Below are 71,180 nucleotides of genomic sequence, written 5' to 3'. Positions count from 1 at the left end.
TTATTTCCATAGACACCTTGACCTTGAAGATGGTGAGTAGCCAGCCAAAATACGATCTAATAAGAGAGGTTGGTCGTGGCAGCTATGGTGTGGTATATGAAGCAGTAGTAAGGAAAACTTCTGCACGTGTTGCGGTGAAGAAAATTCGGTGTCATGCTCCAGAGAATGTAGAACTAGCCTTGCGTGAGTTCTGGGCACTTAGTAGTATTAAAAGCCAACACCCAAATGTAATCCACTTGGAAGAATGCATATTGCAAAAAGACGGCATGGTTCAGAAGATGTCCCATGGTTCCAGCTCTTCGCTTTATTTACAGGTAAATGAAGTTGCAGATAATGAAAGAGACATGACATTAAAAGTAAAAAAAAGAAAAAAGGATCAGCTATTTGGTTATCGAACAGTGAAATAGAGATTGCCATTCTGTATAAATACAGAAAAGCAAATACATTTGCTTTTCTGTATTTGATACAGATCTAGATATTTCAAAAATCTTGTCACTAAGCAACATTAAGCTTCAGAGAAACAATAGAGTACACCTCCACTGAAGAACATTGGGTCTTCCCAGGACAATCAATTAATTGTCTCTGAGTGCTTGTTTAAGCAGAAATGTGGGTTATACATTGGGTAAATAATTTTTGTAACATTGTAAGGAAAAATTGCTCCCTCTTGTAAAAGATGCATTAATAATCTTTTTAATAGTTTTATGTGAGACCGCTTCAAAAAAAAAATCAACATTGAGGTAAGAAATAGCTTGATCAACTCTAATGAAATTTGTTTTGTTCTTTGAACTCAATTATATATTGATATTAATAAGATCAAGAATAAAATGCCATTAAAATAATATATTAGAAGTACTCTTCTTAAAATGCCATTAAAAAAACTATAGGTCAAGTTCTTCTCAGATTAATTGTCCTCCCTATCCAGTATGCTACAGAATTATGACAGTCTATGAAAACAGATTAGTTTTATATTTATGCCAAGCAGATTGCCAAAAGAGCTGCTCAGCAATATATATTTCATTAATAGAAATAGAAACACACTTGGGACATTTAAAATTAACTTTTAAAATTAAAAGCTAAAGCCTCTTGTTTCGTAGCTGTGCTATTTTATTGTTTTTTCAGGTTACTCTGGTCACAATTATACAAATAAAAAAGAGTTGTGCTCAGTGGTCCATTAAATAAGTTTTATTACCAAGAGTTAAATTAACATTTGGCGTTTATGCTCATAATGGTAATCTGTGATTTCTACCTCAAATCTATAGTTTGTAGTGTTTGTCATTTAACATATTATGCTAATTCATGGTTTCTTGAACAAGCTACCAGCCCATTATGTGATGTGTCAAATGCAAAAGACCAGGTCCACACATGATGGTCCAATTAAATTGATTTATTGATAAACAGCCTATGCATAGGAATCTTCTCAACTAAATCATTGGTACCTTCTTCAAATTAGATAAGTGTCCACAAATTAAATAAGTGCCCACAGACCTGGGTTTGGACTTGGTTCACTTGTGGCTTTGTAGAGATTCTAGGGCTGATCCTTCTTTTAACTCTGCCCCCAGATTCTGCCACTCCTTCTCCTACATCTTGTTTGTTTTAGCTTAGCATAAATTGAACATGGACAATTATGGTTTATTAAGTTATAAAGGTTTGGCTTACACAACAGCCATAAACCATCAATCATAGTAAGCCAAACCAAACTAACAATATTTTGGATTAGCATAATATGTAAACACAGACTCATTTTCTGTTTTAGCTGGCAAATCAGAAATGAAAACGTAGCTTGGATTAGCTTTATAAACCACATAAGGGCATTTGCAGGAGAGAATGAAATGATGAAATTCATTTAATTTTTGTAGTGCATCATGACATAAGTGATGTAAGAGAATCCCTTATACTAAAGAACAGAAAATGTTGAGCAAATGGAAAATGATATTAAACAAACACAGTTCCAAACTAAGTTTTACTTTTTTGTTTAGAAGCCAGTATTTTCCTAGATTTAGGGGGCCCTTGGACAGTCACTCATGGTTTGACTAATGTGCTGTACATTGGGATTTCAATCATGTTTGTTCAATATATGCATGAAATATCTTTGTATTTTAGCTTGTAGAGACCTCCTTGAAAGGTGAAATTGCCTTTGATCCCAGAAGTGCCTACTATCTTTGGTTTGTGATGGATTTTTGTGATGGAGGTGATATGAATGAATACCTCCTATCCCGAAAGCCCAGCCGTAAGACCAACACTAGTTTTATGCTTCAGCTCAGCAGCGCCCTGGCTTTTCTGCACAAGAATCAGATCATTCACCGTGACCTCAAGCCTGACAACATCTTGATCTCTCAAAGCAGGATGGATGCTAGTGACTTGGAACCTACTTTGAAAGTAGCTGACTTCGGCCTAAGCAAGGTTTGTTCAGCATCAGGACAAAATCCCGAAGAGCCTGTGAATGTAAATAAATGTTTTCTGTCTACAGCTTGTGGCACAGACTTCTACATGGCTCCTGAAGTTTGGGAAGGTCACTACACTGCCAAAGCAGACATTTTTGCATTGGGGATTATAATTTGGGCAATGTTAGAAAGAATCACTTTCGTAGACACAGAGACAAAAAAAGAACTCTTGGGCAGTTACGTGAAACAAGGGACCGAGATTGTACCTGTTGGAGAGGCATTGCTGGAAAATCCAAAAATGGAACTACTCATACCTGTTAAGAAAAAGAAAATGAATGCTCGCATGAAACAGCTGATTAAGGAAATGCTTGCTGCTAACCCACAAGACCGGCCAGATGCTTTTGAACTAGAACTCCGGTTAGTCAAAATTGCTTTTAAAGACAGCAGTTGGGACACGTGACTTGTGAAGTACTTTGCCTTTTTGGCAGAAATGTGTGTAACAATGGTGCAGCATTTTAAAGAAGCAAAAACCAGACTAACCCACATTTTAAGCGTCAGGGTTCCATATGTTTTCCCCATTGCATTTCTCTCTTATTTTTGTACGCTAAGCAAAAGTTGCTCTTCTTGTTTCAATATCCAAATATGTATATTTCCAAATTACATCTGTAAAAATCTTTCCAGCTTGTCAGGAAAATTAACAAGTTAGGCAATGGTTTTCTAGGAATACTTTATGGAATATTTCAAACATTCCAATTTCTTACTGTAGAACAGAGGTCTTCAAACTTGGCAGCTTTAAGACTTGTGGACTTCAACTCCCAGAATTTTCCAGCCAGCATAGCTGGGAATTGAAGTCCACAAGTCTCAAAGCTGCCGAGTTTGAAGACCTCTGCTGTAGAATCTTGAATACCCTTGAAGGAGAAGACTTGCATGCTGGTAATGCAAATCATCAGTCAACTTTGTAGAGTAAATGTGTATATATTTATGTCACAATGAGTGATGTAACCCCTTCCAATATGGAAAAGATATGTCCCAAATTTATAGAATTCATAGAATTGAATGATTGTGACACATTCTTTGATGCCCCAGCTTCTGTGTCCGTTTCCTTTTCTTCCCCGTAAAACAATGTGATGACACAAAATGAGGTCTACCGAATGATGCACAAGGAACCTCTGATTCAAGCACTGTAGGAAAAATCTTAGTTTGGAAGGTTGTATTAAATAAACGGATGGCTCATTCCAGTTGAGGTGCCAACACTTCGTTGTGATACCGTACATTGAGCTACTTTTTTCAAGGATAACCAAATGATTATTTGGTAGACCCAGAGTTACTGGTCACAGCTATATTTTGTATTTGACATTATGGTAAATCTTTTTTGAATTCGGTATTTTTAAAAAAATCTTTAAATCTTCAACTATGGTTCCCTCATGTTTTAGTTTGTCGTTTGGCAGAGATTCATTACCTTTGTTCCCCATACAGTTTGGGTGAAAATTAGAGAAAATTGGGCACTGTTTTCTTAACACATGTACAGAGAGTGGCGTGTATAATTAGTTCAACCAGAAGCCTAAATGTTCATTCCACTACCATTGTGCCACACTGATGTGACATTACTACTATTGCCCACTGTACTGGATCATAACTCGAGTCTGTACTGCTAAAGTGAATCTCTCCCTCTTTCTGTTTTCATCTGAAGCACTCGGCAACCTGCTTCTCTCCCAGGCTACTGGTTTGCAGGTTGCAGCATCTTGTTCATACATACAGTTAAAAAGAATTGCAAGCCTGGTACAATAAGCAAATGAAAACTCAATTTATGAATAAATACCGGAAGATAAATTTCATGAGAGGAAATAGTGTAGTATATGCCTTCATGTCAAAAAAATGTCAAAAACATTTTATTGTACAGGTTGAAACTGTCCTGATGCCATCAGTTACAGCACAGAAACCAGAAAGTGAACTGCCCTATGTTTCCTTAAAAGAAGCACTGTAGAAATTATGTATTAAAATCCTTGTTCGTTATACCTAGAACCTGAAAAGTAGATAAGAAAAGGTATTTGTTTACTCCTTAGCTGCTATGTCCACATTAAACAAAGGGACATTCAAGGGGATATATTTCTAAAACTTGAAAAATATATGGTGTTCTTTTTTTGTTCAGTATAGTTATCAGTCATGTAATATAATCCTTTGGTTGCTAATAGTAAGCAAGTCTCACAGAGTTCAGTGAGGTAAGTATGCAGAGGATTGTTACTTTAATAGTTGATACAATTTTGGAAAAAATCAAATTAAAAATTTTCATTAAAATAACAAACAAATGTCGTATTAACAGAGAGAGATATTTTAAGAGAATTTCAACTAGGGTAGCATATGTCTGGCTTGCAGTGCTAAATTGTTTTAGCTGAGGATCCAGGTAATGTTTGTTCTTTAACTGAGAGGATAAACAAGGGCTTGACTTATATACATTTAGAATATCAAATTTTCAAAGTAATCAAACGTCTTCATTCTTTAAAGCACCATTTGTGCCTTTAGAGACAAGATTGCATTGCATACAGGATGACCGTTCTATGGTTATCCTGTGCTTAATGACATTGTATCTCCTGTCAGCTGAACAGTTACATAATATTTGTGTCAAACAAAAGAATATGAGTGCAGGATCTTGATAGTCCTTATGTATTAGAAAAACCAGCAACTCTCAACCACATATGTCCTAACTAGTCTGATTACTACATACAGTTTCTTGGCAAACAAGTCTTTCAGATTTTTGGATATATTATTTGGTGTACTTTTTAGTGCAGTGCAGAAGCTACAAATAGAGCAAATTATATATTGCCCAGTAACACAGTTAATGTTAAAAGTGCACTTGTTTCTTATTTTAAAAATTGGGGAAACTTCCCTGGTCACTTCTCTTCATGGTGCTTAGTATGTTGGCATTGAATGCCAACTTGATTGTTCCATTTATTACCTACTGAATAATTGTCCCTTAAAATCTGTGTGTGTGATTTTTGTTGTTGCTTGTGTTTGGTTTGATTTCCTGTAAAATCTTTGAAACCAATTGTAGCAGTCACAGAACAATCCACCAGCGTAACATAAAACAAAAAATAACTCATCAGCACTTCAAAAGAGAAAGGAGTTTCAAAGCTTTCTCTTATAAATTGTAAATTTTATTTTGTGAAAATTTTATTAAGGGGGGAAATTATTGTGTAATTTATTGAGTTCATGACTTTTTTTAAAAAAAATAAAAGTCTGAATTGACCCATGAGTTGTAATATTATTTTTTTATTCTTATTAGCTAAATGAATTATATTTTGTTGATTTTTTGAGGACAGAATTTTACTGTGTAGATAGACAGACAGACAGACAGATGTTTTTTGAGCAAGGAGTTGAGTTTGAGCAAATCTTGACATCTCATTACTTTGTCAAGCAGTTACGAAAAATAGCAACTGGTTTACATGGCCTATTTTAGGTGTCAATAAAAACAGCATAATAGATGGACAGTTTTGTCAATTGATCTACAAGCTTGGCTTCACTCTTAATTCTCAAACATTATGTCATTGTTAGGATTACTGTTCTGCTTCTTAAATACCTGTTCTTCAAGTAATGTCCTTATTCAAGCATCAACAGGCACAAAGCTTAATCTGATTGCCTGTTCAGGTTCCGCTAGAGCTACATAGACTCTCTATTGGACATGCTTGGCTATAAAACATTGATGAGTAATTTTGTTCACTGTTCATTTCTGTGAAAGACGTACAGAGTCTAATGTACAGATCCTGATTTGCAACACAGTTCCCAAAAATCAAGTTATATCTATGGTTTAAGAATATATTTTGACTGATAAAATTAGCACTCCCTACTTCTGAGATCTGAATGGAGTTGGTACATCCCACTTTAGAAATTTGGGAATATTTATAAATAAGTAAATTTCGTCTGTGGAACTGAAAACTAGCTTCTTGCAGATCAGGCTTCAAAAACTCTTGCATATACCGCCTCAATATACTTGCCCCTGCACTAAGTTTTGTGAGCTTATCTATACCTGTGGGAGATGCAGCTTTGTGTAGCAGCCTACAGAATTTCAGTGTCATGTTTCTTACTTTCGATTTGTTTGTTTTCTGAGAACATTTCAAACAGTGCTCTTCCCCATTCATCAGCCAATGAGGGCTTCTGGTTGAAACTGCAGCATAATGATAGACAGTTGCCTGGTGCGGTTAGCTAGATAAACTTTTCATAGAGGAAGCTAAACAACATCTGAAGTTTCTGTCCTTTGAACACTTTCCATATGAAAAGTCACGCTGTTCGGTTGACTGCAAAAAACCAAGCAAGATCAGACTTGGTTAGTATTGGGGATAAACCAGAACATTTCTGTTTAGTATTTAAGTCTACCAAAAGATACTAGGGTTAAAGGCTAGACTAGATAGTACTGTAAGAAAAATATTCTGGAAGAAGACAAAGACCAAACATTTCCATATTGCTACTACGAAAACTACAAGGAGTTTTCTGAATGAGTTTAATCTATTTTAAACAGTTTCTCCAACCTGGATGGTTCATTTTAATCATAGTTTGTTAATTCACAAAGACCTAAGCCATAAACCATGTTTATAATCGCAGTGACTGAGTTCACTTCAAATCCAAACAAATAATGTTATAGTTTAAGATGATATGTAGACAGCTTTGTGCAGCCTTATGTTGAAATCTATTTCATCTATAATGAAATCTATGCTCTATTTCCTGGAAATCTTTATACATAGTTTGCTTTCCCACGCCTACTTTATTATGCTACTTTGAGTATTTTGACAGGTCATCTTGTCATTCCTTTAAAAAAAAAAAAACAACCATTTTCTCCACCAAGATAAACTGCAACATCACAAAGCATTGATGTTCCTCTGAATCCTTCAGGCTGGACAACCTATAAAATAAATAGACCAGTAACAAGACCAAATCAAATATTTTCTAGGCATGATAAAAAGAAATGTGAGATCTTTGTTTTTCAAGGTGGCATGTTAAGCAGGCTGGATTCATGCAAAAACTGGAGGAGGAGGAGGAGGAGGAGGAGGAGGAGGAGGAGGAGGAGGAGGAGGAGGAGGAGGAGGAGGAGGAGGAGGAGGAGGAGTCAATAGTGATGTTTTCTTAATTTATGGGTTGAGCAATTCTGGCCAGAAATGCATAAGACACAGGATAATACTGTAGCAACTGGGAATTGTTGCAGTACCTTTCATACCCTCCAGGTGATACATTTCTCCAGAATTTGTTTCAAATTTTATTTTTCTCTGCTTGGTGATCTCCACCGCATTCAATTCTATATTCTCATCCGAAGGACAAATGCAATAACAATAAGTGAATAATCAAAACAAGCTCCATATCCCAGAATACTCAGAGTCACCTATTCTTAAATCTGACATTCATGTCATTTCCGTACAACTCTTGTTGGGGAATCTTAACTTTCAGGGGGAAAAAAACAATGTACTAACATATTTGGCAAGCAGGATATCTATTTCCTAATCCTGCTCAGGATCACTTCCTGAGAAAGGTTGAGTAAATGACTGGAGGGAAGCTACTTCCATAGAAGTGATGAATTCCCTTTTCCAGAGTCATCCACCCCTGGTGTCAAAATAATAGTAATAATAATAATGGGGAAAGGGTTTTTTATATCGTTTCAATGGTGGCTAGCTGGATTTATGGCACCTATGTCAATATACCTATCTCCTTGACTTACAGCCACAATGAGGACCAGAATTTTCTATTGCTAAACAAGGAAGTTGTTAAGTGAGTCATGCCTGATTTTATTACTTTTTTGCCACAGTTGTTAAATGAATCATGGAATCTGGCTTCCCTCATTGACTTTTTTTGCGGGAACATGGCTGGGAAGGTCGCAAATAGCAATCATGTGACCTTGGAATGCTGCAATCTATCATAAATACATGCTGGATGCCCAATGCCTGAATTTTGACCATGTCATCATGGGCATGCTACAGTGGTTGTAAGTACAAGGACCAGTTGTAAGTCCCTTTACTATTGGAATTTTGAACAATCACTAAATGAATGGTTGTAAGTCAATGAGATTGTAAAGGATATGATGATAGCTGAATCTCTTTCCAACTTCCTTGCCTTTAACTCAAAGTTATACTCAAGACACAAACCACATAAATTGCTGCTATCAGATACAATGAGATGACCTATCAGTTTAAATGATTTTTTTAAAAAAAGTATTAAACCCACTGATAGAAGACTGTGTCATTAATGGCTATATTATTACTCCTAAATCAAAGGAAACATGCCTTAAATGACAGCTGCTCCAGATCATGGATGGAACAGGATTATTGCATTGCCCTGTTGACGTTCTCCCTCATAACTGATTAGTCATTGCATGCCAGAGAATGATTTAGAATAAGACTTAAAATAAGTTTGTCACTTTAAATGTATAATAATTGACATACATTAAAATGAATGTTTGTTACATACTGCTCTCAAAGGATTACACCTCCAATATACACTACATCAACATGATAAATAAATAAACAAATAAATATGCATATATCCACATACCCACATATATTATATGACACAGAGAAACAACACAGTCTAGTTCGGATGTATACGTGTACATGGCGAGAAAAACAAATCTTGCAAGTTTACCAGACGGATGACATAGGGAACAAAGCTGTTACAGAACCTGGTAGTCCTGCTAGAAATACTTCAAATGTTGGGATAGGTCAATTGTGTTTTTATTTTATTCAAAGTTTGTTCTTTATAAGTAGCATCTCTGACTAGACTTTATTTCTGAAAATTTTCCTACCTTCATACTGGAGATATGCGGATTTCTCTCTGGGTCATTATATAATAATACATGAGGGGCATAGACAGAGGTGGGTTTCAACAGGTTCTGACCAGTTCTGGAGAACCGATAGCAGAAATTTTGAGTAGTTCGAAGAACCAGTAGTAAAAATTCTGACTGGCCATGCCCCCATCTATTCTCTGCCTCCCAAGTCCCAGTTGATCTGGAGGAAATGGGGATTTTGCAGTAACCTTCCCCTGCCACGCCCACCAAGCCACACCCACAGAACCGGTAGTAAAAAAATTTGAAACCCACCACTGGGCATAGATCATACCCTGGCTTAGCTTTACTATCCAAATTGGAAAGCAGATCAAATGGAAAAAAACAACAATAAATTCAACAGTGTTAGTTCACAACATCACTTGCTATGGGTCTGGTGCTTGGCAAGAATTCTAAAAGAAATACTACTTATCTTAGATACGACTTATCTCCCAAACTGCTTTGAAACATTGGCTGGGGTAAATTTTCCTTTGTTGTTATCATAAAATAAATTTGGCACCCATTCCACATTGGATTTTCCAGACTGAGGTTGTCTCTGTGCTATGACCCCTTGAATGAACCATACCATTGGGGGGCCGGGGGGGGAGTAGTATGATGACTAAACACACTGTCCCAAATTACTAAACCTCTTTTTAAAAAAAGGAAACACAAGTTTCCAGCATTAAAAATTCCAGAGGTCATCATGCAAGTTATTCTTTGATTTCAGGAATTGACAACTCAGAACCATCACAAAAGAAGAATATTTAAAATAAATAATAATATGTGGCAGATATACAAGCACGTAACACAGTTAGTCTTTGACTTACGACCGCAACTGAGTCTAAAATTTCCATTTCTAAGGAAGACAGTTGTTAAGTGAATTGCATGCCATTTTACACCTTTTTTTGCCATAGTTATTAAGTGAATCATGGCATCGTTAAGCAAGCCTGGCTTCCCTCATTGACTTTGCTTGATAGACGCCAGCTGGGAAGTTTACAAAGGGTGATCACATGACCCCAGGACAGTGCAACTGTCATAAATACATGCCAGTTGCCCAGCTTTCAAATTTTAATCATGTGACCATGGGGATGCTGTAACAGTCGCGGGTGGAATGTTAAAGCTGATAGGCTAGTAAAACAATTCCATGATAAGTTTTCCGATAAGTCAAAGAGTCCCCCTGAGGGAGGGAGAGGTGGTTAGTATGCTGACTTAACCACTATGCTACTCTCATTTCAGGACACACTTTTCTGATGGGGGGGGCAGCCTGTCAGGCCTGGAAGCCATCTTTTGCATTGGGCCTTCAGGCCTGCCACATTTACTACTGTGGGAAATTGGGAGGGGGGATTGTATGGAGCCAGGGTGATATATAGTCAAAATAACATTCCTTTCTCAGAGAGTCAAGGACAGCTTGCCCTGCACCTGGACAGATGAAAGTGGGAGGCATCTCCAGTTGGGACGCTGCTTTGATTGGACCGTGTGATGGACATGTGGGTGTTGGGCAGGGACTTGAACTTTCTTTTGGGTGGGGAAAACCTGGAAGCTTTCAGATTTGGGTTTTCCCAGATATGCCAATAGGACATCTCTAATAAAATGGAACTTTGAGGAAACTCAAGCCTCGGAGTTCTCTTTCGTTGGGGGTGTTCCTTGGGACCCTGACATTGGGTATGAAAATCAGTCATAAGACACTTTTTTCAGTGCCATTATAACTTCGAACTAAACGAATGATTGTAAGTCAAGGACTGCTTGCAGATACCTAAGTAGGTAAGACAACTGTTTTTAATTCTAAATTCTTCATATAGGTAGAAAAGACAGGACAATATGAAGACAATTTACAGAATCCGAAGACTTGCTTAAACTGTTCTCTGAAAGGATTTAGAAGGGACCAAGTCTAAAAGTTGCCAAGTTTGGAGACCCCCTGCTCTAGAACATAGTGGCCAACCTTGGCCACTTTAAGACGTGTGAACTTCAACTCCCAGAACTCCTCACTCAGTATGACTGGCTGAGGAATTCTGGGAGTTGAAGTCCACACTAAGATGTGTGGACTTCAACTCCCAGAATTCCTCAGCCAGTCATACTGAGTGAGGTTGCCAAGGTTGAGAAACTTTGCTCTAGAGCAGGGCTGTCAAACTCCCGGCCCACGGGCCGGATGCGTCACACTCTGGCTACAGCCACGCCCAGTTTAGCAAAGGGGGGGAAAGTCCTGATATGTCATGCGCCATCGCCGTGACGACGTGAGTTTGACACCTCTATAGAGACTTGGACTTCTACTTCAACCCATTCCTTAACTCCCTTTCTATGGCATGCACAGTATTGCAAATTGTTACTCTGTTCTGCCTTGGTTAGTCTTTGCTCTTCCCAAAATAACATGAAAAGTGACTGGGAATTGAGATGATTCACATTCAAGAGTTCTCAGAAACAAGCTATTTAAAATTCTTGTTTACACTTCTCTGTCTGGCCACTTCAGCGCTGCGTCCTCACTTCCAGACTTATTTTTGTTTGCTTGCTGTGGAAAAGCTCATTTCCTTTTCCCTTTCAGTGAATTATTATTTTCATCTTGAATTATAGTTTTACAGCTTTTGCCCTGGAGAGCAGCCACCATGAAGGAAAATGGAAGTGAAGATCTCAGAGGTACCTAGATGGAGATCCATTTTTATCCCTGCAACATTAGGCACCTGGCGAGATAGGCTGAATGAAAGAGTGATGGACCCAAATGAGCTTCTGCACCCAGGTTTCTCCTGTCCTCATCTTCATTGCTGTACTATTCTCTGAGGGACGAATAGGGACGTGGTGGCTCAGTGGTTAAGACATTGAGCTTGTCAATTGAAAGGTCGGCAGTTCAGCGGTTCGAATCCCTAGTGCCGTGTAACGGGGTGAGCTCCCGTTATTTGTCCCAACTTCTGCCAACCTAGCAGTTCGAAAGCACGTAAAAAAGGCAAGTAGAAAAATAGGGACCACCTTTGGTGGGAAGGTAACAGCGTTCCGTGCGCCTTTGGCATTGAGTCATGCCAGCCACATGACCCCGGAGACGTCTTCGGACAGCGCTGGCTCTTCAGCTTTGAAACGGAGATGAGCACCGCCCCCTAGAGTCGGGAACGACTAGCACGTATGTGTGAGGGGAACCTTTACCTTTACATGTTTTATTCTCTGAGGGAGATGCAGGTCTCCAAATTTGATAAATAAATTCCATATTTATCAAGCCTGCATGACAATCCCATAAATCAAAGCAGAGGGGGAGTCTGTTTTGTGACTGTGTGTTGTTGTCTAAATATTTCTCACTGTTCTCTTCCCCCCACCCCCTGTGGGATCCATGTTGTTGCATATGGGTGGGAAAGCAAGGAAAAACGTCCTTTCCATTTCTCTAAAAAAAGAAACAACATTCTGTGCCCTAGAAGATTAGCCACAAAAATAACCCCTGGCTTTTCTCTAGGTTTCTCTTGTGGCTTCCTGCAATTTAAATCTCCTCAGGAAAGAGTGTGACCCAAACTTCCTCTTGGCTGGGTTGGCAGCAAGAATAAGGATGTTCCAGCTTTTAACTCTGTTAGTGCCAAACCAAAGATTACCACTAAATCAGAGGTGGGTTTCAGCAGGTTCTGACCAGTTCTGGAGAACCGGTAGTGGCAATTTTGAGTAGTTCGGAGAACCGGTAGTAAAAATTCTGACTGGCTCCGCCCCCATCTATTCTCTGCCTCCCAAGTCCCAGCTGATCGGGAAGAAATGGGGATTTTGCAGTAACCTTCCCCTGGAGTGGGGAGGGAATGGGGATTTTGCAATATCCTTCCCCTGGAGTGGGGTAGGAATGGAGATTTTACAGTATCCTTCTGCTGCCACACCCACCAAGCCATGCCCACCAAGCCACACCCACAGAACCGGTAGTAAAAAAAATTGAAACCCACCACTGCACTAGTGGTCTTTATGGACCATGATCAACTGGATCATGGTCCATAAAGATTTTCTCTAACATGGATAGATGTAACTACAGACTTCTCTAGAAATGGCCAGTTTGGAGAAGGTTGTGTGTTGTGCCATCCCATTATATAGGATTGCTTTTAAGATGTCACAAGAATTTATTGGTTTTTGTTGCAATCAAGGGCACTTCCTCATGAAATCTTTGTGTCAGTTCTGAATCAGCTCAAGCATGTCTAATCTTACCTAATTACTGTCTGGTAGCAAAGTCAGTTTAAGGATCTTGCTTAGCTGCAGCGTATTTAAAGTAGCAGCCAATTTGGTGTTTCAGCTTGAAGCATTGCAGTTCTGCAGAGGTTGTGAACTCTCTGTTCTCCTGCTTCTTTCATCCCCTCCCTGATAGAAATTCAGTGGTCTTTTTTGAATGCAAGGAAAGAATGGTGGCTTGGCAGCTTTGCATCATCCCCTCTTCACAGTTGCTTGTTATTTTGTAGTGGGGGGAAAAGGAGGAATCATCAGGCAGCACACACAATATGAATTAAAACTATATCGAGGGCATGATATTGTCTGGATGTTATTCACTGAGCTTTCATATTGCCCAGCTGGACAGAATTAACCAATATTATTCCACACCTTTTAAGATAAGTAGGCCTTGATATCCAAAACTGCTTTGGAAAGGTATGGAAGTGCCTTGATATGGTTGAGCTGATCTCCTTAGAAGTCGAAGACATCAAGTTAATTCATGGCTTTCGTGGACATGATAGCCTTCTGTTGATGTAACCCCAGTTTTGCATTTTCTAAACCGAGCAGAGGTCAGACTAGATAGTCTGCAGTGATCCATTCATTCCAGGACCCTGTTATTGCAGGAAAGCTTCACAAGTAGAATTTTTAAAATGTGGAGTAGTTCACTGTACTTAAATTTGGTGTAGTGGTTAAGGCATCAGGTTAGAAGCCATGAATTCTGGCTGCCTTAGGCCAGTGGTGGGTTTCAAATTTTTTTACTACCGGTTCTGTGGGTGTGGCTTGGTGGGCATGGCATGGTTTGTTGGATGTGGCAGAGGAATGATACTGTAAAATCTCCATTCCCTCCCCAATCCAGGGGAAGGATACTGCAAAATCCCCATTTCCTCCCGATCAGTTGGGACTTGGGAGGCAGAGAATAGATGGGGGCGGGGCCAGTCAGAATTTTTACTACCGGTTTTCCGAACTACTCAAAATTTCCACTACCGGTTCTCCAGAACTGGTCAAAACCTGCTGAAACCCACCTCTGCCTTAGGCACAAAGCTAGCTGGGTATCCTTGGGCCAGTCACTCTCTCAGCCCTTGGAAGAACGCAATGGCAAACCACTTCATGCAGTTATCTTGCCAAAAAAACCCACAAGGACTAGTCCATGCAGTGGTCAGGAGTCAACAATGAGTAGTGATACCCATTGTTAGCTTGTAAGCCTTTTTTTTTGGTTGTTCTTTGTATTGTTCTTTTCTTTGTGTTTTGGGTTTCCCCCCAATATGTTTGTGTTTTTTAAAACATGTTAAAATAGAACCAATGGTCTATTTTTTTTCCTTGTCCAAATTCCCAGTGGTTGGATCCCTTAGCATTAAGCCTATTTTGTTTTTGAAACTTTGCCCAAAGATTTTTTTCCCACCCAGGACCAGTTTTGAATATAAATTCTGTACCCCCATCCACATCTAAGATACATCATGCCCATGTTTAACCATATTATTTTGGCCTTTTGAGACAGAAAAGAAAAAAAAACAAACCTAAATCATAAGCCAGTGCTGGCGAACCTTTTCGGCACCAAGTGCCAAAATGGGAGCGCTTGCACGGGGGAGTGCTGGAAACCGGAAGAGCATTTCCCCAGCACACATGTGCACGCTGGGAAGATGAGCTTCCGGTTTCCGGCATCCCTGTGCCCACAAAGATCAGCTGGCCGGTGCACATGTGCATGCCAGAACCCAGAGGAGCAATGGGCAATGGCTGGTGTGCCCGGAGAGATGACTCCATGTGCCACTTCTGGCATGTGTGCCATAGATTCGCCATCACGGTCCTAGGCAGTGCATTTCTCCCTTCCTGGCAGTAAAACTAGTTAATAATTAACAAAACTGCTGCTCTCCTCCATGACTCTTAAAATCAGTTGCCTGAAATGGAGATATTGGCTTTCTTGTTAAAGACAGTGACCCGTAACGCCAAGTCCACAGTGGTCAAGATTGGACTATAACCTGATTCTAGTTCAATTCTGGACAAAGTACAAAAGGAAAACTTCCAAAAAATGCCAGTTTTCAGCATGAGAGGCTGAAACATCCTGGGGCTTGAGTTGTTTTCTCATTGATGGGAGCTTCCCCCATTCAACCTCCATAATCTCCATCAACAAATTGGACTACTTGGGGCAGTGGTGAAATCCAAATTTTTTTACTACCTGTTCTTTGGGCATAGCTTGGTGGGCGTGGCAGGGGAAGGATACTGCAAAATCTCCATTCCCTCCCCACTCCTGGGGGAAGGATATTGCAAAATCTCCATTCCCACCCCACTCTGGGGCCAGCCAGAGGTGGCATTTGCTGGTTCTCCGAACTACTCAAAATTTCCGTTACCGGTTCTCCAGATCTCCTTTCAGAACCTGCTGGATTTCACCCCTGATTTGGGGGTAGTTCTTGACTTACAACCATTTGTTTTGCAAGGCACTGAAAAAAGTGACTTACATTGTTAAGAAGTTCCTTCACTTAGAAACACAGCAGCAGCCTCATAGTATTGTGATCAAAATGTGGGCAATTGGAAACCATGTATATACCGTGTTTCCCCGAAAATAAGATCCTGTCTTATATTTTTTTTAACCCCGAAATAAGTGCTTGGCCTTATTTTCGGGGATGTCTTATTACTTTGGGGCGTGTGGAGTAAGATGGGGCTCCTCTTGCCATCTTACCTGATTTCCAGTTCTGTCTCCCTAACCCTAACCAGAAGAAATGGCGGGGACCGTTTAAATATTTTTGGGGAGGGCTTATTTTTGGAGTAGGCTTATTTTCAGGGGGGGGTGTATTTTTAGTGCATGCGCTCAAAAGCCCAATTGGGCTTATTATCAGGGGATGACTTATTTTCGGGGAAACAGGGTATGTCAACTGCAGAATCTTGGGATCATGGGATCACCGTTTGCAACTTTCCCAGCTGACTTCTGACAAGCAAAGTCAATGGAGGAAGCTGGATTTGCTTAATGACCATATGATTCACTTAATAACTGCAGCAATATCAGTTAACAGCTATGGCCAAAAAAGGTGGCAACAACAGGTGTGACTTGCTTAAAAACCACTTTGCTTAGCAATGGAAATTCTGGACCCAATTGTGGTTGTAAGCCGAGGACTGCTTGCATTGTCTTCTGAATATGGACACCTTTGTAGGGAGTGGGAGGATGGTGGTACCACGTGTTACTCTTTTGAAGAGGAGCTAGTTAGGAAACAAACTCCAGGAGAATGACTGGAAGTCTTTCTTCCTTATTGAGATGTTGAAATCCTGACTGTGTTTTTCCCCTCCCTGCTTCTTGCATCCCAGGGAATTAAGATGGAATCAGATTCATCCGGGCCTGGTGCCTTTCTATTCTTTTGTTTTTTAAGTGCTTCAGTTAATTCCATCATCATTATATTTCCTTCTAACATCATTTCAGTGTCTTTAGAAATCTGGGGTAGATTCACTTTCTGCAGGTATTGTTTAACACTTTCCTCCTCAATATCCTCTTGCTCATACAGTTTTCTATAATAATCTTGTATAATTTTTTTCTTCTCTTTATTCCCATACCTAATTTGCCCTTGATCATCTACTAGTTGTGTTATTTTCCTTGATTCTCTCTCTTTTTCCAGTTTGTATGCTAACCATCTACCTGGTTTATTTGCGTCTTCAAAATAGTTCTGTTTAGCACTTCTAATTTTTTGTGCTAAATCCTCTTTTTCTATTAATCCCATTTTATGTTTAATTGTGTCCATTTTTATTTTAGAGATATAGAAGCAGAGCCAGCCGCACAAACAGGCTGAAGAACAGTTTTTATCCGTGGGCTGTCAGACTCCTGAATGCGAAATAACATCACATCTATGTAGTACCAGAGGTGGGTTTCAGCAGGTTCTGACCAGTTCTGGAGAACCGGTAGCGGAAACTTTGAGTAGTTCGGAGAACCGGTAGTAACAATTCTGACTGGCCCCGCCCCCATCTATTCTCTGCCTCCCAAGTCCCAGCTGATTGGGAGAAAATGGGGATTTTGCAGTAACCTTCTCCTGGTTTGGGGTGGGAATGGAGATTTTACAGTATCCTTCCCCTGCCACGCCCACAAAACCATGTCCACAAAGCCGTGCCATGCCCACAAAGCCACACCCACAGAATCGGTAGTTTGAATTTGAAATCCATCACTGTGTAGTAGGATGGACTTGAAAGGCCAGCGCAATGTGTAACCTGTTCACACTGGTGCAATAGGACTGTGTGGTTGTTAATATGATTTATTGGGTTAGGGATTTTCTGTCTTCACCGTTAGTTCAGGGGTGAAATCCAGCAGGTTCTAACAGGTTCTGGAGAACTGGTAGCGGAAATTTTGAGTAGTTCGGAAAACCGGCACATACAACCTCTGGCTGGCCCCAGAGTGGGGTGGGAATGGAGATTTTGCAATAGCCTTCCCCCAGGAGTGGGGAGGGAATGGGGATTTTGCAGTATCCTTCTCTTGCCATGCCCACCAAGCCATGCCCACAGAACCGGTAGTAAAAAAAATTTAGATTTCACCACTGCGTGAGTTGTATTTTGTTGGTGGGGGGGTGCACTGTGGGAGCTCAACCAATCTCATGGTACATATGTTGTGCACTGACAATAAAGATTTGAAATTTATGCATACAGCTTTTCTTTTTTTTTTTAATTAAAGAGCCAAGGCAGGCTGCTCTTGTTATTCCCATATTGCAGATCGGAAGATTGAGACCATGAAATAAATTCTTGCCTGTCCTGAGCTGATGACCACTTCGCTCCACCAGTATTTAACCAAGTTCTCAAAACTTGCATCTACATCATAGGTGCAGGAAATACAAAATCAACAGACACACATACACAAACATGCTTTCCTTATAAAGAAACTCATTTTGAGGGTCTTTATTCCTCCGTTCCCGAGAGCACAAGGTGAATTCTTTGGCAAAAAAATCTGAAAAGCATTGGGCAAAGGGAGTGAAAAGCAGCCTGAAGGACCAACGTGGCTCAGAAGGGGTTAAGACCGAGGAGGGTGTGGATTAGCATTTTCCTGTCTTGACAGCCTGTATATACAGCAGGCAGACCAGCTGCCGGCTGGCCGCACGGCGTTCACTTCCCTTACTTGCTCCACAAATCTTCTGGTGCTCGGATGTTATTGAAGATGCTGCCATGCTTTTAAAAGGGAGCAGAAGGTGAGTCCATAAACAGACCTGGTTACCAGCATGTCGGGTGACTGCCAGATTAGAGAGCAGCTGTTCAGGAATTGGCTTTCCTTGGCTTTGCTAATGATCTTACTGCCTACGAATTCTCTTCCACTTCATTTGAATTACGGTAGACCAGCCAAGTTTGCCAGTTTTAAGATGTGTGGCTTTCAAACTCCCAGAATTCCTAGCCAGCTGTGCAGGATGGGGAATTCTGGGAATTGAGGTCCACATGTCTCAAAAGTTGCCGAAGATGAGAAACACTGGGATAAACAGTCCATTCAGGTTCAAAGAGAAAATCAAAGTACTTCTTAGGCATGTGTGCATTTTAGAGCTTCATTGTCATTTATTGGTTATGTATCCATCTAGGTTTACATGGCATGATAGGTGAAAATGTGGCTGGCAGCTTTATATCTTGGTGGGTTTTGTGAACCTAATCCGTCTGTTTCAGAATCTGGTGTAAACCCCAGGAGTTGTTTTAATTCCAGAAACGAAAAGTGGTGGGTAGAGTCGGACATGACTGGCAGGGGAAATATTTACCTTTTAAAAAAACCATTTTATGTACTATTTTCGTACAATGTTATGTATTCATTCACCCACCCAGGTAACGTTTTGGCTGACAGAAATTTAGGCAGACTGGATCCTAATCCTGTCGACTTTTTTTTTTTAATTTGATTTATATGCCGCCCTTCTCCGGAGACTCAGGGCGGCTTACAGTGCGTTAAGCAATAACCTTCATACTTTTGTATATTTATACAAAGTCAGCTTATTGCCCTCACAAACTGGGTCCTCAATTTACCTACCTTAGAAAGGATGGAAGGCTGAGTCAACCTTGAGCCTGGCGAGATTCGAACCTGCAGTAATTGCAGGCAGCTGGTCTTAATAACAGGGTGCTTTAGACCACTGTACTACCAAGGCTCTTTTAAGCTAAGACTTTTAAGCTAAGCTTTTTCAAAGTGGATTTTAGTAGACTTCTATCCTAACACATCCATCAAATCCGTAGCATAATTGTCCACAACCTTGCATTTTACAGCTGCCTTGGATTATAATATCCATCATCCTTGAACTGCCTTGGATTATAATATCCATCATCCTTAGAGAGATTGTTTGTTTGTTTTTTTAATTAAATTTATATATAGTGAAGATGTGATGGATGCTGTAGCCCACCGAAGGGGAGGCACGCCTGAGGATGATGCCAAGGGGGCAGACGCCAATCCACACATCCAAAAGGCATCGGTTTGGGGTAGATAATCCCCCAAACGGCACAAGATTCTTGTCTTGGAGCCAACTCTTGTGACTGTGCTGGTGGGTTTCCTCTAGCGAGCAAGTGGCAACTCAAAATAAACCTTTGGAGGAGTCTTCTTGCGGCTGGTGTGGTGTTTGGCTTCTGGGCATATGTATCCCATTTGGTGAGGTCTGTACTTAAACCTCCAAATTTGGAGGGTGTGGCCCAGGGTGGAAGGAGACTGCTAGCACCAGACAGGCTTATTTATAGCTGTGAATTCAAGAGGCAAAAGTTCAGTAGAAATTCGTTCTGTAACCTGTTTTTGTAAACGCTCTTCCTCAGATGCACAGGTCTTAGGGAAAGCTGGCTTCTTGGGGAGGAGAGTCATGACATGATGGGTCTCTTTTGAAGCCCTTCCATACATTATGTGATAGCAAGATGACCAGGTCTTATGAGAAATTGTGGTCACCATGGCTTTTTGATATACTACTAAAGAACATAAGAACTCAGCGATGGTTTTAATTTGGGAGGAGAGGGGTATTTTTATGGGGTTCCTCCTCTTAGCTGTCAGTGAGCCAAGCTCCAAGAAAGATTGAGCAAGTGAGCCAAGCTGCCTTTTTGATTAGGATCACCAGAGAAACTCTCTTTGGACAGGAGTACCTCACCAGGGCATAGCTAGTTCCCCAAGGAGAGTCTCTGGTTTGTCCCCACAACTGGCAGCAAACAATGTTTGATTAGGTCCATATTAACGCTAGAGATATGATGTTATTCCAGAACTTTGCAGAGTAAATGGCTTCAGATGTTTTTGGTGCACCAGAAACAAACTCCTTGATATTTGTGCAGGTCAATCATTAGTTGTGGACCAGGCCAAGTTGGGAGCTCAGCTGTGTTCCCAGAAGACCGTACAACCATGTCAGAACTCTTTTTGAGGGTGGGGGCCTTCTGAGACTCCCACGTGAGTTTATTTTCCAAGTAGAAATAGAAAATGTTGAACCTAAGACATCCTGCCTTCAGACAAGGTTGAATGCTTTGAGGACTTAAGAAAAATATTGCAAAAGTCCTTGAAGCCCAAACAGAAGTGAAACAATTGATGCAATCAATCAACAATAGATTAATGTTTTTTTTTAAAAAAAACAAATAAAAAAATACAACAAAATATAAAGTACACTGTCCTTACAGTAAACAGTTACAATTCTTTTTATAATTATCTAATGCAAACATTTTGCAATTCGATGTCTACGTATGGGTGTGTGTTTTTTTTTATATGGGTGTATACATAATAGTAAATACATGCATTATTACAGGGGCACAGATAGTCCTCGACTTACAACCTTTCGTTTAGTGGCCGTTCAAAGTTACGACGGCACTGAAAAAAAGTGACTCATGATGAAGTTTCACAGATACGACCATTGCAACATCTCCATGGTCACTTGATCAAAATTTAATTAAATAAAATTTAATTTAATAAAATTAAAACACTTGCCAACTGGTTCATATTTATGACAGGTGCAGTGTCCTGGGGTCCCTTTTTGTGACCTTCTGACAAGCAAAGGGAAGTCAGATTCACTTAACAACCGTGCTACCATCTTAAGAACTGCAGTGATTCACTTAACAACTGTTGGCTGTAAAATGAGGCAAAATTCACTTAACTGCTTAGCAACAGAAATTTTGGGTTCCATTGTGGTTGTAACTCAAGGAACACCTGTATAATACGGTAGATGTTGCTGCGTCATTGTACTGAACCTGGCTTCCCATTGGCCATGTTGTCATTCAGAAATACTCAAAGGTTTACAGGTGAGACAAAATATTACTCTCTCTGGTGAGAATAATAAATATGAGAAGACTATTATGTTTCTTATGAGAAAAGATGAAGCGATGGTTCATAGGAGTTATGTTTTTAGTCGTCCTTCATCTTTAGGGAACATGGGAAGATATTAAAAGATTTACAGCTTTGGGACTGTCAGCGTATTTCTAGCCTAGAATTTGCTCTTTGGCTGAGGGAACCATTTCCCCTAAATAAGATTGGGTCTTATATTAATTTTTGCTCCAAAAGACGCATTATGGCTTATTTTCCAGTTAGGTCTTATTTTGGGGGAAATACAGCACTAAACGCCTCTGTCTGCTGACCATCTTTTTTTAAAATATTTTTTATTGATTTTACAATAACACCACAACACAACACAACATACAAAACATCAACACACCCTATGTGCGTCTTTTTACATATCAGTTTCGTTCCTCTTACTTTCTACTTTCTAGATTCCCCATTTTTCTCATTCTTTATTGTCTTTATCTTTATCGTGCCTTTATTTCTAGTTTTATTCATTTACAATATTTTACACATTTATCACATCATTTATTCCCTTTTACCTTCCCTAGTCTTTAGCCGATCATACCCCTTATTCCATACTTGATAATATTCTGTATCTTCTTTTTCTTTTATTTCTTTCGTTAATTCATCCATCTCCGTACAGTCCAGAATTTTCCTAATTGTTTCTTCCTCTGTTGACAATCTTAACTGGGACTTATTTTTGGGGTAGGGCTTCTATTACGAGCATCCTGAAAAACCATGCTAGGGCTTATTTACCGGTTGGGTCTTATTTTCAGGGAAACTGTGTGAGTGTGTGTGTGTGTGTGTGTGTGTGTGTGTGTGTAAACATTTGGAAGATCAAAAGGGACATGGCCATCAACAACTGCCCAGGCTGAAGGGGAAGGGAGAGACAGAGCTTAAGAAAGTCGGCATAGAACAGACAACACAGGAAATGGCTCCCTTGTTTTTCAGACCAGACGGAGGGGGCAGTGGGTTCAGCACGTGGCTTCTGCTTGACTGGTTAGGAACAAGTGAAGAAACACAGTTGTGCAATGACTGAAATTTCACTTGGGCATCTCAAGCAGCTGGCTAGGTGCTCCATCCTGCTGCAGTTGCATCTGTGATCTGTATCAAGACTGAATGGAACAGTTATTAGTGCTATTATATAGGGAGGATTTTATTAGAGCTTTGTCCTGCTTTTATTACTTTGGAAGTAATTCGAGGTGGGGAACATGCATAATACTTCTTCGTCCCCCTATATTCCCCATAACAACAACAATATGAGGTGGGTTGGGTTGAGAGAGAGTGCTCAACCCAAAGTCACCCAGCCAGCTTTCATGCCTAAGGCAGGATTAGAACTCACAGTCTCCTGGTTTCTAGGCCGGCATCTTCACCACCACCATTTATCTGAATTTCTTCTGCCCCAGCTACGGACCCCAAGAACGCAGCACACACAAAGTCTGTACAAACCTTAGTTTACTAAATTAAATCAGTCTTTCTCAAACAAAGGCTGTTAATTAACTTTATTAACAGTCTACAAGAATCCAAAGAATAAATAATTGTAATCTTACTGTGGTTGGCAGAATGCCCAGAAGCAATTTGCAGAGAACTAAGATCAAGACGTGAAGGAGAGTGAACGAAGTTGTTCCCTGCAAATTGCCTCAGTCGTCGTCCTTCCTTAAATAGGCTAAGGGAATGGCCAATTAGCCCCAAGCCTTACTCTCGAGGAGACCTCCTCCTGAGGAGCCACTCCTGCCTTTTGGCAGCTCTGCGCACCCGTGCATCGAGAAGAGGCTCTTCCTCTTCGTCCTCTTCACTTAAAGGAGCTTCTGGAGGTTCTGAAGGCCCTGGCTGAATCCCCGCCTCTGGCACCACATCTTCTCCAGCCTCTTCATTGTCTGACTCGAGTGCTAGCTACACAGGCTGCTGGCACAGCACCACACCAGCCTCCTCGCTGTCGGAATCAGCTACTAGCTGCACAGGCCACTGACGGGCCACAACAGAATTGATATAGGGTTTCTTGCCTAAACAGGGGGTTGGACTAGAAGACCTCCAAGGTCCCTTCCAACTCTGTTATTCTATTCCTGTGATGGTGAACCTATGGCACGCAGAGCCCTCTCTGTGGGCACACGAGCTGTCGCCCCAGCTCATCTCCACCACGCATGTGTTTATGCCTCCCACAGGGCAGCTGATTTTCAGGTCTCTGACATGGATGCATGGGGATGAGGCGCATGCAGGAGACGCGCACGCATGTGTGGGGGTGGGGGTGTTGTGTGATCATGCGCGGGGTCCCATGCACATGTGCAGGCAGCGGGGGAGCATGGGGGGTCATGCACGCATGTGCCAGGGGAGCAGGGGGTCACATGTGCAAGCGTTGGGGGTGGGGGAGTGCAGGGGCTATGCATGCATGTGCTGGGGGGTGGGTGGAGCACAGGGGCATCACATGTGTATGCATGGGGCGTGGCGCATGGGGGGTATCGCACGCACATTGCATTATGGGTTCGGGCATGCGTGTGCGAGCTTTCGGCACGCAATGACAAAAAGGTTAGCCATCACTGTTCTATTTCCCAAAGCCAAATGGTTCTGGGTTAGTTACAAGATGCTAAATCTTGGGTGTGAATCCAGTTTAGGGATCTATTGGCTCCTGTGGAATTAGATGGACTTTTCAACATCATGTGCTTCTCCCTTAGTATATAAATAACCACCTGCAATCTCAATGAAGGGCAGAAAAGGGTATAGAATCCTTGCCTTCTTCCTATTGAGCTCAATGGCATTCTCTCTCATATCAGCCACTCTTTAGTTTACCATCTTTCCCATTTTTAATTTCGGTACGGGAGCAGGCCCGTTTAAAAGAAGTTCAGTGGCAGGTATAGGAAGAAGTTGTTGAAAATTTTTTTTTTTTTAAAAAAGGACCTATGGCCCAATCACTGTAATAAGTCTATCTACTATCTTCCTGTACCTGCAAATGATTAACTAGAGAATATCTGGAGAGGAAGGCAAAGTCTCTCAGCAATTTTTCATTGCAGCCTAATTTGTTTGGTATTCATTCACCCTTTAAAATTAGCAAGGGCGAATGGCTGGGGAGCTGGAAATAACCTGAAGAGGCAAAGGCTACAATAATTTTACTTCATTGCATCAGCATTACGCAATTATCTTCTCCAGCCTGATATCCTCCAGATCAGGGGTCTCCAACCTTGGCAACTTTAAGCCTGGAGGACTTTAACTCCCAGAATTCCCCAGCCAGCTTTGCTGGCTGGGGAATTCTGGGAGTTGAAGTCTGCCAGGCTTAAAGTTGCCAAGGTTGGAGACCCCTGCTCCAGATGAGCTAGGATTACAATTCACAGGATTCCCAAACAAGAGGGACCTGTAACTCTTGAAGCTATACTTCTGATACCTCTGCAAGGCTTCTGACTGGAGAAGGCTAGCCTAGCAGAGACATCCTCATTTGTTGAAGAAGCAAAAAAATAAATTTGGTCTATGGAATTCTCTGTTTATGTTACTGCAAGATTCCTACCGCTAGACAAGGTTGGGATAGACCCTGTTTCCCTGAAAATAACACCCAACTGGAAAATAAACCCTAGCATGATTTATCAGGATGCTCGTAATATAAACCCTACCCCCAAAATAAGCCCCAGTTAAGATCATCAGCAGACGGAGGCATTTAGTACTGTATTTCCCCCCCAAAATAAGACCTAACCGGAAAATAAGCCATAATGCGTCTTTTGGAGCAAAAATTAATATAAGACCTAGTCTTATTTTGGGGGAAAACATGGTAGGTGTAGTCAGAGGTATATCAAGAACAAAAGAGTGCATCAAATCCTACTCTTGTGGGAAAACCATGGTGTCAGGAAACCCTAAATGTGAACAGGAAGACATTTTGCTAACCCTTTCTGCCCAGCAAAACTCAGTGGGGACATCCTGAACGGATATTCCCAGGTAGATGTTTCCATCATGTCATTCTGATTGGTTAATACACAAAGGATTCCCGACTGAGATTCTAGCACACTCTGCCTATCAAATCCACTCTGAACTTTTCCAAGATCTTTCCCAGGATGGTCTCTACAGATGTTCATAAACTCGAACTCTCAACAGCCTCAGTCAAGCATTGCCAAGAATGAGAGATGTTGGCAGCTTATAATTCAGCAATATCTTGTGGGAAGCTCCCCACCCCCCCGAAGAATGAAATATTTTGAAGAATATTAAAAAGGCAGAATATTAATTTTCCTTAAATGAGAAACGGAGAAACATGTTCTTAAAGGCAGGAAGCAGCCTCCGCTTTTTCTTAATAGCCCACAGCAGATGTCAGATTAAGGAGATAAAGAGTTATTGAAAGAAGAAGCCAGCTATCTAGATGGCTCTATTCATAAGCAAAGCAAATATTGCAGGCAGAAATCCATTCGAGACAAGATATTTCGAAACTAGTTAAACTAGTTATTTTATAATAGTTATAGTATAATGTGTTTGTTTTTTTTTGTTTTGTTTTTTTTTCTCTTCTTCTTTTCTGAAATGTATGGATAAAGGGGGATTTATAATACTTTTAGTAAGTAAAGGTCAGTATTTTGAGGAGGGAGTAAGTAACCTGTTATGAATTAGGGTTTTTTTTTTGTTACGAAGAAGTCACAGGGGGGGAAGGGTGGGGAGGGGGGGTTAGGGAGGGGGGGGAGGGGGGGGAAAAAGGGGGAAAAATTTGTATTTGAAAACCTTTTCAATAAAATAAAAAAAAAAAAAAAAAAGATATTTCGAAACTGCTTGCAGCAAAGTTTGACAGCTAACAAAAGCAGAGTGATAGGATTAGAAGCAGCCCCTCACCCACGATCCAACACAGGATGAAAGTCATTAGGAATTGCCCAATGCCCTTTCAGAACACAAGGCCCTTCATTGCATGACCCCCAGAGCAGTCCAAACTGGGAGCTCAGATAAACAATAAGCGAGAGGCAAGCACCTAGGTTTTGCATGTCCTCTTTTCCCTATAAAGCCAGGTATGACCCCCACATGATCCCATGGGAATCTGACAACAGCCAATAGAATATATAAAGGACATGTTCTTGCACAGGAACAGGAAGCTCAAATACAAAAGCCCAAAGAAGGTATAAAAACCCACCCACTCTCAACTCCATTTTGTCAGCTGCCCAGAATCACATGTGGTTCTGCTTCATCAATAAAGGGAACTTCTCTTTCCAATCAGTCTCCAGCCTCCATTTTATTTCCAGTGTGTCTTCCTTCTGGATTGGAACTGAACCAGATTGTTGTGACTTAGGCCCAAGTAGTTATTACCAGACACAATCAGTCCTAAACAAACATATTTTATTAGAACAATTGAGAATTTCTTCATTCTCATCTTAGTCCAAATTAAGTCCAAAACAAATCCTTGATAAACAGTCCTTCAGCCTTATCACAAACCTTTGTCTTCTTTGGCACCCTGCCAAAGGCTTTTCTTGGCAAAACCCCACAAAGTTCAGAAGCAAGAGACACCGACAAGAAACAAATGTAGCAACGTTGCTTTCCTACAAAGACCCCAAGAGCCACTTTTAAGCCTTCTGGGAGAGGCCAATCATCTCCTGGCCTTACTCCCAAGTCGTCCCTTTTGCTTCAGCTGCTCTTGCCTTCTGGCAGCTCTGCGCATGCATGCAGTAGGAACAGGCTCCTCCTGTTCCTCTGCCTTTCTGCTATCTGCCTCTGGAGGCTCTGGAGTCCATGCATCGCTCCCAGATGGCCCTAGCCCCATCTCTGCCTCCGACGCAGAGCCCTCGTCCGGGCCTTCCCCAGATTCCAGGACTGGCCCATGTTCCTCCCCAGCCTCCTCACTGTCCGACTCCGCTGCCAGCTCCGCAGGCTGCTGGCGGACCACAACACAGATGGAGATTTCGTCTAACAATCTAAAAAGAGCCAAGTTCTCTGTGTCCATTTCCCCCCCCCCCCAGATTAAAAAGCCAGGCATCCTGTTCTAAAGCAGGGGTCTCCAACCTTGGCAACTTTAAGTCTGGCGGACTTCAACTCCCAGAATTCCCCAGCTGGCTGGGGAATTCTGGGAGTTGAAGTCCTCCAGGCTTAAAGTTGCCAAGGTTGGAGATCCCTGTTCTAAACCATCACTAATATTTCTGGGCATTGTTTTATGAAGAGGAAGCAGGCATGGTGGTGGAAGTCAGGACAACCCTGACAGGACAAATTGCATGAAACAGAAAGGAAATCCATAACACCCAGTCTGGCTTTTCTAACCTCCTATCTTCCTGCCTCAGACTTGGCTACTTTCATACAACTGGTTGCCCGGAGCAGGGTTAGAAGAACTTTTGTGCTCATTTGTTGCTTGTGGGGTTTGCTTTGTTCTGGGAATGGCTGAGTCTATAAAGATAAGGCTGCTAGTTCCTCTATTTTTTCCTGCTTGGCTTCCTCTTGAAACCTCTGTATGAAACTGTGGGGCTCATCTGATATCCTGCCCTGGCAAGCTTCTTCTTCTGAAATGAAGCATCTTCTGGAGCATCTTTTAGCCCTGCAGAGCATTTTAAACATGCTGGAATAAACATTTTTTTAAAAAAACAAAAACCTGGCATTTTAATGTTGGCGCATAAAAATTAAATCTTTCCCTTCTAATCCGGGACCAAGACTTTGGCTGAATCTAAGTGATGTCGCCTGACTAAATGAAATCTGCCAGGAATTGTATGGAATAACTTAGTGGGTTAGTCACTGAAGGCAGCCACGGAGATGACCTTGGAGAAAGGATTCGGAAATTGTTCCAGCAACAGAAGGTGCTAAAATATGCTTTGAGCCAAGGAAACTAATAGGAAGAATTTAGTCTGGCCCCTCCTTTAATCCCTGGGGTATATAACAGGAAAACATGGCCAGGCTTATAAAATACTGTTATATTGCAACATCTTATCTTAATAAAGGATAGTTCTAATCATCTTGAGGACTCTGTTGATCTGGCTAACCTTGCAGGGCTAACAGTCATACAGTGGTGGATCTGCCTTCAGTTCTTGTAAACAATTGATTATATTTTGTGTAGCAGAAGGGGAAAAATTCATTCATTCATTCATTCATTCATTCATTCATTCATTCATTCATTCATTCTTGCAGTTGTAGTTGTTCGAAGCAGGAACATTCAGAAAACCATAGTACAAAGTGGGAAATTACCTTGGAGTAAGGCTTTTTACAACCTGGCATTGTTGCGGCCAATCCGTTTTGAGCCGGAACACTGGAGTTTCCCAAATGGTAGGTCAGTGCTTGAACAAACATTCACTTCATTTTTTTAAAAAAAAAAATCAAAATATTAATCACGGCTGATTAATTGTGTGTATTTCCCAGCAATTCTCATCTTTCAAGAATCATAACGTGATAGGAAATACCATTCTGTATCTGCATTATCTCATTAATCTTCTCTGCTTCTAGGACCATCGTGGAGTGGCGAGTATCCAACAGTGTTCTGTCTTCACCGAAAGATTTCACTCTCCATTGGAAGCGTGGCTGAATTCCAATAATCAGAAACAAATAAGCAAGTAAACTGGCTCCCAGCATTGCAAGAAGAGATTGAGGAAGAGGATCTAAAGCTTCATGCAGGACAACCATATTCCTTTTCTCCAGGGTGTGGTGTTGGACAAAATTCTGCCAATTCTTTTAACCTGTTAGTCATAATCTGTTTATGCAATTGTTGCAGACCAAAAACAATCTTGGTTTTGGAAATTGCACAATATCTGAAACGGGGGATACAGCATGAGGCCTCTTTCTCCAGGAGATGGACTTTCCCCTCTGGGTCTGCTCACACGAGGGCCTGACTACTTGCGTAAGCAGCTGGAGATGAGCAGTGGTGGGCGGACGCCGAGTGCCGTGGAGAGGCTGGAAGCTGACAAAGCCAAATATGTCAAATCTCGGCAAGTGATCAACAGCCGTCAAGAGCCAATTCTGCTCAGCCACACTCCCCAGTCTTCCCCATGCTGCAGGAGACCCCTAACCCTCCACCAGCAGAGTGAATTTCCTCAGGGCTTGACAGCAGACCAAGATGGCCTCAGACCCAAGAAGCAGCCCCCTTCTCCTCAGTCCCCCATAGCACGGCGAGGGGGCAGCAGGCGCCTACTGAGGCCTGACTCACTTGTCATCTATCGGCAAAAACGCGACTGTTCTCTGGTCAACAAGGAGAACAGCAAAGGGTACAACAACCTAATGAAGTGGCTGTTTCAGGGTCCACTGAGAGATGGACCTCATAACTGTTCTTCTTCAAGGAGTCTCTTAGGAGGAGATGGACATCTGGAAGTGACCCAAGAAGAGAACTCCATGGTTTGGGTACCTGCAGAGAAGGAGGACACAAGGACTGCCAATTCAGTGGACATGTTCAATGGATTCATGGGTTGTGAGTCTGAGCCTAGTCCAAAAACCCAGGCCAACTCTCAGCTCAATGTTGACCAGCCCTTTCCTTCCTCAGGCCATTACCAAACAGAAGCCAAGAAAGAGCTGACTCTGAGTTATTCTCTTCCTCTTTCAGAGAAAGAACGATTCTTTAATTACTGTGGCTTGGACCGGAATTTGGTCGAGGTGCTAGGAATTGAACGCTTCAAACCAGGCAGCTGGGAAGCTGGTTCCTTCTGCATTGGGTCAGCTAGTTCTGAACGTGATGGCCTTTCCTATAATGGGGAGCCCTTGTCTGCTGAAGACCCAAGTGACAAGCTGTCTGCCTCGGTCTCTGTTGTTGAGCGAAACGCCCGTGTCATTAAATGGCTTTACAGCTGTCAGCAGGCCCAAACGAGGTCCAAAGAATCTACAGTATGAACTCATGAAGGTCTTGGGGTCCAAAGCTCTCCCTTTATCCCAACTGAGGGGAAGTCCTATTTTGGAGGGGATCATGGCAAGATTCACCAGCACTTAGACTTATACATAGGTGGGTTGCACTTTCTTTAACAAAGGGTTCGCTGGTTGTGCCCGCTCATGCCCCTTTCGGAGAGAAACGGAGCTTCAAACAGGCTCCTAATCAGCTCAGGCAGCTACGGTGAGAACAGCAGGGGCAGTGTGGAACACAGCTGGGCCAGCCAACGAGGTTTTAAATAGATAGCATAGAATAGGGGCAGGTGGGCGGGCCCAGCCAGCGATCAGAACTAAGGGTTCGCCCAAACCCTTGAGACCATGCAGCAGCCCACCACTGGACTTATCTACCGCTTCACAGTGCTTTTACAGCCCTCTCTAAGCAGTTTACAGAGTCAGCCTATTGCCCCCAACAATCTGGGTCCTCATTTTACTCACCCTGGAAGGATGGAAGGCTGAGTCAACCTTGAGCTGGTGAGATTCGATCTGCCGAACTGCAGCTATCAGTCAGCTGAAGTAGCCTGCAGTACTGCACTCTAACCACTGCGCCACCTCGGCTCCATATCGCCAAATGTCTCTTTCTCAAAGGAATACTGTTAAGAACCGGTTGGTCTTGAACTTTTGCTGAATTTTCCCCCCAGTCGTGGCTACATAATAATGGTTCGTTACCATACTGAGGATTCTGAGAACTGACATCTAACAGAGGCGGATGGCCTCAAATAGAAAAATATTCCCTTGGCAATAAGGAGGCAGTTTCCAGGACTAATTTAAGGACTAAAATTTCTTGCTGCCATCCAGAGCCAGAGGAATACGTTTTCCTTTCTTTCCTCATTGATTGAGAGCCAGCCATTGTGATGCAGCAGAGAACACAGGAAGAATTGGTTCAAATCTCTACTCGCCTTTGAAGTTTCTTAAAGTCAGTGTTTCTCAACCTTGGTAGCTTGAAGATGGGTGGACTTCAACTCCCAGAATCCCCCAGCCAGCAGCGCTGGCTGGGGGATTCTGGGAGTTGAAATCGACCCATCTTCAAGCTTCCAAGGTTGAGAAACACTACTTAAAGTGGAAGTTTAGGTTTACCTAGCACCTTTTCTACAAGGTTGTTGTATATCCTGATATCCTGCTAACAAACAATCCCTGTGTACTTTGGCTGGTTGGGTTATTAATCACTGCTTATTTAGATCACTAATGAAGTGCTGAGCTCTAAGGAATTTCCACTCCTGTTGGCAGAATTATCTGAATGTAGTTCTATATTATTGAATCATCCAAGGTTTCTTTTTCCTGATAGCTTGGTTCAGCATAGAACAGTGTGCTTGGCTCTTCCTTTATGTGGAAGCCTGTATGACTTCCTTCCCTGTGCTGCAAGATGATTCTGCTTCCCAGTGTTTGTAATTAAAAAAAAAAGTTGTTGATAAACTTGTCTGCCTTTGCTCAATACTAACCAATTTTTGGAAAACAGCATCTTGAGGGGGTTCGGCTGATGTCAGGCTGGATGATTTTATGAGTTTTACAATGTGGATTTTTAATGCTGTAAATCTCCTGGAGTCACCTGGAGTGTTTGAGTTGGGCGGTTCTATAAATTTGATTAATAGATAAATAAATTTATTTTCTGTTCTGGGAGAAGCACTAGGCAGCCACAGAACACAACCCTTGAATTTGGTAAAGTGGGGAAAAAAAGGATGCATGTGCTTCTGGAAAACTGGGAGGTCTGAGGATTTTATTCAGCTGTGTTTCCTTCTGTTCGGACTGTTTACTACTTTGATGATTGGAAGAATCAAAAAAGGCTCTCTAAGGATACTTCCATACCTCCTCTGCTCCTAACCTTTAATCACAATTTGAAATGTACCCTACTGCATTTCTTGCAGCTTTGAGAATAAGGAACACAAATCACGCACATGCAGCAACAAAATTCTCCCTTCCCCTCCATAAAACAGGGAAGAGGATAAGAATATCAACACAAAGAAGTAGGAATATAATCACAACTCTTGTCAATTCCATCCCTGCTTCATTGGGGAGCTGGGGGAGGATACAAAGCTGTAAGACCACCATTACTCTTTATGGACCCATTAGAGTAGTGGAAGTTCAATTAGCAATAGCATTTAGGGTTATAGACCGCCCCATACCATAGCGCTTTACAGGGCTCTCTGGAGAGTTTACAATGTAAGCATTATTTGCATATTGTCCCCAACAATCTGGATTCTCAATCTAGAGCCCCATCAGGATCAAACTCCAGGCTGTGGGCAGAGTTTGCCTGCAATACTGCACTTTAAGCATTGCACCACCAGGGCTCCTTATAAATAGCCAGGAGAAGAGAAGACACAAGAATTCTGCCAGTAGAGAAATGGCTTGCCCCGGGCCTGGGATCTCTTCAAGGCTCCACAGTTTCCAGTGAAAAACTGATTTCAGAGCTTTTTTTAAAAAATTCACAACAGAGCTGCCAAAAAAAAACACAGCACACCTGCCAAAGAGTCAGGCATAAAGGTGTGGAGATGATCTGGGAGTTGTCTAAATATCCTTTGTAGAACTGCCACGAGTTGCAGTTCTACAACTCATAGACTTTAGCAGAGTCTACAACTCTGCTAAAGTTGGGCAGCCATTTACATTTCTTAAATCAGAGAAATAAATGGTAAAGCTTCCTCTCTAATAATGTGGATGCTTAAGATCTCACACATTATTTCACATCAAATTGTGAAAGGTGACTTTGAAATTGAAGGCTTATTTAAGAAACTGAGCACTTGCACAGATCTTATCTCCTGCCAGTTTTACTACCGGTTCTTGCGAACTGGTCCGAACCGGGGGCAACCCACCACTGACGTGTGCCCAAAGTGGCACGCGGAGACATGTTGCCTGGTGTTGCCCGTTCCTCTTCCAGGTTTCTGGTGGCCCCCAGAGTGGGGTGGGAATTGAGATTTTGCAATATCCTTCCCCCAGGAGTGGGGAGGGAATGGGGATTTTGCAGTATCCTTCCCCTGGCGTGGGGTGGGAATGGAGATTTTGCAGTATCCTTCCCCTGCCATGCCCACCAAGCCACGCCCACAGAACCAGTAGTAAAAAAAATTGGATTTCACTACTGCTTTGAACTGAACATTCAATTCACTAAATTCTAACAGGTATTCTTTTTTCAAGAAGCCTGAATCAATCTCTTGAATGGGAGGAGTTAAAATCTGGCAAAGGACTGCCTAAAATTAGAATTATGGCTACATTTAGCAGGTTGTCCACGATTATATATGACAGAGGTGTCAAACTCAAGGCTCAGGGGCCAGCTCCGGCCTGCGGGATGCTTAGATCTGGCCGGTGGGGCCGCCCTGGAAACAGCAAAGGACCGGCCCATGATGCCTCTGCCAGCAAAAATGGAGCTCGGGAGGGTTGCACGCAGGTCCTCACGAGCTCCGTTTTCGCTGGCAGAGGGTTGCAGGATGCCGTCACAGCCGAAAACGGAGCTCAGGAGCCTGTTTTCTCTGGCAGAGCACTTGGGCCACCACAGGCGCCCTCACCACGAATGACGTTAAGTGGCCATGTCCACTCTGGCCACTCCCACTTCAGCCCCCCCGAGGTCAAACACAAACCCTGATGTGGCCCTCAATGGAATCGAGTTTGACACCCCTGATCTATGAATTTTTATTTTTTTTAATTTGATTTATATGCCGCCCTTCTCCGGAGACTCAGGGCGGCTTACAATGTGCTAAGCAATAGCCTTCGTACTTTTGTATATATTTATACAAAGTCAGCTTATTGCCCCCACAAACTGGGTCCTCATTTTACCCACCTTAGAAAGGATGGAAGGCTGAGTCAACCTTGAGCCTGACGAGATTCGAACCTGCAGTAATTGCAGGCAGCTGGTCTTAATAACAGGGTGCTTTTAGACCACTGTACTACCAAGGCTCTAAGGCACCAAGGAATTTCCATTTCCATGACATAAACGACAATGATCAATCTGAAGCTATTTCTGGCTATTAAAGTATTTTAATTTTCAACACACTTAATTTCAACATTACTTGGGACAGACAGGGAAGGAGGAAGAAGAGAAGCAGAAGACACCATGTTTGAACAGAAGCCTCTTCTCAAGCAGTGAAACACTAAATAGGTATCTAGAACATTTTAACAGATTAGGATGTTTTCAATGATAGTCATCAGCAAAGATCTGAAGAAAAATGAGGGTGTTAATGAGGTAGTTGTGTCCAAATGTCTGCTTGGTGTACGGACTGAAAGTTCTGCAGAGAACCACTGAATTCATACGTAGAGAGTCTTACACAGCACGACAAACCAGCACTGTGAATCCAGGGATAGTTTCTTCATTAAAAATGGTGCCAGCTTTAACAGAAACATTTTGAGAGTGGAGATCCATCAGATAAGAGTTGTCAATCTTTCAATCCTTCAATCTTGTCTGTTGATGATTCTTGGGTCATAGAAGACAAGGATCTCATTAGATGCTTGAAGCTTTATTTTTTTCCTCATCATGCTACACCAGTGGTGGGTTGCCCCCGGTTCGCACCGGTTCTATCGAACTGGTAGTAAAACCGGCGGGAGGCTCCGCCCACCGACACCGACGTCATCAAAATGCTTCTGCGCATGCGCGCGGCCCCGTTGCGAACCGGTAGTAAAGGTAAGTAGAACCCACCCCTGTGCTACACCATTAGTCATAAAGATTTGGGCTGAGTGGTTAGAGACTAATTACTCCCTGAAAGTCATCTGTTGCCCATGGGTGTTGCAGGAGGAAAAACATTTTGTACAGTAGGATAGAGGTGCCAGGAATAAGTGAAGATTGTAGAAGAATCTTAGACATTCTATGCTGTAGCAAGTTTTGCAGCCTGAATTCTCTCTTATTCCACATATTTAGAATAGAATAGAATAGAATAGAATAGAATAGAATAGAATAGAATAGAATAGAATAACAGAGTCAAAAGGGACCTTGGAGGTCTTCTAGTCCAACCCCCTGATCAGGCAGGAGACCCTACACCACTTCAGACAAATGGTTAGCCAACATTTTCTTAAAAACTTCCAGTGTTGGAGCATTCACAACTTCTGGAGGCAAGTTGTTCCATTGGTTAATTGTTCTAACTGTCAGGAAATTTCTCCTTAGTTCTAAGTTGCTTCTCTCCTTGATTAGTTTCCACCCATTGCTTCTTGTCCTGCCCTCAGGTGCTTTGGAGAATAGCTTGACTCCCTCTTCTTTGTGGCAGCCTCTGAGATATTGGATATCATGTTTCCCCTAGTCCTTCTTTTCATTAAATTAGACATACCCAGTTCCTGCAACCGTTCTTCATATGTTTTAGCCTCCAGTCCCCTAATCATTTTGTTGCTCTTCTCTGCACTTTTTCTAGAGTCTCAACATTTCATTTAGCCAAATGAGTCTCCAATCTATTTTACTTGACACATTTTAGGATTATAATCCCTTGTCTACCTGAACTACTAGTTTACATAAATTATGATGAACCTAGAAAGCTATCTTGCCATGATTTGAGACCTGTCTTCCATTATAATTCCCCAACCCAATTTGAGGATGATCTGAAATCATCTTCAAACCAGCTAACCTTAAAACTGGATTTTACACTGGAATTTTCTCCAGCCCTGCTAAGAAATACTAGGGATTGAACTGGAGACTTTGTTTGCATACAAAGGTATGCACTTTGCCTCATAACTGTGTCCAACAGGGATAAAGGAAACTCCCTAAGATCAAACTGCCTTTAATCCTTGGTGCTTGGTACCGTCTATGTTGTTTACAGCAACTTTTCAGGGCTTTAGATCTTTTTCAGCCATTCCTAAGGTGCCAGGAATTGAACTTCAGCTCTGGATGAGATGGGCGGCACATAAATCCTGTAAATAAATAAATAAACTTGGAGATTACTGGAAAACAGAATTTCCAGGCTGTAACAGCACTGCAAACATCAGCGCCAAGCACCTCTGAGATCCCCTTGGCAAGCTCGGAATGCCTTTGTGGGTTATTGGAAAGTGCCTCCACGCACAGATTTAACTACTTTTGGTTGCCAACATTTTTTGCATCATACTTTTCTTGGTGTGAAGAGTTTGGAATTTCCATGCCTGGAGCTCTCCCATTTTATCATCCTAAGTCTGTGAGATCTGTTGCGCAGGTCTCATTGTAGCTTAGCGGGGATCTCTATCCAGGTCTTCTCCATCCAAGTCTATCAATGGCAGCAAGTTATCACAGAATCATCTGGTAGACTGCTATAGATTGGACTCTTGGATGAATCGTTCTGCGACAGCTGCTTTCTTAGAAAGTCATTGTTGGTGCCATCAAAGTAAGTGAATGTGGAAAGAGAGCAGGAGATGCTTGTTTTTGGATAGGCAGCAGTCTCTGGCAAGGGAGATTTTTCCTAAATGTCCATTAGCGTAATTATTCTAAGGACAATCTTCTAAGGAGAAAAGGAGAGAAATGGAATGAAGGCATCGGAGACACACACTCTGGGAAGGCTTCATAAAGTTATCATCCTAAACAACACCCATGTCTGGAACTGAATATTTCACATTAAGCCCAGCACGTTTTTTTAGAAAGCTCTTGGAAAACAATAAAATATATTGTGATCACTGAGAAAGGGTCCCTCACTCAAAGTCCTCCATTTCTGTGTCTGTCCTAGTTACTTTTGGGAATATTCTTGTTCTTCAACTCAGCCAGTTTGTTGGTTACGAAGCTCCACTTGAAGGCCACACCTTCAGCCTCTCGGAGATCATTGTCATGGCCAAGGTCACCGACTTCCTCAGCTGGCATCACCCCAGAACCCCCACTGCCCTCAACCCTTTCTTCGCTGGGGTCCACCTTGGCAGTCATTTTTTCCAAAGCTGAAGTTTTCTGCCACTTAGTAGCAAAAACATCCCAAAGGCCAGCGGTCTTCTTCTCAGCTGCTTCTTCTGCTGGCTTTGCAGCTAGAGGACTGAAAGGAGAAAAGAATTTAGGGAAGGAGAGGCATTAAAACTACATTCAGGGGTGCTATTCAGCAGATTCTGACAGGTTCTGGAGAACCGGTAGCAGAAATTTTGAGTTGTTCAGAGAACCGGCAAATACCACCTTTGGCTGGCCCCAAAGTGGGGTGGGAATGGGGATTTTGCAGTATCCTTCCCCTGGAGTGGGTTGGGAATGGAGATTTTGTAGAATCCTTCCCCTGCCATGCCTACCAAGCCACGCCCACCAAGTCACACCACGCCCACCAAGCCACGCCCACAGAACCGATAGTAAAAAAAAAAATTGAATTCTACCACTGACTACATTGGATAGTGTGTTACTATAAGTCCCCCAAATTCTAAGAATAAAATCAGAAGCGCAAGAAGCTGCTTAAGGCCAAGCCAGATCTTCAATTTGCTCTTAGTGGAAACAAAACTACAGTTAAAGAGTCCCCTATCAGTCATGCCCAACTCATCTCCATTTCTTGGCCAAGTAGAAAGGGCTCACCAGAATTTCAGACATAGGTTTTCCCAGCTCTTCCCGAGAGTAATGGAAATTGAAATGGATGTTTCTTATGTAAAATATATTCTCTGATCTTCCCTAAAACCAGAGGTGAAATCCAGCAGGTTCTGACAGGTTCTGGAGAACTGGTAGCAGAAATTTTGAGCAGTTCAGGGAACGGGTAGCGGAAATTTTCAGTAGTTCAGAGAACCAGGAGCGGAAATTTTGAGTAGTTTGGAGAACCAGCAAATACCACCTCTGGCTGGCCCCAGAGTGGGGTGGGAATGGAGATTTTGCAATATTCTTCCCCTGCCACGCCCACCAAGTTACGCCCACAGAATCGGTAGTAAAAAAATTTGGAATTCACCACTGCCTAAAACAATATTGTAGTAATTGATTTGGTTTCATAGGAGATGCTTATCTAAACTATAATAGATGGAATGTACAGTAAAAGAAAAACACCTATTGAGTTAAGTGGGAAACTATATGGAAATGTGACCTTAATCCTAAAAAGCCTTGCATTAACATTAGTACATAACAATCCTAAAGAATGTAAGGCCGATGCAGTACTATCTGGACCATATCTTGAGGTTGGCATTGTTTGTGAGTGTGGTTATAGTACAATGTACAAAGGAAGACCTTTCTGATAGTAGATCTCCCTCTTTTCTTATGTTGTTGCCACTTGTGAGTTTGGAATGCCCACTTAGTAATTTCCCCAAAGAGCACTTTCCCCAGTTAGATCTTCACTGTGACATCTGATACTGCTTTGTTTTCATAGATTTAATAATGGTAGTTTTTACCATTTTAATCTTGTTTGAGCTTTTAAAGAATGGAGGGTAATGGATATCATAAAATAATAAAGAGCATATTTTCTAGAGTTTTTTATATAGCTTGAAGGTTTAGTTTAAACATCCATTGGAGTTGAACAGCTATAATAAATATGAATGAATGAATGAATGAATGAATGAATGAATGAATGAATGATGACGACTACTCGTGAAGGCTGAAGACTCCAACAGCAGTGTGTCACATTTTATCTGCCCACTGGGGGGCAGAAGGTCAAAAGGAACAGCTGACTGATTCTAGCTAGGCGAAGAGAGACAACAAGGAATGTTTGCAATTAGTTTGCAGGGATCCTGTTCTGATGGGCACCAGTATGGCTATACCCAGTGATGGGATTCAGCCGGTTCGCATCACTTCGGGAGAACCGGTTGTTAACTTTCTGAGCAGTTTGGTGAACTGGGTGTTGGAAGAAATCATTAGGGCAGAGAACCGATTGTTAAATTATTTGAATCCCACCACTGGCTATACCCATATAGAATAATAGGTTGGAATGGACCTTGGAGATCCCCCTGTTCAAGCAGGAGATCCTATACAATTCTGGACAAATGGCTGTCCAGTCTCTTCTTCAAAGCTTCCAGTGATGGAGCATCCACAACTTCCAGAAATAAGCCATTCAACTGATCAATTGTTCTCACTGCCAGGAAATTTCTCCTTCATTCTAGGTTGAGTCTCTCTTTCATGTTCTTCAACCTGTTTCTTCTTGGCTTGCCTTCAAGTGCTTTGGAGAATAAGTTGACTCCCACTTAAATACTGCTATCGTATCACCCATAGTCCTTCTCTTTGTTACACTAGATGTCCAGGGCTACATAGTCCTCTACATTGGCTTTCATTCTTGGCCGCCAGAATTGTCTTCTAATCAAGTGTTTAGCCTCCAGACTCCGTACCATCTTTGTTGCTCTTCCCTGCACTTTTTCTAGGGTCCCAACATCTTTTTTATATCATGGTGACCAGAACTAAACGCAGTATATCAATATCAAGGGTGGTCTCATATTTGTACGTAATTGCAAAAGGAGGCAAAAGCGTCAACCACAATGAGACAAAAATCAAGCCAAGACTCCTTAACATTAATCTGGTTTTGCAAGGTGGGCATGGCTAGGAAACAAAACACTAAGACTTATTTCTAGACAAATATAAGGAAGTTGAAGGCCCGGTGCATTTCCTTCCGGATTCTTTGGGCAACAATAGGTTTTTCTGCCAATTGTAGCTCATATCAGAAAAACATAAGGAAATGAAACATTCAGGGTGGTTGTGGTTTTGAATGAAGTGCCAAGAATGTGGATTGATTGATGGCTGATTTTTTTTTGTTTTTTTGCAGAATCTGGGGCACTCTGAGTTTGGAGGGAGGAGTTCTCCTCCATAAGTTCCTGTTATGACTATAAAAATGAACAGGCATTCTGGGTGAAGGGATGGTTCTGTGTACATGCTATCCCTCAAAGGCAGGGGTGGGCTGCTGGGGGTTCACAGGAGTTCGGGAGAACCTCTAGCTAAGATTCTGTGCAGTTTGGAGAACCCCCAAATCCCACTCCTGGCTGGCCCAACCCACCCCACCCCTCCCAGCAGTCCCCACGTGGCCCGTTTTGGATGCAGGTAAGTGCAGGGCGCGCGCGGAGGCTCAGGGAGGGCCAAAAACGGGCCTAGCGGGAGTTTGAGAGGGCCAAAAACAGGTCCGTTTCCAGCCTCCAGAGAGCCTCCGGAGCCCGGGGAGGCCATTTTGGCCCTCCCAGAGGGTTGAAAAAAGCCTCCAAAGCCTGGGAAGGGCAAAAAGCCCCCCCCCCCGAGTGGTGCAGGAGGCCGACTAGGCCACACCCACCATGGCCATGCACACCCAGCAACCTGGCAGAGAACTCATTGCTACAATTTTTGAAGCCCACCCCTGCCTCTAAAGCAGTGTTTCCCAACCTTGACAACTTTAAGATACGGGGACTTCAACTCTCTTTCATTTGTCTGGCTGGCTGGAGAATTGTGGGAGTCGAAGTCCACATATCTTACAAGTTCTCAAGGTTGAAAATCACTGCAAAGAGGAGAAAAAGTGATTGAACAAAGGCGTATATCTGCCCTATTCAAACAATTTGAGAATTGCAATTAGCTAGATATCTCTTACTGGTCAGCAGATGGTTCAGGAGCCAGCAACTGATCTTCATCCTCCCGGCCGAACAAAGATGACATGGTCCTCCAGCCTTTGACTCCAGCTCCCTGGACCTACATACCAAAATCAGACATTTGGGTTGTGGGTAGACATCATGGAAAGAGGCTTCCTCAGACAAACTTCAGAGCCCTTTCCTCAATGCAATTATTATTATTATTATTATTATTATTTATTAGATTTCTATACCGCCCTACTCCCGAAGGACTCAGGGCGGTGCACAGCCAAACAATAAAAACACATACAATACAAAATTTAAAAAATGGAATAAAATCAAATTAAATAATTTTGGCCCCGACAAATTTAAAACCCCAAACTTTTAAAACCAATTTAAAATTGAATATATAAATACTAAAAAATATTTAAAATTTTAAAAATCTTTTATAAAAGAGGGGGAAAATTAGGCCAGGCCGGCCTGGTGAAATAGTAAGGTCTTTAAGGCGCGGCGGAAGGTGCGCAGATCCGGGATCCTCCGTATCTCTGGGGGGAGCTCGTTCCAGATAGTAGGTGCCCCCACAGAGAAGGCTCTCCCCCTGGGGGCCGCCAGTCGGCATTGTTTGGCTGACGGCACCCGGAGGAGCCCCTCTCTATGGGAGCGTACCGGCCGGTGGGAGGCTATTGGTGGTAGTAGGCGGTCCCGCAAGTACCCGGGTCCTAAGCCATGGAGCGCTTTAAAGGTGGTAACCAAAACCTTGAAGCGCACCCGGAAGACCACCGGGAGCCAGTGCAGCTCGCGCAGGAGAGGTGTTACATGGGAACGCCATGTCGCTCCCATTACCACCCGCGCGGCCGCACTCTGCGCCAGTTGGAGCCTCCGGGTGCTCCTCAAGGGGAGCCCCATGTAGAGAGCGTTGCAATAGTCCAGGCGGGAGGTGACAAGGGCATGAGTGACCGTGCGTAAAGAGTCCCGATCCAGAAAGGGACGCAACTGGCGAATCAGGCGAACCTGATGAAAAATCCTCCCGGTCACGGCCGTCAAGTGCTCTTCTAAAGACAGCCGTGAGTCCAGGAGGACGCCCAAGTTGCGAGCCCTCTCCGTGGGGGCCAATGATTCGCCCCCAATAGTCAGTGATGGCGTCAACTGACTATATCGGGACGTCGGAAACCACAGCCACTCAGTCTTGGATGGGTTGAGCCTGAGCCTGTTCCTCCCCATCCAGATCCGTACGGCCTCCAGGCACCGGGACATCACTTCAAGGGCATCGTTGGGGTGATCCGGGGTGGAGATGTACAGCTGGGTGTCGTCAGCGTACTGATGGTACTCCACCCCGAAACCAATTTCCTCTCAAATCAAGCATTTGTATGATTGTTTTTCTTTCTGGAGCTGTAATGGAGAGTGTGCTGGAACTCTGCAACTCTTCAACCCAACTGCTCAATAAGAATCTCTGCAGATTCTCAGCCATCCATGTCAGGGCTGCCCCCAAGGTGCTTTTTCAAAAGGCAATTGGACTTTCTGTTTTTTTCCTTGAAGATGTCAGAACTGAAGAAGCTTCTTGGATGAGAAGCGAAACGTCTTCCATGTAAAAGCAAAAAAGTCCAGTTGCCTTTTGAAAAAGCACCTTTAGGATGCTCGGCAAGAGATTAATCCTTTTCTTTGGGCCGAGTAAAAATCTCTGAGATGATGGATAGGTTTGAGGTTAGGTGTGGGTGACCCCTTTGGACCACAAGTGGTTTCTCTATCCCTCCTTTTTTTTTTTTTTTGGCCTCAAAGTCCCCCAAGATGATCATCTTCTGAAAACAAGATTGAGAAAAGGGTCTTCTCCAGTGATATTGAACTCAGTAGAAGACATTGGGCTTCTGTAGTGATTTTTGCCTTTTTGCATTACGCGTTCCAGATTGTTTCATTATTAGCGGTTTCATTGAATTAACTAAATAATGACCTTTTTTTTTTTTGCAATTCAAGGTATTCTCAACATTTTTCTCCAGCACCACACTTCAAAAGCATCCAGTTTATTCCATTCCAACTTTCTGATGGTGTAGCTTTCACAACATCTGTTACAACTGGGAAGACCATGGCACTGTTAATATCCACCTTTGGAATCATTGCAATGTCTCTGTCTTTTAACGTTTTGAATAGATTTGCAATCATTTTTCTTTTCAAATGGGAGACATCCCTTTATTTTACGGCTTCAGTTCTGAAATGTCCTTTATGTCAATATAAATCTGCACCAGAGACAAATTCCTTGTGTGCATAATCACACTTGGCCAAATAAAGTATCCAATCCAATCCAATCCAATTCACTACCTGTCACTTGGATGAAAACTTCACTTTCACTTAATTTTTCCCCATTATTCCTTTTTCTAACGTGCTCATACTGACATATTTTCATATCATAGGACCGCTATCTCCTATTGGCCCAACTAGCAACTTCTCATTTACAATTTAAATATGTCTGCACAATCTTTTTGAAAACCGTGCCGATTTTGGAAAGATGTTGATGCATTATTGTTACTGATAATCCTAGAGTTCACATATTCCCCTCCCCTTAAATCCCCCCCCCTCTCAGAGGCTGAGCCAGCCATTTTGTTCTCGCATGATCATAACCTTAGTCACCGGTTGCTTTTTGTTTGGGCCTCAAAAGTGGCGCAGCCATTTTTTCTGTAATGCAACAGTAACTTCAGAAATGTAAAAGAAGGCTTTAGCTCTTTGGATGAGGACAGTGACTGTTCTTACCCGCCGAGCCAACTGAGAAACGGAGTTCAGTCCCTCCTCTGACAGCATGATGGAGTCTGTAGTTTCCACCAGTTGAGGATTCTCGGTCTGAAATAAGAAATCATCTTTTGAGAATTGTTGGTGCATGAATAGGCAATCGTGGCCTTTTGCTTCTACAGGAATCTGTGACTCCATTCAGTAGAGCAGGGGTGTCAAACTCATTGAGGGCCGCATCAGCATTGTGTTTGATCTTGGGGGGGGCATGGCCAGGAGGGCATGGCCAGCTTGACATCACTTGTAGCGGGGGAGCCTGTGGTGACCCAAGGGGGCCCTGAGCTGAACTTCCTTTAGTGTCCTGTCTCAGGATGCTCCTTACCATCTCAGCTTATCATTGCAGGTTTTTTTCCTGATCAAACAGAAAAATTCTCATTTTGAAAAAATCAATTGGGTAACAGCAGTGGTGGGATTCAACTAATTTAACAACCGGTTCTCTGCCCTAATGATTTCTTCCAACAACTAGTTCACCAAACTGCTCAGGAATTTAACAACCGGTTCTCCCGAAGTGGTGCGAACTGGCTGAATCCCACCGCTGGGTAAGAGGCTCCCATTGTTGTTCTCCTTTGAGAGGAGACCTACTGTATGTGTGGTCTCCCTCAAAGCATTTTTGAATGCAAAGATGATGCTAGAAGTGATGTTGCTTTACAGCATGCCTTCTGCCCCCCCCCTTTTTAATGCAAGAGTTAGAATGTTAGTAGATCCTCAATAATCACTGTATCCCACTGATACCAGTGTTTCCATTCTGGACTAAAGAATTATTTCCCATTAAAAAATAGAAAGTAGAATGTATTGTCTGAAATGCTAAAGGATTTCCTACCTAAGCAGGGGGTTGGACTAGAAGTCCTGCAAGGTCCCTTCCAACTCTGTTGTTCTATTCTATTCTATTCTATTCTATTCTATTCTATTCTATTCTATTCTATTCTATTCTATTCTATTCTATTCTATTCTATTCAAGAACCTTGGTGGCGCAGCAGACTAAAGTGCTGTTAAGTAACACCAGCTGCCTCAATTACTGCAAGTTCAAATCTCACCAGGCTCAAGGTTGATTCAGCTTTCCATCCTTTTGAGGTAGGTAAAATGAGGACCCAGTTTGTGGGGGCAATAAGCTGACTTTGTATAAAAAAGAACACCGCTTAGGGGGCGGCCGAAAGCCCTACTAAGCAGGTATATACAAAAGTATGAAGGCTATTGCTTAACGCATTGTAAGCCGCCCTGAGTCTCCGGAGAAGGGCGGCATATATTCTATTCTACTCTACTCTATTCTATTCTATTCTGTTCTGTTCTGTTCTGTTCTGTTCTGTTCTGTTCTGTTCTGTTCTGTTCTGTTTTCTGTTCTGTTCTGTTCTGTTCTGTTCTGTTCTATTCTATTCTGATCTGGGTGCTTCCCCACTGCCTTCCAGATGTGTGGCCTTTAACCCCCAGAATTTTTGTCAATGACTTTGCCAGCTGAAAAATATTAGGAGTGAAAGTCCATCCATCTGGAATGGGTGGGAAAGCTAACAAAGCCCATGTTCAATGACCAAGGAAAAAGAAGAGGTTTGATCATGGATTTCTCTACCTCATCTTGGAGATCCTCTTCCTGGAGCTCTCCACCAAGGGCTTGCATTACTTTTGTCTTATAGACTCTCCAGAATCCCTGCGTCATCGTTGCAACAGCCCAGTTCAGCTTTTATGATCTCGGTTTCTTCCGATGCAAGAAAAGCTTCAAGCTTTACCCTTCCTTTTCCAGTTTCTGCGTTGAGCATCAAGCAAGTTAAGTTCCAGGGGCCATTGTGTCATGGCACTCAGCTGCTCTGCAGGCTGTGCAGGGTATTAGTAGCTCAGCTAGAAGCTAGTGTGTCCTGCTACTTCACACCTGTTTCTAGCTTCCTCCTCCTTAGATCTGGTGTCTTCATTAACAATTCAGAAGCATACAGCATTCATCGCAAAGAACAAAGTAGAATCAGATACATGGCTGACCCAGAATAATAATGGATGACAGCTCTTGGGGGAAAAACAGGCACCCTACCCCTTGATAAGTTCTGTTAAAAAAAAATATGGTTGTCTTCTTCATCTCACACATGGAAAACTAATCCTTCTAGGCTACCCTTGTCCATTAAACTTTTCTTTATGGGCAAACACCCCTTTTTATGTAGAAAGTCCCCCCCCTTCAGAATGTGCCACTTGGCAGTTCCCTAATCCCAAGGAGACTGTTTCTCCCACTTTGGAATCACAAGGAAATGGCAAAGGAAAGCGTCCCTAAGTTGCTGCTTTATACCCCCATTGTCTGCTGCACCCTGTAACTGATCTCTTGCAAGAATGGACTTTAGAATGTAAGAGCTAAGCAGCAGGCTTAAAATAGCTGCTGACAGATAAATTATTTTGTAGGGCTGATAGCCTTGCAGACCGGCATCTTCTCCTTCCTGGATTTAGTTTCTGCTTTTGGCAGAATGCCAATCTCTACCCCTCCCCACTCACTCTGCCAAATGTCCAAATGGTATCTTAAAAACCTGCAAGGAAACTGGATCACCTGTCACTTTCCAGATTTATGCTCTAACTCCGTGATGGCAAACCTATGGCGTGCATGCCACAGGTGGCACGCAGAGCCATATCTATGGGCATGCAAGTGTTGTCCTAGCTCAGCTCCAGCACTAATTTTCAGGCCTTCCGGGCCCACCAGAAGTCAGGAAACGGGCTGTTTCCGGCCTCCAGAGGGCCTCCGGGGGGGTGTGGGGAAGGCCGTTTTCACCCTCCCCAGGCTCCAAGAAAGGCCTCTGGAGCTTGGGGAGGGCGAAAAACGGGCCCACCAGTAACTTTTTTGCCGTCATGGGGGGGTCGGGTGCGGGGGGCATTGAATTATGGGTGTGGCCACACACGTGTGCAACCCCCCCTGTTCCCCCCGCTTTTGGCACGCAACAGCAAAAAGGTTAGCCATCACTGCTCTAGCTGTTGAAGAGAAGACAGTTCTCTTTCCATCACCCAACTTGCTTCCTTCTCTCCTTAGCTAATGACGGATGCCTGTCCGCTGCTTTTCCATATCAATAAATGCCTGATTATTTCTCAGCCTGGTGCAGCAACATGATAACAAATTGTTAATGAACTGGCTATGCCTTTGTCTTGTGCTGACAACCATATGCTAATGCCACAGACTCCTTTGTGCTATGCTTCCCGTAGCCATTCTACATCAAACGTGGGTTTCTCACAAAGCTGAAGCCTGTTGGGAAGTGTCTTTAGATCCAAGAGTTGTCAAGTGAATTTTGTCACAAATTTAAACTTGGGATCAATTTATCTACTCATGTCGTTTCAATGAGGGTGACTGTGGCTCAGAAGACACCTGGAACATTGGAAATCATGGCACTGAAAAATTCTGATGCTTGTTTGGAGATGGGGAGAGGAGAGAAAATAATTAAGTATTTTTTCTAATGAACTGATGTCTGAGAAGGGAAGACCTCCTTCTCAAACGATCCTCTCTCCCAAACTCCGCCCCCAAACCTGAGTCCTACGGGACTCCTTCATTACATACTGCCACACAGTGGTGAAATCCAATTTTTTTTACTACCGGTTCTGTGGGCGTGGCTTGGTGGGTGTGGGGTGGCTTGGTGGGCACTTTTGGGGGAAGGATATTGCAAAATATCCATTCCCACCCCACTCTGGGGCCAGCCAGAGGTGGTATTTGCCGGTTCTCTGAACTACTCAAGATTTCCGCTACCGGTTCTCCAGAACCTGTCAGAACCTGCTGGATTTCACCCCTGCTGCCACACATATTTCAACCACTGGAGACCAAAGTGTGTGTATGCACATGAGCACATGTGTATGCTGTACTCCAGCTTCAGAAAGCTAACCACTTCTCCCATAGGGATAAACAGTCAGGCTGGTCAACCCGTGGCAAGCTATTGACTTGATGGAAAAATAGGGCATAAAAAGCCACTAGATTTGAGTGTTCATGCAAATCTATTAATAAATAATTTTAAGTTCACTCACCCAAAGAAGTTGTGGGGTCAAAACTTCACATCTTGAGTTGATACATTACACCCCATTGTTTGCACCCCTGTAACTGATCTAATAATATTATTTATAATGTTTGGATTATTTAAATAGCTAAGATTTATAGATTCTTAAGAAGGAAAAATGTATTTTCCCACACAAATTGTTTTTATCAAATTGTGTGGGAAAATACATAATTTTATCATGGAGATTTTTTGTTATTACTTTAATGAATGGGGGTGGGGGAAATGAGTGGTGTTTTGTTGCAGATTTGAATCAAGAAGATCCAAGGCCATTAGGCCTAAATCTCCCGAGAGACTTTTTCATCATTCCATCCAAAAAGGAAATGCTACTCATAATTTTGCAGTTAGATCATCTTTCAGGATTCTGCCGTGCAGACTCTTTTCCCAGAGAAGTGTCACCTGTTGTAACGTAAGGCAGTTGTCATGCCTGGAAGCCATATTACCTGTGTGCCTTGAGGATCCAGGCCTGCCACAATCATGGGATGGAATTATATTCTAGTTATGTTCATCTTAAAGGTTTAAAGTGGAATTCCAAGAAAGGATAAAGAGTTGGAAAGTCGCTGGAGGATGGCTTTTCTTTTCAAAGAATGGTAGATTCAGACCTGCAAATCAGATCAGGAAACAGAGGCTGAAACTGTATTAGTTTTGTTTTAACAAAACCCTGCATTGCATTATATATAATACATAGTTGCTAATAATAGAAGTGCTACAATAAGAAACAGGAAGTTTTACAAACAGCAACAGAGCAGAACTAAAAAAAAATCTACCTAGTATCAGTTTAAAAAATAATATTTTTGCCAAAACAAATAAACAACAAAAGATGAAAAGGATATAAATGTAATAAATGCATTAAGCACTCAGAAATGCACGCAGACATATCTATTGATAAATGAAGGGAGGAATTAGAAACATATCTATTTATGTAAAATAGAGGTGAGATTTTCGGTAGCAGTTCTTTGGACAGGATGCTGATTGAATATTCTTCCTTGCCTTCTTCTACTGGAAACATTGGAACTTCAGGGGTTAGTCTAATCATGGATTACTGTCCTGAGCAAGACATTGGAATAGATGGCCTCTAAGATATTTTCCACATCATGCATTCTGAATCTAAAAAAGTGAATGATTATAAATGAGCTTCAAATGGTTTTATGAGGAAATTGGAGGTGCTTGCACTGTGGAAATACACTAGCACTGGAAGAACAGAGTTCAGATTAAAATACCCCGGAAAAAGGCAATGCAAAGTCATGATTCTGCCAAGGAAACCATATAGATGGAGTCACCAAAGCCAAGATGACACTTTTATGTTTAGGATCACACCAATATTCCCAATTATAATACTATGTTAAATAAATTTATTATGTAGCTTTGAATGTCATTCTGTAGCAGAAATACAGTACATGCTATAAATCCAACAACGAGTATGCTTGGTTGATTTGAAAAGTCTTTTAATGAATTTCAGGTCATGTTGCTTGTTTGTTAATCAGCCATAACTGCCTTTCCCTGAATTTGGTCTAATTTGCAAACCTTTTTATCTTCGTAAATGAGACTTTGAATTGAACTGGCCATTAATATTTGATGTTAGGATAAATCAGTGTTTTTCAAACTCAGCAATTTTAAGGCAGGATGTGCACTTCAACTCCCAAAATACCCCAGCCAGAATGGGAGTCAATTCTGGGAGTTAAAAGTCCACATATCTTAAAAGTTGCCGCAAAGATTTGATTAATTTGTCATTTATTTTTTCCAGCTATTACATTCAGATGAATTGTGGAAACTTGGAGATGCATATTAAATATCTAGAAGAAATATATTCATAGAAGTTATGTTTCCTTGACGCTCCCATTGGTCATTTCATTCATAACCACGATTGGCTACAGAACGTCACCTCATGCATATTCAAATCAATTTGGAAACGCTCGGGGGATGGCGCCATGAGATGACGTCACGCGCGCCTATCGGAAGCGGAAGTGAAGCGTCCTTTCTCTCTCTCTCCGGCGAGGTTCGGAATTGGAATATGGCTCCCAAGAGCTCCCGTCGAACGGGTTCGCATAAGACGCACTCCTTGGCCCGCCAATGGAAAACGAAGCGGCGGCGACGAGATCTGGATCAGATCCACCACGACATGGTGCCTGAGAACGCGGCGAAGCTGCTGCGCCAAGAGCTGGATCCGGACCTGCCTGGCAGTGCCCAGCACTACTGCCTGCATTGCGCGTGCGTCAAGAGAGAAAGGCGGTGGGGGGGGGGAGGAATACCCCTTGCATATAGAGATAAGAATTAGACCTGACCAACTTTCTCGGTTGTGGGATAGAAAACTGTCTCTTTAGACCAGTTTCTCAACCTTGACAAGTGGTAAGATGTGTGGACTTCCAATTCCCAAAATTTCCCAGCTAGCATGTTGTTTGGGGGAATTCTGGGACTTAAAGTTCTCGGCTTAAAGTAGCCCATTTTTAAAAAAAATGCTACTTTAGACATAAATGAGAGTTGCCTATCAAAATGTAAGATTTTAGCTGCAGAATGTATGCAGGAAAACTTTTAAAAGGCTGTTTTTTTCTTTTTCAAAGAAAGGCTGAAGAAGTCCTATTTTATGGGTTTAAAAAATTAAATTAGTTAGGATGCAAAAAAAAAACAAAAAAACCCACCACCAAATGCTTAGGCAGTTGCTAGGTGGTAAGAAAGAGTCAGCAATTTCTGCATTATTTTGCCATCCAGATTTTTGCAGACCAAACCTGTAGCCCTAATTGTAGACAAAGGGAGCAAAGATGAAGTTGAATATTTCCTTTCAATTTTTGGGGTATGGGGGGGAGAGAAAAACTGCAGTCCAAATGTGGTCACTATTTTTAAAACTTTATTTGATAATCCTGTACAGTTTGTTATTTCCATTTTAGGGAAGGGCATGTAATGGAGAGCAGTTTATGATAGCCCTGTAGCACAGTTCTCTTTTAAGGTTCAAAAGGCGTAAGTCTGCAAATTAATTTGGTTTTTCTGCTACTCAGCAAATTCAGTGAGCCTAAATTTGAGAAAGAGGCCAGAGGCAAGTCACCAATCATTTTTCACTGCTTTCAAACAGCTCTTTCCAATCCCAGAGGAAACTTTATCCCCATTCATCCTTTTAGATTTTTATCCTTTAATTTTTATAAATAACTCAATAACGCATACCTACTACTATGCCCCCCTCCTAGTTTGTGGACTTCTTTGAGTGCCCACAGCTCTAGCCTGATTTGAACCATTTACTGGCACAAATCTTAACTACATTTAATGCTGTCGGGATTTCCTTCTAAGCTAGGTTTGTTAGTTTGGATCTGAAACCCAAGATTTAAACATCAGTGGTGAAAATGGGTTAGTGTGAAATATTAAAAACATTTGCTGATGCAGTTTTGATGTTAGGTTTTGATGTTAGTGGTAGGGAGTGGAACTATTCCAAGCAGAGTGCAGTTTTTCCTGTTTTATTTGTAAATAGATTCTGTCCTTGAGAAGATGAGAACATTTTAGAAAGTGAAATGATATTAAGGAGTGTAATTATCCTTGGCCTAATTGGCTAGTAACTGCATTGGAGCAAAATATATCCTGGTATATTGATTGATTCATTGCTTTCAAACCAGTCTTGACTCCTCACAACTTCATGCAAGTTTCTAAGCAGCTTTTTTTTTTTTTCAAAAATGTCTCATCCTTGCCTTCTTCCTATAGCTAAAAGAGAGTGACTGGCCCAAAGTCATGCACTAAAGAAAGACTAGAATGAGGGGTCCTTAGTGCTCTTGGATATTGGCAGATATTCCATTTCCCAAACATTTTATATTCTAATGGCTTGCCTTGTCAGTATAGTGGGAGTGGTGGAGATTTTTTGATTGGGTTAGTTTGTTTGGCAGTTTACTCCTAAAGACTAGAATTCAGTTTTTCCTGCCCATAGTCCAACAGCTTAATCACTAGGCCCAACTGACTTTCCATTAGCTTACAGCATGCTTGTTTTCTTCTTCTGTCTTCTTAGGCGATATTTCATTGACTTAAAAAGTATGAAGGATCATTTCAGATCAAAAGTTCACAAAAAGAGGTAATGTTAACTTTATTTAATTGGGGGGTGGGAGTACCATCCTGTTAGCAGTCCATTTTCTTGAACCTGAACCGTCTCTTCTGAATGGCCTGTCACATTTATCTAGCAAATATGTACCGTATTTTTCAGACTATAAGTCGCACCGGTGTATAAGACGCACCAAGATTTCGAAGACGTAAGTAAGAAAAAAAAGTTTTTTCCCTCCCTGGACCTCAGGAGCACTCTGCAGGCCTCCCAAACCCTCTGCGTGCCCCGTTTTTTCCCCTTTTTTGCGAAAAACGAGGCAGGCAGAGGGTTTGGGAGGCCTGCAGAGTGTTCCTGGGGGCTGGGGGAGGGCAAAAACACTCCAGTTTTTGCAAAAAATTGGCCTGTTTTTTTTTTTTTTTTTTTCAAAAATGGAATGAGTGGGGCAGGCCTTCAGGAGGCTAAAAATGGTTGTATTCGGTGTATAAGATGCACCTTCTTTTAAGGGAGAAAAAGGTGCGTCTTATACTCCGAAAAATATGGTAATCAAAATGTATGCCAATGGCAAAGAGGATGGGATTTCATTCAGGTTTTGTGCCCTTCATTGACTGGAATATTAGCATTTGCAAAACTTTTGGATTTATTTCTGTGTTGTTGTTTTAAGACTGAAACAGCTGAGTGAGGAGCCCTACACCCAGGAGGAAGCTGAGAGGGCTGCAGGAATGGGATCTTACATTCCACCCAAGAAAATTGAAGTCCACACACAAGCTCTTGATGAGATGGATGAATCCAGCTAAGGCACAAGGACTTTTTTTCCCCCATCTGAAAAATCAGGAGATAACTAAGATATGAAAGCATTGGTATAATTAGATGGTTATATTTTTAAAGTTGTACTATTTATTGCAGTATGTTTGCTGTATTTATACTGAAATATAAATATACTGAAATATATGCAGATGAGAAAGATCAACCCTCTTGAATGGAAAAAAAGACATTTTGCCCCCTTCTTGTTTGGTATGAATTAGAATCCAGCAGAGTCAGAGGCAGGAGCCATGCTGCTCAAATGGACTTGTTTTTGATTCTCTTGCAGTGGTTTCAAATGTTACCATAGACTTTCAGCTCTAAATGTTCCACTCTTCCATTGGGCCCACTTAATAAACGAGCCGATGATCTGGTTGGCTAATCTTTGCCTATTTTGCTTTGGGGGTTTGATTTGAATGTGTTAAAGGATGTTTTCTGCAACTTGTTAGAAGAGGAGCAACTGATGCCATTTTGATCTTTTTTGGGGTTTGGGCTTTTAAAAATCACATTGATGGCACGGATCAGAATCTCTCGTTAAGCATGCCTAGAAATAGGTGCATTTTCTTTCCCTTGAAAGTAGAGTCAGATTGTTCAATGAGGGAAATCCTCTAAATTGGAGCGTTACAAGCAGAGGTTGGTTTCAGCAGGTTCTGACCAGTTCTGGAGAACTGGTAGCGGAAATGTTGAGTAGTTCGGAGAACCGGTAGTAAAAATTCTGACTGGCCATGCCCCCATCTATTCTCTGCCTCCCAAGTCCCAGCTGATCGGGAGGAAATGGGGATTTTGCAGTAACCTTCCCCTGCCACACCCACCAAGCCATGCCAACCAAGCCACACCCACAGAACCGGTAGTAAAATTTGAAACCCACCAATGGTTACAAGTCTATGCCACTGATGAATCAGTGGAGAAGGAAGACAAATTCTAGTTTGGTTCAGAGATAGAATGTTGGTTAAGAACTGAAATGGTAGAGGTGAACCACCTCTTGATGACTTGGTAGCCATGATTAATACCTGGGAGAAGACAAGAGCCCTGCAGATGGTATGAACCGAGTGGGCAGGTCATGTCAGAATTTCCTTTCCTTAGTTACTTCCTGAGACTTGTACGCCACTCCTATTAACAAGCAAACAAATTCCTCATTCCGGTACTAAGGTTAAAACACAGGTAAAAATAAACCTGATTCAAATGACTAAAACGATGTTTCTCAACTGTGGGAACTTTTAAGATGTGTGGACTTCAATTCCCAGAATTCCCCAGCCAGCCATGAAACATGTCCTCTTGCAAACTCACTTTGTTGCTTCTCTCCATGATTTATTAAAATCATTGTTTTCACTTAGAGCAGAGAAATGAGTTCGATCCCTGTTTCCAATCTAATCTTTGAAATCAGAGACAAAGCAAAGTTATTTGGGAGTAGGCAGTAAATGAGATTCCTTCTTGGAAACAATTTAAGAAGGCAGAGTGCATCATGGCTAGAGATAAAAAGCGTGGATATGTGACCACACAATTCAGTTTAGGGTTACTAGGCTACAATTATATCTTTAGCAAAGCAAATCTTGTTTTGAACCATACTTATTTTTAGTTCAGTGTTACCGGTCGCACACTTTGATCATCCTTCACCTACACAAACATCTTTTCCTGCCAAAAGAAATGTAGATTTTAATTTATATAGCTTTTGCAATTTGGTAATTCTATATCATTTTTCCTTGTAACATTTTCTACTAAAATCAATGTTCTAAGTTTTGTGGAAGTGAAGTATTTGGAGAATGTATTTTGAAATTACCTCCAATCTTTTTGTTTTGTTTTTTAAACCAGCTGGAAAGACTCACAATATGGTCAGCAGATGACTAAACTGAGTTAGCAGAAAGAAAGGAGTATTTCGTCAGGAATTTAGAAAAACCAGCAGAAAATAACAGCACCCGCCAAGTGAAATTTGTAAAAAAAAAAAGGTCTTGCTCTGATCAAACTTTGTTCCCTTCCAAAAACTTGTTTTCCAAGTCACCAGAGAGCAAGACAAGAAGGAATGGTTGGAAGCTCGTTAAGGAGAGATCCAACCTAGAACTAAGGAAAAATTTCCTGACAGTGAGAGCTATTAATCAGTGGAACGACTTGTCTTCAGAAGCTGTGGATCAGAGGTGGGCTTCAACCAGTTCACACCGGTTCAGGTGAAGTGATTGTTAACTTTTTGCCCAGTTCAGAGAAACGGCTAATCCCACCTCTGGCTGGCCCCGCCCACCCCTCCCCTGCCTGGTGTCCCCCCCCCCACGGCCCATTTTGACTTCCAGGTTGGTGCAGGAGGCCTTCCAGGCCCAAAATGGGGCACAGGGGGCATCACGTGGCCCTCCATGGCCCTTTTTGGCTTCCAGTTTGGTGCAGGAGGTCTTCCAGGCCCAGAACGGGGCTCAGATGTGGTAGCTCAGTGGTTAGAATCCAGTATTGAAGGCTAACTCTACTCACAATCTGGAGTTCGATCCTGACCATCTCAGGGTTGATTCAGCCTTCCATCCTTCCAAGGTTGGTAAAATGAGGACTCAGATTGTTGGACCCGATTGGCTGGACTAGAAGATCTCCAAGGTCCCTTCCAGCTCTATTCTAATTGAAATTTCTTTTACAAAAAGGAGAAAGACAATGCCAACCTGGAGTAGGGAAGATATATTCTGGGATGTACTTGCACCTTTGCAATATATTGAGTTGATTTCCTGACTAAAAGTGGCAAGGAGAAGTGGTGGTGCAGTGGTTAGAATGCATGTTAACTCAGCCCTCAGCGAGCAGTTCGATCCTGATTGGCTCAAGGTTCACTCAGCTTCCCATCCTCCCAAGGTTGATAAAATGAGGAACCAGATTATTGGGGGCAATATGCTGACTTTGTAAATTGCTTGGAGAGTGCAGTAAAGCACTATGAAGTGGTATATAAGTCTAAATGCTGTTGCTAAGTGCTGGTGCTATTTTCAAAATTGTGGGATGTGGAGATCTGCCATTACCGAACTTTCCCTTCATCAAGTCATTCTATAGTCTGCTGATAAATTAGTATTAAATTTGCAATCCATAAGCATCTCGCATGAAGCTTTCTCTGATAACCGCAGCCTGTGGTTTATGATTTGCATAAATATTTGTATTGTTCAGCATTTCATATCTAGCTTCTGTTGCCTTGATTTTATATCTGGTTAGTCAGTTTTGGGATTTGTAAAGGAATGAGCAACCCATTAAGGAGGACTCGGTGATTGAACAGCCTAGAGCAGTGAAGGCTAACCTTATTGCCATCGCGTGCTGGGGGGGGGTCACGTGCATGCGTGCCCAGACCCATAATTCTATGCGCCCCGCCCCCGGGCATGCGCACACACTCCCCCCGCTCGTGGCACATGATGGCCCAGTAGGCCCGTTTTTCTCTCTCACCTGGCTCCAGAGCCTCTCTAGGAGTCTGGGGAGGATGAAAACAGCCTTCCCCACCCCCCGGAGGCCCTCCATTTGCCAACTTCCGGTGGGACCAGAAGGCCCGTTTTTTGCTGTCCCCAGCCTCCAGAGCCTCTCTAGGAGTCTGCTCGGCCCAGAAGGCCCAAAAATCAACTGGCTCGCATGCCCACTGATATGGCTACACGTGCCACCTGTGGCACGCGTGCCACAGATTCGCCATCACGGGCCTAGAGCATGAAGAAATGATGAGAAAGAAACTCAGCCAAACTTGGGTTTTGTTTGATTTAAGACAGAGAGATTCTTGGAGTGACTTTCAAAATTCTGTTAGTATACCTTACAATGATACAGTAACATTTCATGATTCCTCTGTTTCTTACATGCCGACCGGGGAATTCTGGGAATTGAAGAATTGAATTGAATAGAGCCTTGGTAGTACAGTGGTCTAAAGCACCCTGTTATTAAGAACAGCTGCCTGCAATTACTGCAGGTTCGAATCTCGCCAGGCTCAAGGTTGACTCAGCCTTCCATCCTTTCTAAAGTAGGTAAATTGAGGACCCAGTTGTGGGGGCAATAAGCTGACTTTGTATAAATATACAAAAAGGATGAAGGCTATTGCTTAACACATTGTAAGCCGCCCTGAGTCTCTGGACAAGGGCGGCATATAAATCAAATTAAAAAAAAAAAGTCCCCAAGTTGCCAAGTTTGGAGACCCCTGCTGTAGGAGAGCAGGCTGAGCTGGAAAGTGGGGTTAAACATGTTATCAGTTTGGAGTCATTGCATTGCCACTAGATTCTTATATAGAGGTAGCAGTAATAAACTCTTCTGTGCTTTGAACTCAACGAATGCTCTGATTATCCGTGTCTGACAGTTAGCCTGTCCTAGCTCAAAGAACTAGCAGCATCCAAGGGAGGGGAAAAAAAATCAAAGATTACACGTATCCCCCTTCCCCATGACATTTTTAAAAAAATTCATTCACATTCTAAGCCATGTGGTAATATCCTAGCTATTTTTCCTACAATTCTTGTGCTGATTGTATTACCATGGATATTCACAAATAACCGCATTGACATTTTCTGCTCTGATATCTTGAGCACCCTAAGATAGTTTTCAAATAACACAAAGCCAGAGGAATGGATTTGCATAAGCCAAAAACAAACCAAATTATAGTTTAGATGAGTGAACTAGATCACATCTCATGTTCCCATTGAATGGAGGATTTGTTCCATTAAAATATTTAGATGATCTAAACAGTACACTGGGAACAGAATTAATCCTTTGTTACATTAGTCAAACATAACCCAGAGTGCACATTTAACTGTTGACATCTGCTGAAGCAGCATATCGTTAGCTCTGAATCAGCAAAGCTAAAAGCTTTCTTCTTTGGAAGAAAGAAAGAAAAATGTTTTTCATCATTAACTGCACTCTCCTTTTGCTGTGTAGTAGAGACAAAGTGCTAAATTGAATTTTGTTTATTGTGATTAATTCTGTTACCTCCCTCTACACTCCAAGGTTCTGCATTTTTTTAAATTTTCTAGTCCTCATGGTTAGGGGATATTATTTCAGCGATGAAGGTATTGATAGTTGAAATAACCAAACCAGTGGTGAAATCCAATTTTTTTTACTACCGGTTCTGTGGGCGTGGTTTGGTGGGCGTGGTGTGGCTTGGTGGGCGTGGCAGGGGAAGGATACTGCAAAATCCCCATTCCCTCCCCACTCCAGGGGAAGGATACTGCATTTATGGCTTTCCTTGATGACCCAACATGCTAAGGCAAATCTATTTAAATTTCTTAGTTTAATCCGGCATTGCATAAATTATGAGTACAGTTTTTCTCTTGAAGGCTGTTATAGGTTGATTTATATGGGTTCCTTTTTTATTAAACTAAGTGAAAATCTGTTAGAGGCTGCCTGGAAAGTAAAGCTGAAGCAAGCAATGGGAGGGGCAGGCCCAAAACCTATTTGGGGGACCCCTTTCTGAGATACAAAGTTCTGGTTACAAGAGAAAGGAGTTTAATCCGATTGCATGAAGAGAAAAAGTGTAATTAAATTACAGACTACACAAAATGTTAATTTCAATTAACTTATTAATGAACACTATTATTAAGGAAATGGCCACCTAAAACACTCGACTAGATGGCAGCAATGAAGCTTGGTTGTTCTCAAACTGCTAAACAGAGATTAACCTGGTTAGAGAGCCATCAGGCTGAATGGATTGAGTTGCTGGCCAATTTGAGAATTCGACAAGATATTTCTTTGCTTATTTAGTTATTTTATATCCCACTTTTATTATTTTTATAAGTAACTTAAAATGACAAACGTATCTTCCTCCTCCTATTTTCCCCACAACAACCCTGTGAGGTTGGGCTGAAAGAGACTGATTAACCCAAGGTCACAGAGCCAGTTTTCATGTCTAGGGCAGAATTAGAATTCACACACTCCAGGTTTCTAGCCTGGTGCCTTAAAACATGATGATTAAATCATCAAGAACCCAGTTTGACTCAAAGAATTCTTTTCTTTTTTCAGTAGGATGTAAGATTACAGATTGAGCAGTTATATATAAATGATTAATATAAAATATATTATTAATATATTTTCAGTAGGATGTAAGATTACAGATTGAGCAGTTATATATAAATGATTAATATAAAATATTTATTAATATAAAATATAAATTAAATGGACTCCAGAGGTTGGTAGAGAACAGGAAGGCCTGGAGGAACATTGTCCATGGGGTTGCGATGGGTTGGACACGACTTCGCAACTAACAACAACATATGAATGCTGATATAGGAAATTATCAGGTTGAGCCCGAGGGAAGGGATCAAAGCAGAGGTGGGTTTCAGCAGGTTCTGACCCGCTCTGGCGAACTGGTAGCGGAAATGTTGAGCAGTTCGGAGAACCAGTAATAAAAATTCTGACTGGCCCCGCCCCCATCTGTTCTCTCCTCCCAAGTTGCAGCTGATCGGGAGGAAATGGGGATTTTGCAGTAACCTTCCCTTGGATTGGGGAGGGAATAGAGATTTTACAGTATCCTTCCCCTGCCACGCTTACCAAGCCATGCCACCTCCACCAGGCCACAGCCACAGAATTGGTAGTAAAAAAATTGGAAACCCACCACTGGATCAAAGGCATCATCAGCCTTGAGTTCCTTAGCACCTACAAAAGATCTAATTTCAGCCCACCTTGAATTCCATTGACTTTATCTACCACCCATTTGCTTTGACCATTAGTAGTTCAGGTTCTTGCAGAAAACATAAGATTTTGCAATAAATCTTTATATATTCATTTGAGCTGCCTGGACCTCTGATTTTCCTGCACTTGACAGCTGGGGTATGATCTATGCAAATTTCACTGGGCATGTTCCCTGTTGTGGAGTTGAGGCCAGACAGGCAATTATAATATGCTCTAAATGCTGGTGTTTACCCTGCAGCACCAGATTAATGCAAAAATGAGCTCTTGGAATGTAACATTTCAAAACTTGGTTCGCTCTTGATTTTTGTTTTTGTTTGGTGCAAACTCAGAAAAACAAGGGTGTCCCAGTTTTCCACTCCACTCAGCTTTTGCTCCAAGTAAAATATTCAGCATTTTAGCTGTACAACAGAAGAACCCAGCAGCCTGTATAAAGCATGCGACATTACATAATCTTTCTTCCCACATGTCCTTTTAGATATAATTTCTTTTTTTGTGTATGCGTGTGAGTCATGAATTGAGATAGGCAAGGAATTACACAAGACAGAATCCTTGGTGCTAGCCTCTGCTTTGAAATATTTTTATTAGGCATTTCAAACATGACTTTGTACTTGCATAAGATAGATAAAAAATATATTAAAATAGACTTTTAGCAACTGCAATTCTTAGGGACATGAATCAACATTTGTCGATCGTGGTCAACAATCATGCAACAAAGGCTGGATTAGCTTTTGAGAGGTCCTCAAATGACACAGAATATTTAAAACAGTTTTGTTTTTTGGGGGGGCGGGGTAAAATACAGGGGTAGAGACAGTGGTGGGATTCAGCCAGGTCACACCCCTTTGGGTGAACCGGTTGTTAACTTTCTGAGCAGTTTGGCAAACTGGTTATTGGAAGAAATAATTAGGGCAGAGAACCAGTTGTTAAATTACTTGAATCCCACCACTGGGTAGAGACTTCTTACTGCAAGCGGGTGCAAAGTGCTCCATCTCAACTTACTGATATTGGGTGCAGTAAGCAGGTTGGACAGTTGAGGCTATAGGTTCTTTAGAACAGGGGTCTCCAAGCTTGGCAACTTTAAGCCTGGAGAACTTCAACTCCCAGAATTCTGGGAGTTGAAGTCCTCCAGGCTTAAAGTTGCCAAGCTTGGAGACCCCTGCTTTAGAATGTTGGCGTGAATTGTAGGAGCCTGAGATGGAAAGATAACCACAGGAGATCCTGCATGAAAGTGTCTTTAGAAATCAATCATCACTTTGATGAGAAAGCAATTGCATTGCTTGCCATGAAGATAGACTCGGTCCCCAACAGTTATCTATTGAAAGGTAGCCAATCGCTGCCGATAAAATAAAACTTCTGTATAATATTTGCAAAGATCTCTGGCATGGCTGGACCGATTCGATCATAGCTGACCTTGGATGTGATTGTCTTGATACGGGAGTGATTTTTTTTAAAAAAAAATTGTTATAGGAGGAGTAATGTACAGCCATCCAACCTTCTGTTTATCCTCCTCCTCCCCACAACTTGCCCTGTTGATGCATTATTCTAATCGAAAAAAGAATGTTCTCCTGAATCCCCAGCCTCTATTCTAATCACCAGTTTAATGTTATTTAGGTCACAGATGTCTGGACACATGTTCTCTTATGCAATGCTGGCAGGCTGCAGTTTCCCATAAAGCAGCTTTTCTGCCTAAAGGCACAGGGACGTTACACAATCACTTGCTCTGCTGTTCTAACTCTCTTTCCCTTCTCCTCAAACTTTCCCATCATTGTAGATCAGAAGGAAGGAAACGGCCCATTGGAAACCTCTTTAGAACGCCACAAAAGAGGTTTTTCCTTGGAGTTCTCTGTTTCCATCTGTAACGCGGAACCTAGGGTTGATCTGATTTTATTTTCTAATCGTCCCAACTTTTTCCCTTTTCCTCCTCAGTTCACATCGGATAACATTTCATGACCCTTTGCCTTTTAAGTTAGCTGCACACCTTGGCTAGAAAATGAAGAAAAATAGACCTAGGGCAGGGGTCGGCAGCCTGTGGCTCTGGAGCCGCATGTGGCTCTTTCATCCCTCTACTGCGGCTTCCTGTTGCCGGTCAACTCCACAATTGATAGGGTTTTCAGTTAGGACAGGTAGAGGAAAAAGGAGGCCGTGCTAGGAGGAGACTCTGGGGGAACAGGACTTCCGGTCAGCTCCAGAATTGAACGGGGGGCTTCCGGTTAGGACCTTTGTGGCTCTTTGAGTGTTTAAGGTTGCCGACTCCTCACCTAGGGGGCAAGGGATCACAAGTAAAGCCACCTCCAAACAATCTCAAGGGAAGCCCAGAAGCACAATTTTGTCCATGCTGCCATTCACTGGGTGGAGAAGCAGTTCCCAATCCACCCATTGAAGACTAATGCAGTAAAGCAGCAAAATGATCCAGTGAGTCTAAGTCACTGCTTAGAAAGATGTTAATGAAACCGTCAGTATATTGTTCCTGTAACAAGGATGTCAAACTGGCGGCCCGTGGACCAGATGAGTCATGCACAGGTCATGCCCACCCCAGGTCCGTGAAGGGAGAAAAACATTGTGATACATCACATGACAGTAACGTGACGTGGCGGGTTTGAAACCCGTGCTGTATGTCCATGTGATCTGGAGCAATGGGGAATTTGAGCTGGGAGCTCATAATGAGGGCAAATGGGAAAGCGGTTTGCTTCTTAAGGGCTTCCGATTCCCACCCGTGGTGTCCAAGGTCAGAAGTCAAGGAGTTGGCTGTGACTCTCTGATCAAAGCCCCGACCCCCTTTTTTAAAATGAGTATTGCACCTTCAGTGCCTGTAAAAAATGAGTATTGACTTTTCCCCATATTGACTTTTCGACATACCCATACACACGAAAGATATCCTGATTTCCAGCCTTCAGAAATACAAAGCAAATTCCACCAAATTTAACTATGCCTTTCCAATGACTCGACTTTATAGTTTCAGGCTCTACCTGGGAATATGGTCCTTCCTTGAAGTAAAGTTACCCCTCTCTAAAAGTCATAGAGAGTCCTGACAAGAGCCTCAGAGAGGTTTTGGGCTGCCAGTACCAATGTAGGACAAGATCCACCTTCTAAATCACTTTGCATCCATTTATCCTTTCTATATCAGCCTCAAATTATTTCTGTGGTATGTTAACCTCCCATAACCGGAAGGTCCTTCTTCTCCTCTTTGCGAGACTCATACGAGATGCTATAAAGCCTAACTCCAGATTACTGTACAACAATTCCACTCTTCATATCATACAACATGCTAAGACAATCACTGGTTTTCCTCAAACTATTTAACTCTCATCCTGGGTTGGGTTTTTTTCAAATTTGTTTTAAAGTTCCTTAGGGATTAAATTACCTGAAGGGTGACGCAGTCAGACAAAAAGCTCTTTATGAACCAAGAAAGCAGGGTGAGATCCAAGGAGGGACTTGTGAACCAACCAGATCTTCAACTAAGAGAGCTGTATGAAACCCTGCAACCTTGTAGATGATGGCCCCACTAAAGGGGGATATATAGGTTTGAAAACAGTGAGATCCTTTTCGGTGAGAATCAGTGGTGGGTTTCTACTGGTTTACCCCGGTTCGGGCGAACCAGTAGTGGCGGTGATGGGAGGCTCCGCCCACCCACCCGGACATCATCAAGGACGCTCTGTGCAGAAGGGCCAAGTGCAAGCGAAGTGAGTGTGTGCGTGTGTGCTCACAGTTCTGAACTGGTAGCGAAAGTAAGTGAAACCCACTACTGGTGAGAATCCAGAAAAGCAAAGCAAGCACAAGATGAAAAGAGTTTCGAGAACTACCCTTCCATCATAGGAGAAGAACATAAAAGGCAACGCACATTGTAATGTGCATGACTAAAGGCTGCATACAAACTCCACCAGAAATACGTTCATGAGTCCACAGGTTGAATAAAGTACCAGAGATTCTGCCATCTTCTTTGGTCTGGGTGGGTCACTCCGGTTTGGTAGCTGGGCCTAAAGGTTCTGGAGGAGGCTTGATCTCTTCAGACAGCTGCCGGACACTGTAGTAGGAAATGCTCAGTCCCATAATTGCTAAGATCAGGGCCAAGTGATTCACCAGCCGATCTTCAGACTCTGATTCGGACCCACTGGCCAGCTGCATCTGTAGGAAAATACATTAATGGAAAGTACATTAAAATTATTAAATGGAGGGATGCAACTGTTTGGGGGCTGAACCTACATGGTGCCTCAAAATACCTTTTGGATTTTGAGAAAGCACATGATAGTACAAACTCTTCCAGAAGCTGTCATGGTGTACATGTGTCTGTATGCATGGACACACACACCCCTTCAAGTCAGTGTTGTCTCCGGATGAATGCTTGGACTAGTTACTGCAATTTTCAGGAGTGGTTTGCCGTTGCTTTCTTCCCAGGTCTGAGGGACCGACTGGCTCAAGGTGATGCAACTGGCTTTGGGCCTAAGGCAGGAGTAGAACTCATGGTCTCCCAGGTTCTAACCTGGCGCCTTAAACCATTACACCAACGATAATAATAATTGGAATAATTGCCTTCCAAATTGCCTAAAGCTTTAGCAATTATGACTTTAGTACCTTTGCATTAAAATACAAACAGGCGAGTTTTGCCTCTTGCCTCAGAGGTTTTACTCTACTCAGGGGAAGCTGCTCAGAAGAAAACCCACTCAGGTTTGCATTGCACGTGGACTCACTTCTGCAAGAATCAATGGGATACCCATAGCTTTTCTCCCATAACATACCTTTATGGAACATTCTCCCTCTCTAGCGATCAGGATGGCCCCGACTCTGGTAACCTTTCATAAGGCCCTAAAGACCTGGATCCAAGCATGTGCAGGGACACACATCTTGCTTATATTACAGTTTATGGGATGCGGGAGCTTAGTGGCTAAGACGCTGAGCTTGTCAATCGAAAAGTTGGCAGTTCAGTGGTTCGAATCCCTAGTGCTGTGTAACAGGGTGAGCTCCCGTTACTTGTCCCAGCTTCTGCCAACCTAGCAGTTCGAAAGCACGTTAAAAATGCAAGTAGAAAAATAGGGATCACCTTTGGTGGGAAGGTAACAGCATTCCATGCACCTTTGGTATTTAGTCATGCCGGCCACATGACCACAGAGACGTCTTCGGACAGTGCTGGCTCTTCGGCTTTGAAACGGAGATGAGCACCACCCACTAGAGTTGGGAACAACTAGCACATGTGTGCGAAGGGAACCTTTACCTTTACCTTATAGTTTATGTGGTATGATATTTTCTCGACTGCTGTGTGTTTTAATTTTTCTGTTGTTGCCATTGTTTTTACTTTAATTTTGTAGGCCACCCAAATTCGTTCGTTAAGATGACCCATGCAAAATGAATCAATGTAATGGAAAGTACAAAACGCAGGTAGCCCTTGACTTACACCATAATGGTCATAACAGGTGACAGTCATCAATTTGATCATCCATGTGACCGACCCAATTTCATGGCCTTTTTTGTGGCAGTCATTAAGCAAACATTTATTTATTTTTATTTTATTTTTATTTTATTTCCAATTTATATACCGCCCTTCTCCCTGAGGACTCAGGGCGGTGTACAGCCAGAATTAAAAAACATGAAATACAAATATTAAAAACAATTAAAACAATTAAAATATATATAAATTTGGCCCAAACTTAAAAATACAAACCAATTAAAACATTTTTAAAAATTTAAAAAAAAAACATAACTGTTGTTAAACAAATCAATTGTTTGCTATGGGCCGGTTTTGCTTTAAAACCAGAAGTAAATGCTACTTTTTTGGTAAAAACGCAAAATGTGATCACCTGAACATAGGTTGCTGCAAACAGCTATAAATGTGTGCCAGTTACTGAACACCCAAAATGCTGTCATGTGACCACAAGGCGGGGGAGCCATTGGAACTTTGGAACTGAGTAATAAACTCCCCTGTGGAGATCTGTGGTAATTTTGAATGGTCACTAAACGACCCATTGTAAGATAAAGACTACCTATATATGTATGTTTTTCCAAACCCGGATCTAATCCAACACAACAGAAAGACATCCAGTTACAAATAACCAAGAATATTATAAATTGACTACCTCCACTTTGAGGGATATTGGCAGGGTATAGCCCACAAAATCAAGATGTCAGTCATGATTAAAAGTTAGAATAAGAGATAGAAATAAGAGAGGGGGAATATTAGTGTATATACTTTTATATAATAAATCAATAACAAGAGAAAATATGGAATAATTGAATAATGATAGACTGTAACTTAATATAAATGTGTATTATTATTAGAAATATATAAGTTGATCGAATGTAAGAACTATGATCAATTTTACTAGTTCGATTTGTATTAGACTGCATGATGCCCAGGTGTCACACAGTTCATGCATTGATATGTTTGTTAAAAAAATGTGATGTCAGTCACCCATCACAGTGTGATTCCTATAAAAGACACAAACAACTTTGATCTCATAGTTGTGGCCATCATTTGACTGTTTTTTTAACCACACGTTTGTAGGCATCATCTCAAAAGGAGACACACAGACAAACCCATGCAGAAATGACTGAAATACAGTAACTGAAACAGAAACACATTATACTTCCTAGTATAGAAAGACAGGGACCAGGTGACTTGTATCTCTGTTTGGTCCTCACCCAGGCACTGATATGTCATGTCTGAATCTCTGCTCTGCTTATCTTCAAACTAGACTTAGATTTGATTTAAATAGAGCTATCTAATAGCAAGGTGTTTTCCCCACGAAACAACACATATTGGCACATGGCAGATTCCATAACAAAATGTTGCAGTGCAGAGAAGTTCCTGCTTTGAGTTCCAGGGATTCCAACGTGCCCCCTTTTTTCATAAGATTTTCATTCCACTTTCGGATGTTAACCTTCATTCGCTATCAAATCATTATTGCTTTCCTCCCCATCTCTCCCCGTAGCCATACCTGAAGACTGTTTCTTCCTAAGCGAGGACTTAACCAGTACGCCCTTCTACAAACCTTGATCTTTCCATAGGTTTGAAGACTTTCCTCTTATTCATGGATACCTTATGCCACCAGACTTCAAATTTTGGGCTTAGACAACTTAGAACTACGCCGACTTCGGTCTGACCTAAGCGTAGGACATAAAATTATCTGCCACAACGTCCTACATGTCAATGAGTACTTCAGCTTCAACCACAACAATACACGAGCACACAATAGATACAAACTCCAGGTAAACTGATCCAAACTCGATTGCAGAAAATACGACTTCAGCAACAGAGTGGTCAATGCCTGGAATACCTGACTCTGTGGTCTCTTCCCCCAACCCCCAAAGCTTTAACCTTAGACTATCTACTGTTGACCTCACCCCATTCCTGTAAGGGGCATGCATAAGTGCACCAGCTGCCTACCATCCCTGTCCTACTATCCCTTTTTATTCGTATCCATTTCATGTATTCATAATCATGTTTATACTTTTATCTGTAATCTTATATATGCTTGACAAATAAATAAAATAGATAAATAAATAAAATGTTTTAGGCTATGGTAGGGTTCTGCCCTCACAGCCTGAACATGAGAAAAAGAGGGAATCCTGCTATTCTTTTTTTTCTTTGTTGTCTTTTCCTGGATTACTAAGATCCCTCTGATCTGCAGCCTCTGATACTGAATACATTATTCAGGACTTTCCAGCAAGATCATTCCTTATCTATCTGTCTGTCCTTCGGTCCCTCTGGTCTCTAATACAGGAGGAAATTCTGCTTACCTGCAACAGTCGGAAGTATCCCGGGGTCAAACGTCGGAGGCGGAAGATCATAGCAGAAGAAAAGAGAGGGAGATAGCTCCCCTTCCTAACTCTCTTCTTGTGGGTTTTCGAGTTATTTAGGCAGAATCAAAGCTGTAGAAGGAAAGGAAAAAGCTTAGGACATGACAGGAGGAAGGGAACCACAGCAAACATTCTTTGATGTCTGGCAGCGAAATGGTCTGCAGGACTTGACTGTAGACCACTGTTCTGGTGACCCCCAAAGTTCTTCTGGCAAAAGACGTGGCGCTAATTGCATGGGTTGTTGTTTGAGTTACTCATTAATTTAATGAGCATCTCAGGCTCATCCTTGTCTACAACAGGGCAACTCCCTGAAATGTATGGTATGTGAAATACCACCATCCCTCTCTCTGATGGGACACGTTCCCTGGTTCCCAGTGTTTTCAACCAACTTCAGCAATCTCCATCTTCTCTCTTTTCATGTCTTCCTCCGATGCTAAGGCAATGGATGTAAATGCACATACCGCTTAGGGGGTTCAAGATCCTGGTCCTTGCGTATCATCTCCCAGTAATAACGCTGGACGACTGTGTGCAAGAGATGTTTTTTTCATTTTGCCCTCCTCCCTTCCTGCCCAGTGATGAGCCTGCCACTGCTTGCCTTAGCAGCAGCTGTCACAAGGAATCAGCACTCCCTGCTCCGCTGACCGCACGCGATCCATGCATCAAGGGGAAGTTTTTTCCGGGTTTTTATTGGGGGAGCAAAATTTGGGAGCCATGTACATCATGAGAACCTCTGAGAACCAGCTTCCACTGTGATGTTGTGAAACAAACCTTCATGGAGTACCAGGTGTTCTAGATCACAGAGGACAATCCATCACTGGAAGAGTCTTTCACTCCAAGTCCACTATAAATATGTGGGATGATGATGATGATGATGATCCCATTAACCCAACCAACCAGATCAATGATTGGGTAAGGTGGGAACTGAAGTCCAATAACTAAAATTCAGCTGCTGATGTTCGTTTGAAGGTCTACCATGATGAGCAGAAAAGTACTTTGATTAAATGATAATTTCTAGATATGCAACTCTAGGTAAGGTATGTAAATATTAATTATAGGAAAAGATGCAGCTCTTTTTTTTAAAAAAAAGTGGAAAGCATTTTTTTCAAAACATCATGGTAAAAGCATTTGGAAAACATTGTCAATCTCTTTTCAAAAACAAGCAATAATTTCAAAATGACTCGGGGAAAGAAGTTGATTCAGCTTCTGTTTTGTATAAGAACATTTTCCCATTTCTCCTTCCAAGGGTTTCCTACTTGCTACCTGGAATAGCTTGGACTCAGATTTCATGCAATATATCTGGATGACGCTCTCACAGGACACTGGGGCAAAATTTGATTGGGTTTGGCCAACAAAACCCCAATGCAACCCTTGTGGTCATCCAACAATAACACATTGCTTATACTATAGCTAACTGTCATTTATTTAACAAAACAGGCATAAGTATGAGGTATAGATAGATCATCCCCTAGTTATTTTCCATCAATTTTTGGTCCTTTCTCCTATAGCAGTGCATTTGTTTTCTTTCTTTTTATTAAGCTTTTAACAATTGTTAAAGAATGCTATACCAGAATAAAGATTAAAAAAAACAACAAAGTAAAGGAAAAAATAAAGCATTATGGAAAAACTTTTTAGCAAGGCATTCTCCGTTTGTTTTCACAACTAACCACAACTTAAATATTTGTACTCTATACTGAAGGTTATTGCCGGTATCTGTTATTTATTTGTTTACATCCCATCTTTATTATTTTTGTAAATAACTCAAAGCGGCAACCATACCTAGTACTCCTTCCTTCCTCCTCCTGTTTACCCCACAACAGGAACTCTGTGTGGTGGGTTGGGGTAACAGAGAGGCGACTGGTCCAAAGTCACCCAGCCGGCTTTCATGCCTAAGGCGGGACTAGAACTCATGGTCTCACGAGATCAAACTGGCTCTCCAAATCTCCTTTTTTAAGTGATTTCGTCTGTTATTCTTTTGTCTCATTTTTTTCCCTACAAAGGGAAAAAAGGGGGGGGTGGAAGGGGCATGCATAAGCGCACCAGTGTGCCTACCATCCCTGTCCTAATGTTTTATTCGTATCCTTTTCATGTATTTATAATTATGTTTACACTTGTATCTGTCATAAAATACATGCTTGACGAAATAAAAAAACAACCAACCAAATTCCAAATATCTAAAGTTGCTGTGTGAGGTGTAGTATATAAGGGAGCCATTCGTGCTTAAATTTGGTGAGATTTTTTTTTATTACAGAATGCTAGTTTAACCATTGCTGCAATTTTCTCCCGTTTGGGTCTCCCAATTTTGTATTGTCGGTAAAATTGATCTTTTCCATGGTTGTGTCAAATTTGTTCTTGCAGCTCTCAGCATATATCTGGGTAAATTGGGATGTACCAATAAAGGAGAATTTTGTAGCCCAGGGTTGAAATGAAGAGTCCTTGGTGCTCTCTGAGCTTACTTATTTTCTTGCAGAAGTTTCATTACCCTAACTAGGTAACTAGCATTGATGATGTTACCGAATTAGGGTAATGAAACATCTGCGAGAAAACAAGCAAGCTCAGAGAGCACCAAGGACCCCTCAAATTGGGATGATTTTCATGTTTTATGTTCTGACAAATTCCTTGTGTATCCAATCACACTTGGCTAATAAAGAATTCTATTCTATAGCTAATAAAATGTTTGTAGGTTCAGTTCAAATTTTATTTTTAGAATTTTCTGAATAATGTGTTTTTTCCAGTACTTTTGAATTTCTTTTACATGTCCATTACTTATGATAAAGTGTTCCTTTTTTGTTGTAACATTTCCAACTTTTATTGTAATATGATTTGCCTATCTTGGCAATTATTGATGGAGTTATTCTCTATAACACATTTTATACCATTTTTCCTTTAAATTGTAACGGAATATATTTTATTATTTTTTTCCATAGTATCTTCCATTGTTGTGCTCTGATTACTTATTTGTTTTGCATCAACTTTATTGTACAACTTTTAATTTGTTCCATCTTCATGTGCTATTTCAATAACAATTTGCATATATATATATATATATATAATATATATATAAAATGATGAAGGGAGGAGAACTTGTGGCTCAGAAGATTAATTCATCTGCCTAACATGCAGGAAGCCCAAGTTCAAATCCAAGTAAGGGTATGGCTAGCTGATGAAAGCTAAACAGCTTGAAATAGATCTATACTAGTCTCCCTTTATTTCTTTATCAGCAATATATATATAGATGTGATTCTACTGAGCTGGAGCTACAAAAAAAACCTTGGCTACGTAGGGAAAACCTGGCTAGAAGAAAAACATTATATATATATATATATATATATATATATATATATATATATATATATATATATATATATATATATATATATATATATATATATATATTGTAATAAACAATCTTGGTTTTGTAAAAGTATTTCGAATTTTGTCATCCTTCTAAAATCCCTCTTTTCTTGATATCACATTTTATTCTTGAGCAATTTGTGAATATTGTACATCGTGGTAAATTCCAACAGTTCTTGCTAGGTGTTTAATCTATTTTCTGACTCTCATGTACCTTACTGGCATAAGTGATTTGATTTTTCTTGATTTATCCATGAAATAAAAAGAATTTATCAGTAAAGCTAATGGTGAGATCACTGTACTTATTCTTGTTTTTAAATAATTCCATATTTTTAAGAAATGTTGTTTACAATATTCCTTCCTTCCTTCCTTCCTTCCTTCCTTCCTTCCTTCCTTCCTTCCTTCCTTCCTTCCTTCCTTCCTTCCTCCCCCTCCCTCCTTTCCTCCTCTCTCTATATTTTAGCCTCTCTATATATCAGTACTAATAAAGTATTTTAATGCTTTCTTTAAAACCATTTCACATTCACTGGGTTTATTTTCTACTACTAGCCTTTACCCCAGGTTTACTCTCTCTATATAATTTTTTATCCTCTCTCTATATTTTTATTCTATTGTCTAACTTTCATTAAAAGCCATCCAAACTGAGATCAGCCTATCTTATATCACTGAATTACCAAGTTTAATTATGTACAGGAATTTTCTATTTTTCTGCCCTGACCTTCCCACTGTTCAGCTTCATTGGTTTCATGTGAAATGGAGAAAGCCTTTTTCCATCCATGTTTTCCATTATCATGCATTATTTATCCCACCCTTGTATCTCCCTCCTCTTTTCTTTTTATTTCTAATTTAACAATCTTTAAAAGTTTAAAAGGCAACTGGTTCCTCTCTTTTTTTTTTCTTCATATAAACCACAACATTCTCATCGGATGCTTTTGACCACAGCATAAACCAGAGTTTGGCAATGGATCATCTGCAGATACATGTTCAAATAGAAGAGAAACTCTGTAGGAACATAGTTGAACAGTGGTATCCTTGGGGCTCTCTGAGCTTGGTTGTTGACTTGAAGAGATGTCATTACCTGACTAGGTAACATCATCAACGCTCTAAACCACATAGTACATGTGTCCTTCATCTCTAATGAGCCGTGGTGGCGCAGTGGTTAGAATGCAGTATTGCAGGCTACTTCTGTTGACTGACAGCAGTTTGGCAGTTCGATTTTCACCGGCTCAATGTTGACTCAGCTTTCCATCCTTTCAAGGTCAGTAAAATGAGG

The 71,180-nt window shown here is 41.8% G+C and overlaps 4 protein-coding genes and 1 long non-coding RNA gene across 6 annotated transcripts in view; 3 read left to right on the top strand and 2 right to left on the bottom strand.

Moving 5' to 3' along the window:
• Positions 1-5,624, top strand: part of PDIK1L (PDLIM1 interacting kinase 1 like) — a 9,669-nt gene extending 4,045 nt beyond the window's left edge. For both annotated transcript variants that reach the window (XM_034413521.3, XM_087876392.1), the window contains exons 2-3: positions 13-314; positions 2,101-5,624. In XM_034413521.3, the coding sequence (XP_034269412.2) occupies positions 30-314; positions 2,101-2,841 (1,026 nt within the window). In that variant the 5' untranslated portion in view covers positions 13-29 and the 3' untranslated portion in view covers positions 2,842-5,624. The remainder of the gene's footprint in view (positions 1-12; positions 315-2,100) is intronic.
• A 12,727-nt stretch (positions 5,625-18,351) lies between these two features.
• Positions 18,352-31,708, top strand: FAM110D (family with sequence similarity 110 member D). Its single transcript, XM_034413522.3, has 2 exons — positions 18,352-18,467; positions 28,895-31,708. The coding sequence occupies exon 2, from the start codon at positions 29,216-29,218 to the stop codon at positions 30,263-30,265; it is 1,050 nt and encodes a 349-aa protein (XP_034269413.1). The 5' UTR covers positions 18,352-18,467; positions 28,895-29,215; the 3' UTR covers positions 30,266-31,708.
• Positions 31,709-34,235: 2,527 nt separating this feature from the next.
• On the bottom strand, positions 34,236-45,664 carry C10H1orf232 (chromosome 10 C1orf232 homolog). The gene is made up of 4 exons (XM_034413523.3): positions 44,943-45,664; positions 43,349-43,435; positions 40,633-40,730; positions 34,236-37,179 (listed from the first exon to the last, which is right to left on the bottom strand). Exons 1-4 carry the CDS (start codon positions 45,027-45,029, stop codon positions 36,882-36,884), a joined length of 570 nt encoding a protein of 189 aa, XP_034269414.1. The 5' UTR covers positions 45,030-45,664; the 3' UTR covers positions 34,236-36,881.
• Positions 45,665-49,283: 3,619 nt separating this feature from the next.
• On the top strand, positions 49,284-52,569 carry ZNF593 (zinc finger protein 593). Its single transcript, XM_034413525.3, has 3 exons — positions 49,284-49,578; positions 51,350-51,412; positions 52,041-52,569. The coding sequence occupies exons 1-3, from the start codon at positions 49,304-49,306 to the stop codon at positions 52,171-52,173; spliced, it is 471 nt and encodes a 156-aa protein (XP_034269416.2). The 5' UTR covers positions 49,284-49,303; the 3' UTR covers positions 52,174-52,569.
• Positions 52,570-62,751: 10,182 nt separating this feature from the next.
• On the bottom strand, positions 62,752-67,152 carry LOC117663396 (uncharacterized). The gene is made up of 3 exons (XR_004590684.2): positions 67,018-67,152; positions 66,497-66,628; positions 62,752-62,890 (listed from the first exon to the last, which is right to left on the bottom strand). It is a non-coding gene; the product is annotated as an uncharacterized LOC117663396 (long non-coding RNA).
• Between the last annotated feature and the right edge of the window lie 4,028 nt (positions 67,153-71,180).

This window comes from Pantherophis guttatus, chromosome 10, assembly GCF_059756535.1.
Source record: "Pantherophis guttatus breed Tessera chromosome 10, ASM5975653v1, whole genome shotgun sequence".
Classification (NCBI taxonomy): domain Eukaryota; kingdom Metazoa; phylum Chordata; class Lepidosauria; order Squamata; family Colubridae; genus Pantherophis; species Pantherophis guttatus.
This window is presented reverse-complemented; position numbering and strand designations above follow the sequence as displayed.

What these genes read in the sequence shown, in the direction of transcription:
- C10H1orf232 (XM_034413523.3), bottom strand. Translation starts at nt 45,029, where the DNA reads ATGACGCAGGGATTCTGGAGAGTCTATAAGACAAAAGTAATGCAAGCC. An exon ending in TTTCTCAGTTGGCTCGGCGG is followed by an intron (nt 40,731 to 43,348) that starts GTAAGAACAGTC and finishes TTTGGTATGTAG; the next exon opens with GTCCAGGGAGCTGGAGTCAA. An exon ending in CCTGAACCATCTGCTGACCA is followed by an intron (nt 37,180 to 40,632) that starts GTAAGAGATATC and finishes TTCTCCTTTCAG; the next exon opens with TCCTCTAGCTGCAAAGCCAG.
- FAM110D (XM_034413522.3), top strand. Translation starts at nt 29,216, where the DNA reads ATGAGGCCTCTTTCTCCAGGAGATGGACTTTCCCCTCTGGGTCTGCTC.
- ZNF593 (XM_034413525.3), top strand. Translation starts at nt 49,304, where the DNA reads ATGACGTCACGCGCGCCTATCGGAAGCGGAAGTGAAGCGTCCTTTCTC. An exon ending in CACTACTGCCTGCATTGCGC is followed by an intron (nt 49,579 to 51,349) that starts GTGCGTCAAGAG and finishes CTGTCTTCTTAG; the next exon opens with GCGATATTTCATTGACTTAA. An exon ending in TCAAAAGTTCACAAAAAGAG is followed by an intron (nt 51,413 to 52,040) that starts GTAATGTTAACT and finishes TGTTGTTTTAAG; the next exon opens with ACTGAAACAGCTGAGTGAGG.